The sequence below is a fragment of the Gallinula chloropus genome (genome assembly GCF_964237585.1).
Source record: "Gallinula chloropus genome assembly, chromosome: 2".
NCBI lineage: Eukaryota > Metazoa > Chordata > Aves > Gruiformes > Rallidae > Gallinula > Gallinula chloropus.
The window spans coordinates 25,256,980-25,328,253 of NC_140086.1; the positions used below are offsets into that span (position 1 = coordinate 25,256,980).

At 42.7% G+C, this 71,274-nt stretch overlaps 3 protein-coding genes across 5 annotated transcripts; 2 read left to right on the plus strand and 1 right to left on the minus strand.

Annotated features, from left to right (window-relative positions):
• Positions 1-340: 340 nt before the first annotated feature.
• On the minus strand, positions 341-30,180 carry PTDSS1 (phosphatidylserine synthase 1; the record flags this gene model as incomplete). Of its 3 annotated transcripts, none has more annotated exons than XM_084280421.1 (13): positions 341-714; positions 2,108-2,180; positions 2,705-2,773; positions 3,935-4,034; positions 8,129-8,194; positions 9,690-9,802; positions 10,739-10,880; positions 12,799-12,950; positions 15,506-15,664; positions 20,635-20,759; positions 22,932-22,976; positions 24,527-24,618; positions 30,002-30,180. In XM_084280421.1, 13 exons carry the CDS (start codon positions 30,178-30,180, stop codon positions 605-607), a joined length of 1,425 nt encoding a protein of 474 aa, XP_084136547.1. In that variant the 3' UTR covers positions 341-604. The 3 variants fall into 3 exon arrangements, with proteins under 3 accessions (XP_084136547.1, XP_084136546.1, XP_084136545.1); XM_084280420.1 differs by having other exon boundaries at positions 341-717; XM_084280419.1 differs by having other exon boundaries at positions 341-717; positions 2,087-2,180.
• A 257-nt stretch (positions 30,181-30,437) lies between these two features.
• MTERF3 (mitochondrial transcription termination factor 3) lies at positions 30,438-44,782 on the plus strand. The gene is made up of 8 exons (XM_084260216.1): positions 30,438-30,538; positions 31,007-31,355; positions 33,473-33,625; positions 34,629-34,818; positions 38,365-38,512; positions 39,795-39,866; positions 42,631-42,792; positions 44,528-44,782. The coding sequence occupies exons 2-8, from the start codon at positions 31,028-31,030 to the stop codon at positions 44,720-44,722; spliced, it is 1,248 nt and encodes a 415-aa protein (XP_084116342.1). The 5' UTR covers positions 30,438-30,538; positions 31,007-31,027; the 3' UTR covers positions 44,723-44,782.
• A 3,041-nt stretch (positions 44,783-47,823) lies between these two features.
• Positions 47,824-53,099, plus strand: UQCRB (ubiquinol-cytochrome c reductase binding protein). The gene is made up of 4 exons (XM_084280447.1): positions 47,824-47,885; positions 49,134-49,205; positions 50,910-51,076; positions 52,858-53,099. Exons 1-4 carry the CDS (start codon positions 47,867-47,869, stop codon positions 52,933-52,935), a joined length of 336 nt encoding a protein of 111 aa, XP_084136573.1. The 5' UTR covers positions 47,824-47,866; the 3' UTR covers positions 52,936-53,099.
• Positions 53,100-71,274: the final 18,175 nt, after the last annotated feature.

Consider the following 71,274-nt stretch of genomic DNA (forward strand, 5'->3'; position numbering starts at 1 on the left):
ACCTGGACCCATTTCCTCTCCGGTAAAACACTGTCACCAGGTCTAAAGCGCCTTTACATAAAAGCAAGCGGCTGGATACAGGTATGGAAACGTTAAATACTTACAGGCTGTGGTTAGGAAAGTTTAGTTGTGAGACTGAGAAAGAAGGGCAGAGTGGCTTTTAGTCAAAAGATTGTGTAGTCTTTTAGAAAACAACAAAAACACAGTAAACCAAAACAACCCAACCAACTATGCCAACTGATTATCAGTTTGCTAACCTTTGTGTTTAAGTTCTCAACGAAGATATTAAGAATGCACTTCCAACACCTGAACACAAAACAGGGTGTACCTGCTAGGACAAAATTAAGTTTCCTTTCCAGCATACTCTTCATTAGCTTTTGGTGCCACATGCTGAAGAATTTAGATTTAAATCAGTGACTGGCAAGTGTCAGCAGGCAATAGCTTGCACTACACTGATGACTCCATCTTGACCATCCTTTTCTTCAACACCTCCTTTTTTAACTTTTAAATTTAAAAATTAATCTTCCTTTTGGAAATTCAGAACCAGGCCTGATTTTCTTTGTCATCTCTGGTCACGCTGTAGGATTCTCTTCAGAAACCATTCTTACTTCTTGCCGATCCCATTTGTTACTTTTGATTTGGAATGCCGATTCCTCCTCCTGGATGAATGGCTTTCACTGTTGACTGAGTGTTTTGGTGGACTGTTGTCACAACCTGCTGAGATACAATTTTTTTTTTTTTTTTTTTAGTTTATATATATTTGGCATTGGCAAGGTCTTGTCTAAAAGACAATAAAGCTTTCTAGAACTACAGTGTTTACAGGATGGATTATTTCAAGCTAATACAAACTGGTCAATACTTGTACTCCATCTAGTGGCCTTTTAAACAAAAAAACCAAAACACACGCCAAAAAACCCAACAGAACACCAAACCAATTCTTGAGACTTCTGTAAAATTCCTCATTCTCAAAAAAATTCAGAAGCTCGCTGTAGTAAAATATAGTGGTGAAACATTCTCCATTTTCAATTACATCAATAATTAAACCTCCAAATCTTTATTCCTGATAGGTATTACTACCAGAAACTAAGAACTGTGGAAGCGAGATCACAGATCCTTGTAAGAGCACAGTTCTTGTTTTCAGTCTTTCATATAACAGACCATGTCTGACCCTGAGAAAGCAGAGACACACAACAGGGACTGAAACCAGACTTTAAGAACAAAACATGAGAGATGCTGAGGTTTCTAATTAATGAAGTAATGAGTGTCAGAGACATTTCCTTGGCCAGATTTCTCAGACATATATAAATGGAAAAATCATTTTGAGTGCAAGCAATTTTTCACCAAAATATAAAACTCATAAATTTACTCAACTGAGAATAAATTACTATCAGCAACCATAAAAATAATCTATGGAGCATAAAGCAGCTCTGCCGTAGGTGCTTTTCAAGCATATGCCAAATAAGAAATATTTTAAATGATACAAACACCTGGAGCATAAACTCTGACAGAGAGAACTTCCAGGTGTGAATCTCAACATTTGTTCCAGAAGACCACACTAAGGAGTTAATGGAAGAGGCAGGTAACATAACTGACCTCTAGTGTAGGGAAAACAAGCCACTGCTTTTGCTTAGGGACAGAGAAAGCTGTTTATGACCATCAGCACTGCATTAACTAGGCAAGCTCAGTAAGAACACAAGCTCCAGGGCACATTCTTGGCTGTTTCTTAACAAGCAGGAATAAACACAATTCCCATTCATATGTTTTAAATCAAACGTGCAATTTTCAGAGAGAAAAACCTGTCTGCAGGAGTTATGAAATATGTAACGCTCTAAACCTACAAGAATGGCCTGGAATAGTGGCAGAAAAATTCAGTTGCTTCATTAAAAAAAATAAATACATCTCCAAGAGTTAAAAGAAAAAAAAAAGGGGGGGGGGGGCAGGGAGTGGAGTAAAGTAAAATAGCTTTGCACGTGATTTATCTGTATAGCTCCTGCAGGGGTGTTTAAATAAGTCCAGTTGTATCCCAGGCAAGTTTCTGAAGCCTCATTTCCTAGTACTGACCCATAATGCTACCACTTTGAAAAACGAGATGCAAAAGTGCCAATACCTCTACTGAACTTAGAATGAAGCCAGGAAGCATCTGAACTGTAAGGGCTGTCTGATTCACTTTCTGATAAGCTCTGTAAAAAAAGAAGGACACATCATTGGGATGCTGGTGGTTCTTGTCATCATCACTTCTGTTTGCAATTAGGCTTGTAAATTTAAACTGTGGCAGAAGTCCTCATAAAACATTCAGTCGGTACTTAGGACTTCTCCCTTCACAGTTAGAAGGTACAAGTAGGTGATACAATAAGAACTCACCACTTGCCATGTGATCTGTTGTGTAACCAAATACTCTTAATATTCCCCTAGCATTGCACCTGTACAATGGGAACATTAGCTAACCATTCATCCCTGAATGCTTTGCTAAAATTACAGTCTCATTTTGAGTAACTAAGACAGCATTCTTTAGAAACCACAGCGTAATTTGGGACCTGTCCAAGGCCTGCTGAATTCAGAGCTCTTTCTATTGACTTCAGTTAGCCTTTGGACCATCCCCCCTCATCCCCACTTACACTAGCTCTGGTAAAGAATTCTAATAGGTAGGAGAGCTCTGCAGTTTTAACTCTGGTGTAAAACAGAAACGGGCTGCCTAGTAAAGTACCTTTTCTTGGTGGCCGTAGTATTCAGCATACCAAACCATACCATACAGGCACAGGAAAGTTGTAACGGCCTAAACAAGGGAGAAAAAGAAAAAGAAAAAAATAATCCATAAAACATTTTCCAAATTCCTTGGCTGGTTCAAGGTCCCAGAGACTTCCATGCTCTGTTTCTCTCTGCATCTTTTGTCAGGATGAGTAAGACTCGTGCATCAACTTCAAGGTACACACACATTCTGTCACCATAGGGTATGCAGACCAGGTCTCGATGGGAGCATGAGAACAAACACAGATCACCCACATACACACACCATACTCCCTCAGCGTGGATTTTGTCCTCACCCGGTACAGTCAACATACAAGTACCTACAAACTGCCTTTGTAGGTGCATTATCAGGAACCAGTCTGAGAGAAAAGCAAATTCTCCTCCTCCCTGCCTCACACTTAAGGCTGGGTTACATGTTTGGTTTTGTGGTGCTCTGATCCAGAGAGCAATGCAATACTTTTCTCCTCTGAAATTTCATTAATGAGTGACATGCTAAATAAGAGAACAATAAATTCTGACTCCCTATCACCTGTTCAAACCATGTTCCCAACTACAAGGGAGAAGTATTTATCTGTCAGTCCATTATAAATGTCTTATTTTTCATTGACCATTAAAAATGTGCTTGGCATTGGAGTTACAAGCCTGGCAAGACAAACATCCATTTATTGTAACAAAATGGGCATTTCATGCTGTATTTGCAGCAATCGTACTGAAGTACAGAAAGTTACAGGCTGAGTGAGAATGATTTGCCTGATAAAGGAGTGTTGCTTATGTAGTTGTAAGACTTCAGTGTGAAACAACATGCTTATTAATGCTATTCATTAACTCCTGTTCCTTTCCAGTGGGCACTCTAGCAAGCACCAAAATTAGCCTCAATTGAACTGACATTTTTCTTTCATAAAGATAAAGCACCCTATAACTAGTGTTTGTTTCACTGTTAAGCACTGGTACAGTGGTGATAATCTGCTATGTCAAGAAATAAGTAGAAAGCTATTCTAGTCCCCTCAAAGTGGGTACAGCAAGACCATCTAAACCATCTAGCATTTGCTTTTCCTAGGATGTGCACAAAGCTCCTTAGCAGCATTCCCACACAATGATCCCCTGCTGCCAATGGTCCAGAGAGGAAGTTATTCAGATACTTTCAATGCTTTTGCCATGCTTTATGTTTCACATGCAAAACCTCACTTACCACACAGAGAAGCCAGAACACAACATACAGTATTTGTGTTTTGGAAAAAAGATCCTGTCCAAACTTTATGCACACGATGGCTTCAAGGAAAGCAATAACCCTGTGCGTAAATGAGAGAGAGAAGGGACGGGGGGGGAAGTGGTTACAAACACTAAGGATTTAACTCACAAGCTCACAACCCAGACCCCACACTGGCAGCTCTAAACAAGCACTACTCTCTGGTGAGCACTCACCTCCTCAACACCACTATCAGCTACAATTCTTTGGGAAATCCATTTTTCTTTTTATACTTTTCCTCAGCATAAGCAGTGCACAAGCAGCCACCGACTGGCAGCTCACAATCCCGCAAGCCTCTGCTTGTTCCAGGAACAAGCGTGTGCCAATAGCAGAGAATTTCTCTTCATATCTGCCATTGTGCCCAGCCCTCATCAGTTATAAATTTCTTTTCCATGCTGAACAACCAATAGCCTCTCTGTTGGGTGAACTAAAACTGTGCTTTGAGTGTTTCTCTACTGTAAGTAGATTTATTACAATTCTAAACAGGCTACTCTGCTTGCTTCAGATGGATTGTAATGAGAAAATTAACGTGAAACAGCATTTCAAATTCAGCCAGAATCCACACGTTTGTTTTGGTTTATGTGTAAACCCAGGTGCATACTACAGTAACAGAGGATTAGGGAGAGAAATGTGAAAGGAAAATTAGCAGTAGTCACTTCCCTCACTGGCATTACAAGAACCAAAACAAGTGTCTCCAGCTCTCTTCCCATTTCCAGATGTTTACAACTTTTCAGGCTTAAAGCTATGGAGACTTGGTCACCACTTGGTGGGGAACAAGGGGTTATGAATCCAATGCTTCCACCATTTGCCATGGAAATATTTAATTTGGATACAAAATTACTTTCTTTTGTTTAAAAAAAACAAGTACAGGCATGGAAATATGACTGGTGTAGCAAAAATATAGAAAATTGACTCCAAGCTGAAGCAAATCACGAAGTACTATTAAATATATAAAAGTTTAATACTTAACTGGTTAAATAGTGACTTAGAGTTTGTACATGAACACACTCCTCAAATAAGTGTGCCAGCACTCCCCACAAACAGGCAGCTGCCAAAAACTAGCCCTAGTGCCTGGCAGACAGGACCCATCTCCCTCCATGAAAGAGAGAGGAAAGATGTGTACAAAACGTAGCTACCAGTATTACAGAGCCGGCCCTGGTGCAAATAATAAATCACAGCTTTCTCTGTAGCATCTACTGTAGCTTGCAGTGTGATGAGTGGGGCCAAAACTCAGAATCGGGGAATTAATACCTAATTGACCAATACTACAAGTTAATAAGGTACATGTTCATAAAAAATGGAGAGCAGTGCTACTCTGTTGGGCCAGCAACTATTTTTCTTTCTTCATTTTATATTCTTACTCATCCAGCTGCAGACTGGAAAAAAAAATAGTTAAGCTGAACAACTGCAGTGGGAACAGCAAGACCACCATCAGGAAACAAACACACATACTCAAAGGTATAAACAAAACAACACGCTATTTTCAACAAGGACTCAAAATGATACAGCTGCTTGTGCTGCATTTATATGTTCTTTCCATTATTCTTGTCAAGAATACTTGGGTTAAGCACATTGTACAACAGGACAGCTATTACACTTAAAGTGCTGGTAAATCAAAAGATGGAAGAACGCTAACAAGTGTCCTACTGAAGGGTGGTGAGAACACTCCACAGAACTAAAGACATTTCATTCAACCTAAATGGTCTTGCAACATCCTAACAAATACTCCTTTTTGAAAGGCTTCATCATAACTAAAATGGTGCGATTTCCTGCAGACCTGTTGCTCTGGCCTTGTTCATGCCTTACATCACTTACTGTCTATCTGCTGAAAGTGATACTACAGCGTATGTCAAGTTGCAGAGAATACAGTTTCACCTTAATACAAGGCACTGGTTTTAACTGTATCCATGACTATGCTGTTGCAAATTCCATCTGTGCCTTTAGAAGTCTGTCTTGGTCACTACAGATAGGAATATCCTATATACTTGCATTTAATTACTGCAGAAACTGTGTTCTGGATAGTTAAATTACTGAAGAGTGATGCTTTTCCAACAAACAGGAACTCCTAGTGTTGCTCTGGTTTTTCTAGATTACAGAAGCAAACAGTATCAAGTTGAATACTTATTCCATGCACATTTCCCACGATTATATCAGACTGTAGATGAATATTATGTTTCAGTTCTTCTTACGAGATCATAAAGAAGTTTTTGAGATTCTATTTCCTGACATGTATTACACTAAAGTGTTCAGTGAGAGCTTTGAACAGAGGTTGAGGCTGCTTCAATCCTTAACAAGCTTTCAGAGCCAGAAAGCAAACATTTAGCATCATATTTCCCTTCAGCTTGCAAAAGGCTATGTTTACATTCTCTCTTTTGGACAAAACAGAGAGGTTTGTTTCTCTTCATAAGGCAGAACTTTAAAATTCTTCCCCCAAATTCATTAAAGTATTTAAAATGTGTCTTCTTTCAGACTCTTAAATTGCCATTTATAGTTCTCAGAAATTCTTTATATATAAGCACCTCAATTCCTAAATCACTTAAGTACAGATTTCAGTAACACGTCTATATTCAAATGCTTATCTCTAAAATACCAACACAGATCCACACAGTTCATCTGAAACTACCAAGATGCTTATGCATAGAGCAAGGTTACTTGATCCTAATTTTAAATTAGGTGATGATATTAATTATGTGATTAGTTATTTATCTTCAGCACTGAAGTACCATCCATACCAAACCCAGGAAGACAGGCTACAGTGCCATGATCATCAAAAAATCCAGTGCCTTTAAGGGTTGCACATGTTACAGCCTCTCTTCAGGAAGCGTAATGCATGTTTCGAGGACTGGGATCCTCCTTAGGCAAGGAGGCTTCTGCTGACAGGAAATATTGTCAACTCCTACTCAAAACCAATAAAACTGAAGAAGAACAGAGCTACTGCCTTTTGTATGTCCATTGGATGTTACAGTCGGGAGTTGAAGACAGTAATAGATCCATCCAGGAAGGTGTAAGTCAGTGAAAGGTGATTATTTAAGCCCAACCAAATCCACAGAGACACGTGTCATGTTCTCCAGGGTACATCCAAAACAAGAGTAGAAATCACTTTAATTACATAGCAGTATGCTCTGCTCTCATCTCAACTAAATGCTGACAAAGCAGTGTAATGCACCAGGAGCACTGTTCCTAAAACTCTGTAACATCCCTGAGACTAACAGAAAGTATGTTTGACAGAGAACTGTCTCTAATTTAGACTTGAGTATTTTATCACTCATCAAAATGCTATTCCAATTTGAAACTAAAGATTCTTCCATTAAACACAAAACTGATTCAGACAATCCTGGAAATAAGACATACTAATATTGACAAATTAAATGGCTCTTTTTATTTAAAATCACTGCCATCAGAAGTTAGCTTCTTGAATAAAAATACACGATTTAGGGTCTTTTATGTTTTCTCATTTGTATGTTTCCAAATCATAAATCAAAAGGGACACTACTACACTGCTTATTTACAAGCAGCTTTTATGGCACTACAATAGCTATGCTTCTGGTCTCCTGAACAGTACATTTCAGTCAAAACATCTAGTGAAGGAAGTTCTCACCAGAAGCAATCATGCAAAGTCTCCATTTAAAGGTCTCCTCCAAGAGCTAGGTTGGAAGAGATCACAGCTAAGGTAAATGTGTTCATAGCATGTTCTCTTTGAGAAGATAATAGAAAAGGTCAATAATCACGATGTGTTTCACTGTCTTCTGCTGTGATTCCCCTGACAGCACCAGTGCTCACTGGGATGGCCAGGTAACATTGCTCTCATGACAGAGAAGCCGTAGAGACAAAAAATTTTACCCTTCTCCCCTGATTGAGAATATGGGCAGTAGCCAATGTTACATGGAAGGAGCCTAGCTTTACCAAGTAGTTTTTAGTTTTTCCTTCTGTTCCCCTCCTTGGTCGTTCCATTACTTCCCATGTTCTATCTCCAAAGCCAGATCCTTCTTTTCCTCTGAACTTAAAAAAAACCCCATATCTACAGACTGTTCTTTACACTAAAAACAACAAAGGAGAAAGATTGACTTCATGCAAAGACTGTTCCCATGCTGGTCTCCTACTTAACACTTGCTTCCAGAATGCAGCAACAACACTTACCCGAACACCCAGCACTGAGTTCCCACCCTCTTGCACTGCGTGTCTGTGAGGTAGGCATAGTACTGCCTGTGAAGGGAAACAAAGAAATTCTTCAGTGAACTGGAAGTTCTCAGAATATTTATATTTAGAAAATGAGTTTGTGTTACAAATGTATCTATACTGAAAATGAAGTGCTGATAGTTGAACTTGCAAGCAATCATGCTGGATGTCTACCAGATGGCTTCAATTCTAGTAGGGCAGATTATCACATAGATCGAATAGCTTGAAACAACACTAAAACAATCCTGAGAGCAAGGACTGGGAAAGTACCCAAACTAGTAGACTAACAAAGCTACACATTTGTCTCTCCAATGAATCTCCAGTTCTTTTTGACAAAGTACAGCAGCTTCAAAAGAATTAAAGAATACTCTGCTTTTTCAACAGTTGGTGTGTTTAATTTATTTACATTCTTGAGATGTAGATTTGAATTTTGACAGAAACTGAACCTGGCTATCCCATACCCAGACTGAGTGCTCTAACCACTGATAACATTTTCATCTGAAGAACAGAGTAGAATTCCTCACTATTTTGAAAACAGCCTGGAGACCACTCTGCTCTGTTGTATGTGCACTAAATTTTGAGGATTTAGAGAGAGGAATTCCAAAGAAGTGGGACTAAAGTTCCTTTACACTCTGATTTGCAGTGACAGATGAGGAAGACAAGTGATAATAATAAAAAAAAAAATACAAGGATTGTTTAAGAATAAAGACTTCTACAACTTCAGGCAACTGCCTGAAAAACACCTGAAACCTCACCTATACAGAAACTTGTAGGATGTCTAAGGTGATTTAACAGTGTGAAATCACTGAACATAACTTGAGATATTACCAGTTGTATTTTAAGAATAAACCAATGCATGGTTGCCATTAAACTGTCCAAGGTTACTCACTTTACTTACAAATGGGAAACTCCCTGCCTCTAACTTCAAAACTGGGTGCACCCTGTCTACCTCCAGCTCTGTTACAGGAAAAAATAAATTAAAGGGGCTCTGCTAACAAGCCAAAGTAGTGTGCATGACTAGAAGCAGGTTAACATTTCTACACAACTGCTAACACTGCATACACACTGTTCTGTTGCTCAGTCTATGGGGATGCTCTACCTTTTCTGATAACATGCCAATATGTCCTGCAGACAAAGAGAATAAGAAACTAAGAAAATTGAACAGCTCTGTTTTCCCTCCTCTACACTTCTGCGAGCATCTGACTCATCAACTAGGATACATTCACTTGCAGTCCTCAAGGAGAACATATGCAGCAACTCAAATACAGGCAGATGCTATATAAACAGAAGATGGAACAGACTGGTTCTGCATCCCTATGGAAACAGATGTTTATATACATTTTACCTTATTTGGCAAAAAAACACATTTTATTGAAAGTTGATTGTTTTGCTTTTCATGGTGGCAAAACCAAATTTCTTGACATGTGCTGTACTTATTCACAAACTAAATGCAGTTCTTGGGTTCCTAGTCAAGCTTCTATAAACTTAAGAAAAAAAAAAAAACCCATGGCAACAAAATTACCTTACAGTGGGTGCTGTAATGATTCCTATGAAGAGAATTCTCCCCCAGCTTAAAGGGTGGCTTGCTTGGAACACAAAGATATGCTTCAAAAAGAACGTGTTCAATTCAGTCAGCTAAAAAAAAAAAATAGTTAATAGTCTTCAACTTATGTAACTCTTAATTAGTTACTACAGAAAATGTGCAAAGATTAATGTGGGAACTAAAGCATGGAAGGAAAACTGCGCTCTAGTATTATCCTGCTGGTTAGACTGAGGATTTAGAGTCTAAGATTCCCACTCTAGGACAAGAAAGGAATATACTAGTATGACAAAGAATTCTCCCCTATCCACCTCTATAAAAGAAATCCATTAAGGGACAAGACACTAATTCACACTGCAGACATATTCTGGTAACTTTCATATCTTAAATCAGGACTGTGTTAAGTTTGGTAGAGGAGAAGAAGAAATTGTATTTTTAAAAAAAATTCTCTCAAATACTTCTGGTTTTCCAGCAAATTCAGCAATTTCAGCAAATTAAAAACATTTTAAAAATTAAAAGTTTTCATGAAGCCTGATAGTATTTGCATAATTAAGTAACCAGAGTTGTTGAGAAATGTTATGGAGTCTTCCTGGATCAAGGTCAGAATTCAGTTGTATCAGTGATACATCCAACAGTCAATGGGAAAGAAAGAAAAGCAAAAAAACCAACCAAAAAACCCCCTAAAACAAACAAACACGCAAAATCCCCCCACGGCAAAACCAAAACCAAACCAAACCAAAAACCCACCCTTAACATCACTTTCTAGTAGGTTTTTTTTTAACTGTATCAACTGCAAAGAGCAATCTGATAGCCAGCAATCTGTAACATTTGGGTTTTCCACAGATTCTGTAATTACACTCCTGAGCGATCGTGTAACTCCCATGAACAATGCCCTCACCAACTCTGTATTATCAATTCATTTAACTGTGTGTTTCACAGACATACATTGCATTAGAATATCTTCCAGACAAACACAGCCAATAAGTAACTGAGCTGATGGCAGCTTTGATTTCACAGAACTTACTTCTTACCTGCCAAATGATCATGAAAAGGTAGATTCCAGCCACTCTTTGAAATGAAGACTTTGGGTCAAACCAGCGGACATAGGTCCAGCTGGCTGGGGTGAACTGTAATACAGCTCTTTTGATTTTCCCTGTGGTCGTGTGAATGTCCCTAGGAAAACAGAATGGCTGCAGTAAATGCAAGGAATATGCAAGTGGGGAAAAAGAAGAGAAAAAAAGAAAGAAGTAATAGCCACGTTACTGATGTTTCAGAACAATCACACTTTTTTGATGGAGAGCAAAGCTCTTCACAGACACAACTGTGTAACAGAAAAGGGTGAATTAATAATGTATTAAACAGTTAATTCAGGGTTCATTCTGCTACGAAAGCCCACCTTCCTCTAACCTCAGTCAGTAACTAATGACAAAATATATCTATCATTCTCTCCATGAAGGAAAGAAGCAAGAATTGCAATTTTGCAACCCCCTTAGAAAATCTAGAGGATATTTCTTTCTAGTCTATGGTGTGACTGCTCTTTTTCCAAAGATCTCATGCTCTAGAGCTCACTGACTTCAAGAATCTGTCCTATTTATTATTCATTAACTGTGTAAGGGGCTGGCTCCACAGGTTTGAAAATACTGCCCTTCCAGCACACACAGCCCCTACTGTTCTTACATGCATGTCAATCTTCTGGAGACATGTGGTAACACCAGTAAAAGCTAGAAGGCTTTTAAACTCCCTTTCAAAAGGGGATGTAACATCTCACAGATGTGTTACTGGCCCTTGCTTTTGGTAATTAATTCAGAAAAGGACCAGAATCCAAAGGACAGGGTATCTAAGAAAAACTCAGTTTCCTTTCCTGAAGGGCCAGGAGTCAGTTTTCACCCTGTTATTTCTCTGGCCTTCTGGACAAAAAAGGAGATTCAAATTTGCTATTTCTGATACTTCTATTCTTTTAGGCTTGTGGCATCATAGGTTAGGGTGAACCTTCTAATCTTGAAGATGTATGCCTATTCAATGAAAAAAGGAAACAAAAGACACAAGCAAAAGCTTCTCATTCTATGCAGCTCACCTTAATGTTAAGGGTCCAAAAAGAATATGAGGAAAAAATATACCACAAAGACAGTAAAGACTAGTCGTGACACAGATAATAAACTCCCTATAAAGAGAGGGACCATCAACTCTGTAATGTTCATTATTCTTCCTGAACTAGAATGTGGGAAAATTGAATTGAGACTAAAAGCTGGATGGGATTCTCCAAGCCACTGACAAATTTGTGAAGAAAGAAAACAGTACAGAAGTTCACGTAGGGGTACAAATTTAGAATTCCAGATTTGAGCTCCTCTTTCATCTGTCAAGGCAACATCCTCTAGCATTCCATCCTGTTTCATCCATACCATTGGCAATGTGCAGATAACCATGCCTGCCACCAACTGGCAGGGAAGAAGGCAGGAGAGGGGCAAAAAAAACCGATGAAGAAACCATACCAGGACAACTAGGAACTGACACTTACTAGAACGTAAGCTGTTGCCCTTTTATACTACAAACACTATTTTAATTTGCATTTATTTTAGAGGCTCAGCCGTGGGGTAAGGCAATTAACTGCACAGGTACAATCAGCCTGATTCCTCTTCTGCAATTACAACTAGAGCTGATAGACAGCCACACTAATGCCTCAGCAAGGTGAGCTCAAATCCACCTGCAAAAACACCGTGTAATGAGAAAACAACTACAATTCATTTTGTTCACTGCCTTCTTCAAAGTTTTACTTAGACAAAATAAACTGAAAATGCAAATAGCTTCACTACTTTATATTGCTGTTTGGTATCAATGCTTGGAACTCAGACTGCGAAGGAAAACCATATACACACAGTCCTACTTACAAATACATGCTGTATGGTAGCATTGCTGTGAGATGGACTTAAACATTGAAACTGAATTTACAGTGTTGTTAGCACATACAGACTGCATGCTATTTCTATACTACATGCATTTTACATATGCGAAGAAGGAGGTCTATGTCCCAAGGAAATTAATTTAGTATTATAACATCAAATATAATGTTTATCAAGCTTTAATTTGGACCTACTTGAAGCTTGCCCAGTGATAGGTCCTCATCTCCAAGAAACGACAAACTACCATGCCCAACCAGATGCCACCCCCGTTACAAAGCAGGATGTCCAAAATGACTTGATCCCACCAGCATTCAGCAAAATTAGGCAGAAGGTGCATGAAGAAGAGCTACAGAATACAGCAAAAACATTCTGGGTAAGCAACAGCACAGAATTCATGTAAACACACTTTTTAAGCAAACATCCAAAAATCAGCTTTCCAGTACATGTCACACTCCAAGGACATGAGCTACAACCCCTGAGATTCGATGGGCATCCTTCTGCTAACTGCAGAAGGCCTTGGGTAGAACAGCACAACACGTCAGAGGTTTCTTTCTCACAGCTCCCTGTTGGGGCTATGCTGTCTGTAAGGATAACCACGCAGTTCTTGGAGGAGATACTTTACAAAACACATAGCAAACTAAAGGATATTCTTACCCCCAAAAAAAACCCCACCCAAAACCAAAACAACAATATAATTTTTGTCAGTTACTGTACATACACTGTGTTTGTGGAAGATTTTGTAATAGAGTACCTTTTATTAACAGATCTATAAATAAAACACTGAGAAAACAGGTATGGGAAAAGGAATAAGAACATTTTCTGTGCACAGCAAGAATGAATACTGATCCATTTATAATAAATTACAGTGACCAATACCAACAATGACAGTTCCTTTAACAACTCATGCAAAAGTTTATCAAAGCAACTTGAGGGTCTTTGACAAGGCTATGGGAATTTCAACCAGTCAAAAAGAAAATCTGCATTTCTCTTCAGGACCCAAGCTACACAGCGCTGCTCATTAGCCTGCAATGTTTTCCCTTCCATGTTTTAAATTGATTTAACCTGAAAGGGGCACTAGGCTATGAGTCTCCATCTGCAATAATCCAAAAATGCCAGAAATTAGGAATAGTAAGGCAGCACAAACCAGAGTGGAGGCGTCAGCCAGGCCATCTCTAAGGTGCTAGCTTTTTACTCTGAAGAAGGAACCAAGGTCTGCCTGCCTCCCAAGTTTAATCCAAGAGTAAGGAGCACGAGCCAAGTGTCCCATTTCAGAACAGGGAGCCAGCTGAAATCCATTAATGCTAATAGGAGATGCACAGCTAAGTCCCTATGTAACTGCCCTGATAACTTCTGTAGGTTTCTAATGACTTTCCTGAATTAACTAATTCATTAAAAGTCCATTTGAGTGGTGATAACCTCTCTATATATTGAACCTTACCCAACACATTGTCTGTTCCAATAATCTGCCTTTCAACAACACGGAATACTAGACACCCCATGCGGTATCAAATTGAAGATGGTGGTTGTGTGATGATCAGCTGAACGATAAGGGTGCACGTGAAACAAATCCAAGTTACTTCTTTTCCAGGGGGAAAAAGTGAGTACAATAACTAGCAAAGCTGTTTTCTGTGGATGGATACTTGTGAAGCCTCAATCTTACCTCAGAAAACAACCTATCCCTCACTGCCACAGAACAAAACCAGGCTTTGAAAAGGAACTCACTGCACCAGCATTTTCAAGACCAGAAATTTAATTTTAGGCAACTAAACTCTTACCTGTTTCAGAACTTTAAATGCCTAGTCAGATGAGCCAAGCATTCTCAAGAAAGCAAGCTCTACAGAAAACTATGATTTTACAGACTAAATTCAGGTGTTTACATCTATACTTTGGTATTTTTAGTGTGGCATGTTAGATTATGCTGTCCCAGAAGCTGATAAAAAAAAGGTAATACTTTTTTCTCTCTCTCAATTGTCCAAATATGATGAAATTAAGCTCTCTTACAGAAATGTATCCTTGGATCTTAGGTGATATGTATTCTACTAATCAAGTTCTAGGTAACATGCAAATGAAAATATTTAAAGTAGCAATTAACCAGCTTGAATTCTTGAAACTGATCTAACAATAAGGACCAGCAGTTCAAGCAACAGCCAACTTACTGAATCAAGTCAAGTATCCTTTATTTTTAATCCAAACCAGGATTTTAAAAGCCAATGGTCAAATGCCATAAACATGTGATTAGGAGAACTGTGGTAAAGCAGGATAGCAAAAATAAGTCAGTGATCCTCCAAACCATGGTGCAGGGGACTACACTGCATGTGAATTAGCTTAGATCCAAGTATAGTTAAGCAACAAAAAAACCTAGGCTTGTGAGCTCTGGTTTAACAGATAAAGGGCCAAGCATTCAGGCCTCATGACAGAAAACACACCTAATGGTGTCTTGGCTTTCCATACAGAGTTCTCCTCATGGATCGTCACACCTTCCTCAGGGATCCCTCAACTCCATTTCACTGTACTGTACACAATGTGTATTACTGTTGTATTTGGGGTAAGGGAATTATGCCAGTAGATCTCAGATACTGCAAGGTGGAAAAGGAGAATAATTGCTCTGTACCAAGGAATATCAGTCAACATCTGAAGTAGCACAAGTGTTGACTTCCATAACAGCATAAAAACAAAGTATGAATGGCACCAACAGGCTGCCTAGACTTCTCTCTGAAACCCCTGCCTGCTGTTGTCCACTAACTCAACTGCACCAATTGTTCAGCATCTGGTTTATAAAGCTTAAAATGTAAATCTATACCGAGAATTAGTGAATCGTCTTTCTAGTAACATCCACACATCCCATCCAAGAACAAATCAAGTCTCATACATTTGCTTAATTAATATAAACAGGGGGGCTACCTCAGTGAGCTCCCAGGTGATGCTAATAGTCCAGCACAGCCCATAGCTGCGGATCAGCAAAGCCTTCATTGCCCAGCCCCAGAAATGCCCAAAGGCAAATATATCAAAGTGGCTGAGGATTCTCTCCCAGGTGATAACATGACAGTTCACAGCATACTCCTGTTAGTGAAAAAGAAAAAACAGACCCAACAAGAAGTCTCAATGAACAGGCAACTTCAGAATCACCAGAATGAAGAAACTTCTTTCTATCCAATGTAACAAGCCTGAAATTATAAAGATATAAAAATAAGCATTCTTTTGCTTTTTGTCCTTCTAAATTCTGCAGGAAAACTTTCAGTATTAAGACAGCATCATTGAAGCACAGCTCGCATTTAAAGAGATAGAATAAACCTTCGTTCTTGAAGGAGCATGCATTTCTTCTGTGACAGAGGAACAGCAGGAGCAATAAAACCAGTAATAATAAAACCAGTAAACAATACTCCAGAAAATAGTTATTTGCTTTTCTTTGGGGTCTTGATTTGAAGTAACTACCTTTCCCAATTTTTATGCTGTCTGGTGTTCAGATGTGGCTCATCAGTAGCTAATCCTCATCCATTTGTGATGTGTTACTCATTTCGATGTTCATTTGAATAGCTTTTGTGCCTTGTTTTTATCACCAAAATAACTTCCCAGAAACACATCTGTATTGAGAAAGTTCAGTCACAGGGCTAAAGGGAAAGAAAAATATCACAGGAAACTTGCAACTGTTCTGCCACAGGATGAGTAGCAGATTCCTTGAGAATATGAATGAGTATTCTAGTCCTCGAGAATAAGGGAAATGTCTTCATAACATCGTACAGCAAGTGCTAGAAATCACTGCCCAGTTAAAAAAAAGTAAATCAGAGGCTGGATCTGTGGGGTTCTCTCTCCTCACTGAGCACAAACTAAACTATTTCCAACTGGAAACACACATTTTAAAAAAACTCCCTCCTAAAATATACATTGCCACCTGCAGGTGACAACACAGCACTGCTCAGGGCTGTTGAATTAAGAAACGATTCTCTTATGGGCCAGAGCTACTGCTAATCCTGCGCAAGTAACCATGGTCAAGCTGAAAAGGGGATGGCAGAGAAAGATTTAAATCCTGGTCTCCATAAAGAGAAGAACGTATAATTTCACTCAAAGACTTCTCCAATCTCTCACACTCCCTATCAGAAGGCAGCTAAGTCCCACTACAAAACTGTGAGTAACCCACCCTCCCTTACTGCTGGTGGTCCATGAAGTGGAAGCACAGTACTGCTTCTCACACAGGCCAATGCTGCTGGCAAGTCAGAGAAGGATGCACCACCTGTCCTCAGGATGGCAAAGCTGTAGCTTCAGAGCACATACCCAAAAGCAGTACAACAGGGAACAGCCTGGCAGAATGGTGGACAAATCCACACACATTAGAGCTTCCTTTTGCATTTCTGCTTCTCTCTCTTCATACATATATCCAGAAAAACATTCAGGTATAAATGTCAAATCTCTGAGTTGAAGTCATTTTAGCCATGATCTACACACCCACAAAGCCTTATAGCCACTGTGTTTCATTTCCTAACAAAAGCACAAGTACCCATTACACAGAGGAAGGTGCAGGCTCCTAGCTACACCATGATATCTGAAATTCTATGAGGAGTGAACACAATGAGGTTACTCCAGAAAAGCTTTTTTCGGGGCTCTGTCTTGGTCTTGCTTTTTATTTGTACTGGGACCATCTCATTTCATACAGTGAAATGTATTGAACTTCTGTTTATATTCAAGCAACTTCTGCCAGCCCTGTGCAGGACACCAAGTTGCAGTCTTCATTATAGTCACACTTTAAAATTACTCCTGCTTTAAGTGACAGTATCAGGATTACAAAATAGTACAAAGCAAGATTTTGCTGAGTGCTTTAGTCAGGAAATCTGCTGTACTGTGGATCTGTGCTGGTTAGTAATACTAGTCCTCCACTGACTCAATTCTATTTATTTCTAACTTAAATGACAGGAGTGCCAGGTGAATCTGACTTACCAACAGACTCCTTGTGTCAGCTCCCTTTTGTTGCTCAGCAACATCACTAGCCCCCATACTTATGCTCCACCTAGCAATGCGTCCTCCCACCTGCCCAAAAGCATGCTGCCCACACCTCACCACTACTACTACACGTGTGGCTCCTGCAGAACAGAAAGCCAGAGCCCTGTTCTGGGTGCTGGGGCGGCACAGCACATACTGCTGAGCTGCTGAGTCGTGACACCTTGAGCACCCAGTTTTCCAGGTAAGGAAGCTGTATGCAGCCCTCACTATCGATCAAGTAATGTAAGTTTACTGCACTATAAAGATTTCCAGTCCCTCTTGAGAGCTCCAGGGCAGGAGTTTGCAGCCACTGCTGACTGGTGCTGCACAGTAGTTCACATAGAGTGGGACACTATTTGGCTAAGATAATCATTTCTTTACTCCTGAGGCATGGAGCCTGGTAACAGCACCTGTGCTTACGGTGCACAAATACACAAACCCAAGGGCAAGGAAACATGCTGCTCAGGTGGTGGGCAGTTCTTTGATGCAATAGTGAAGAGTACTAAACTGACAAGTCTTGTCTGTCCGTGCAGTAACCCTCTTCCACTTGGTGCTCAAATACTTACGCCTTCTTCCCCCTGCTTCCCAACATACCTTACATACTTCTCCCAGGCTTCCTTTCACTACACCTCAGCTCCCATGCACCTGAAGGGGAACCTTCTTTGTACTGACAACTCTTTGTAAGCTGCAGAACAAGCCTGGCTTTCCGTGGCATTCCCAATCACAGTCTGTGGAAGTAATTTCCCAATGGTAACAGCACGGGTGCTCAGCAGGGTGACCAGAAGGCAGCAGAGCCCTGCAGCTGCTGTACCTGTATTTCTACACACTCAGTATCATGCAGGCATGTCCTAAGCTCAGAGAATCACAAGCTTGGGAAAGACCTTTAAGATCATCAAGTCCAACCGTTCAGTCCTATGCTAAACCATATCCCTAAGTACCTGATCTACCCTTTTTTTGAAATACATCTAGGAATGGTGACTCAACATCCAGGCATGGTGACTCAGAGCAATAAGGCAAGACCAAAGTTCTTTGACTGCAGCATTGTGACACCAAAGCGAGCAATCAGAAGGGTCAGGTCCAGAGGGTCATAGTGAATGGGGTTACATCTGGCTGGCAGCCAGTCACTAGTGGGGTTCCCCAGGGTTCCATTTTAGGTCCAGTTCTTTTTAGTATTTTCATAAATGACCTGGACACAGGACTAGAGGTGTTTTAAGTAAATTTGCAGGTGACACCAAATTGGGAAGAGCTGCTGACTCCATTGAGGGTGGAGAAGCCTTACAGAGAGGCCTGGACAAATTACAGAGCTGGGCAATCACCCAACATGAAGTTTAACAAGGACAAGTGCCATATTCTGCACCCGGGAAGGGGCAACCCTGGCTGCACATACAGACTGGGGGATCAGACACAGGAGGCCAGCCATGCTGAGAGGGATCTGGGGACCTCAGTTGACAGTGAGCTAAACGTGAGCCAGCAGTGTGCCCAGGCAGCCAGGAGGGCCAATTGCATCCTGGGGTGCATCAAGCACAGCATTGCCAGCTGGCCCAGGGAGGTGATTGTCCCACTCTACACTGTGCTGGTGCGGCCTCACCTCAAGTACTGAGCGCGGGTTTGGGCACCGCACTATAAGAGGGACACAAAACTACGGGACAGTGTCCAGAGGAGGGCAATGCAGATGGTGAAGGGTCTGGAGGGGAAGTCTTACAAGGAAAGGCTGAAGTCCTTTGGTTTGTTCAGCCTGGAGAAAAGGAGGCTGAGGGGAGAGCTCATCGCAGTCTGTGGCTTCTTGACAAGGGGGAGTGAAGGGGCAGGCACCCATCTCCTCTCTTTGGTGACCAGTGATAGAACCTGAGGGAATCGTAAGAAGCTGTGACAGGGCAGGTTCAGGTTGGATATTAGGAAGAGATCCTTTACTGAGAGGGTGCTTGGGCACTGGAACAGGCTCCCCATGGAAGTGGTCACAGTACCGAGCTTGACTGAGTTCAAGAAGCGTCTGGACAATGCACTCAGACCCGTGCTCTGACTTGACTGGCCCTGTGTACAGCCAGGAGTTGGACTTGATGATCCTTACAGGTCCCTTCCAACTCAGGATATTCTATGATTCTACCAAGCAGGCCTCATTTAGATACTATCTTGCTAAGCCTATTTTCAGTACCAGGGCTCGTATCTATTATTTAAAGGAATCCAAAGCCATCCCAGTGCAAACATATCTCACTCTCCAGACTGCACACTGTCCTGGTTTTGGCTAGGATAGAGTTAATTTCTTTCTAGCAGTGGGTGGAATGCCAAGTTGGGAGTCGGGATGAGAGCAGTGCTGATAACACCCTGATGTTTCAAGTTGTTGCCAAGCAGTCAAGGACTTTTCAGATGTTCATACTGCCCTGATAACAAGAAGGTCGGGGTGTCCAGGAAGCTGGGAGGGGACACAGCCAGGACAGGTGACCCAAACTGGCCAAAGAGGCTCTTCCATGACAATTATGTCATGGTCAGCATAAAGGGGGGCTGGTAGGGGTAGGAGCACCACAGCTCCAGAATGCGCAGGTTTTGGGGACGGTCCAGTCTCGGGACAGCTCTGAGCTGTATGGCCTGAGTTGTGTGGTTGGGTGAGAAACTGCATTGTGTAGCACCAGTTTCATACATTTTGCTATAAAGCCCTATTATTGTTATATCTATCTCTCTGCTACCCCAGTAAACTGTCCTTATCCCAACCTGTGAGGTTTCGTTTCTTCTGGTTTTCTTTTCCCTCCCTTTCACCCTCCCCCAATTCCCTGCCCCCCCACCCCCAAGAGCAAGTAGCTGTGTGGTACCCAGCTCCCAGCTGGGGCAAAACCATGACACACACTCATCTGAACATCTGCATTAGAAAAAAACGCAGATGAGACCATTTCAAACCAATTACTTTAATGTAAAGAAATAATTAATAGAAAAGGCTTGTTGACTCTGTCAAGTATAGGCACAGACTTGCACTGCTCATGCCAGCAACTTCAGATCTATCCTGTCCCACTAATGTAAAACACGGCTAAAGTAGCCAAAACATCCAGTAAAGTGTCATGGATACATACCATAATATCTGCTTCCCTTGTGGCATATCGAAGATTAGGATCCAGCCAGTACATCACTGCTTTTACCTGCTCAAAGTTAAGGAAGAGCACGAACACCAGGAACAGAAAATAGAGCACACTGAGACCTGCAAAAAGACTCAGCTTTAAAATCACATTCACTCACAAAACTCCTTGGGACACAAGAGATTCCAAAAAGCTGCTTTCAAACTGTTGCTCTACACATGCTCAGTCTGCACAAATCAGTTTTCTACATACAGTGGCTACATGCAAAAAAGCTTAAGAGTCACAAGTCAGCTGGTAATCTCTGAGCACTCAGCCCTTCATATCACCTCCTGTGTCAAGTGATACGTGCCCAACTGCGTGAACCCAACCAAACCAAAATCAGTCTAATCAGTTTAGACAGGAGCAGTACAAGGCTGTGATCAGGAAGCTTTTCAGTTATAGATACACGAGGATACCTCAGGGCTGGATTAGCTCTGTCCCTTTGCTTTAAGTATTCTTGGTCTTGCTAATGCAGGTCCCTAAGCCTACATGCAGATTTCAACATAGCTATCAATTTAATAATTCCACCTGGCAATTCTGAGCTATGCTGACAATAAAGAGTAGATATAAACTAACATGTGTTTGAGTTACTCTGGAACAATTGCTGTTTGAAGCTTTTAGAGATTATAATGGTGTGACAAAAATAATAGTAAATTATGAACCACTGCTGCATTTGGAAATACTGTGTCTCTCTGAATATAGATTTTTTTTTTTTCAAGAAGAGTCCTAAGTGTAGATGCACATGTAGGTGAAGCTGCTACTGGGCACATTACATTATTCACAAGTTCATAGATATCTAAGACCACATTTGGAAGAAGTGTATAGACACTATATCATTTCTATAGTCTAGCACTGAAACTTACTTGCATCCTGCAGCAATACCATGGAAGGCAAAAAGATTAATGTGAATAAACTTAGTATCTGCCATCCAAAATAAACTACAGCAGTTCTAAAAACATATTTTGAACTATAACCGTAATTCACATGTTATTAATCCCAGTGCTTGCTAGAGAAGTACTTCTGTTCAAGTACACACACATGAACAGAAAGTATACACACTGTCCTCTGCAGTACATCCTAACAACACATCAGCTAAACGGATGCTAAACTACTACAAGAAATACAGCCTGCAGGCAAGGGTGCACTTTGAAATGTTAGGGACACACTCCTCCTGCCTTTCATCTACTGAACAGGTCTGAGCCTTCAAGCAGGACTACATAAGCCGTGCCAGAAGCAGCAGTATTATTACATGGGGAAAAATGTTGCCCTTGATTTTGGAGGAAGCCTTTTCCTAAGAGTACAAGGGGCCAAGCTCTGACAGTATCCACACTGACAATGACCTTTTAGTTTACATTTGCTGAAACCTGAAGTGAGCAGTACCTGTGTTTCCCAAACTTCAGAAGCTGCAGATTCTTTAACAAGTACTATCTAATCAGCAGTATCTTCTCAGTGTCAACAGATGAGTAATCAGCTACTTTGGGAGGCTACTTATTTTTAGCTATATGAGGTGGCAGGAAAAACATTCGGTCCTCTTAAAAAGAAACACATCAGCTTTTAAATCAAGCATGTCCAATTCTCTGCAAATGTGCCTACATACTAAGATATGCTCTGTGACCCCTGAATTATTTTAAAATAAAATTCCTTATGTTTTTGCTACGTAATTCTGATGTTTGAAGAACAGGAGTTCACTCAGTAAATTCTGTAGTTAATATAGAATGCAACCAATATTTACAGGTATTTTTGCTGAAATTTTAAGTTAAGAAGATGAATATACATGTGTAAAGAATGTTAATAAATGTATAAAGATATATAAAGATTCAATTTAATAAGCATATAAAGTAGTAGCATATTTTGACACTGATAAAAAGAAGCACTCTATTAAATTGGATTTACTTAGAAGTTGGATAGTATACGTAATAGCTATAAAAAAAAAAAACAAACCTTTTGGGGTCAGAAGAGATGACAGTAAGAATGGTGTGGAGGAAGTAATCACAAAACAAAATTGATACAGTGTCAGAATGAATGAACCCTTTCTGGTGATTTAATTTACACCATCCTGAGGCACAGTAACTACAATGACACTCCCAAACATAATTATGAACAGATTATAAGCAACTGCTTAGAAGTGGGAGGGAAGTGACATCCACACCAGTTTGATGCACAAATATGTTTCCTGACAATTCAATTCATCTGGAAGTTAAAACACCCAGTCCTGCAGAAGCACCGAAAAACTCAGAAACACAACTTCAACTTACCAAATACCATCCTCCATATCGCAGGGTGGGGACGTGTAAAGGGGCCTGTGGACAGGAAATAAAAAGCCTATTAGAAGATGTGTCAATAAGAACCACATAATGTAGTTTTGAATATATCTCATATGAGGATTTGGCACGAGCACAGATCTGTTCTCCATCAAATATGCAATATACCCAAAAGTTGTGGCTTTCATTAAAAAAACAAAACCAAAATCAAACCAAAAAACCCACACAGGTAACAGCAGATTTCAGAAGGGAAAAGGAAACTGTCAGTTAGAAGGGTGCAGACCAAATTTTCAATTATTTTTTTATTTTTATTTCCAGAACAGTAATATGCTGTTTGCTTAGGTGTCACCTGAGGATGTCTTGATCTGGATTCTAGACTGCAGCTCTCACACAGCTTCTTCCCAATAAAGTCATCCAACACAAATTTTCCTTGTGTTAGCAAAGGAACATGGTGCTTCGCCTTCAGATGGCTGTGAAATGTCAGCAAACAGGCCTCCCAAAACTTCCCAACTGGGTATCACATATTTGACAGGCAGCAAGATACCGCTGCTCTTCAGCAGTGTCAGTGTGATTTACCTTAGAACTGGTGATTAAGCTGACTTTATTAAGATTAAAAACCTCTCAATGTGAAGAGCAGAGAGCGTAAGCCTGGCAAAACCAGAAAACATCTGAACATGAATCACACATTTTGGTTGCAAGAAGTGGCTGAACAACTATTTTCAGCACACACTGAGGCCTGCTCTTTCACCACTGCATACATAAAGCTCATTTTTCTCTGGCACCTCAGTGCTTTGTGAAATGTATGGATTAACGACTTTTAAAATATGGGAAAAACGCATCCTAGCTCTGAACTACAAAGCTGCCCTAAGCACAATCACCGTTTCTTTCCTGGATGCTGCCAATCCTGAAACAGTTTAGACTGGACCCGAGAATCACATTCTTACTGACAGCAATAAGTAAAAAAGTAAAAATGAAAAATAAAAGAATAAATTAGAAAACCAAGCACATACACCAGGAAGGCAGCATTTCCTCCACAGAATTTAGCATCACAGAAGTGTTTCCACTTTCTTGCACTTTCTGCTTCTCCCACAATTACCAAAACTTTTGTCCAAGTGAGCAATTTCTACTGTGCAACTGCAGTTTTTACTCTGTATTGTGATTTTGATCATTTCTAACTATCACCAGCTTCTGGTAAGGTGATACACCTCTGAGAATTTGCAGAATGACACTTCTGTTAAAACACACTGACTCAGTCTCCTTTTAAACATAGTTGAAGGATCTGGAAACATCATTACCTAGCAATCTGAGCTGCAACTACACACCTGCAAATAGAGACACTGATTTTGAAAACTAGACTTCCCTATTAGATACGAAGCTATAAATAACCCACATTTTACCTTTATCTCTGCTCAGTATGATTACAACCCATTTTTAGACTATTCCTCAACATAAAGGAAATTAAAAAGAGTAAAGAAAAAAAAATACTTTTAAAAGTGGGACTTTAATAGAAATCAAAATAAATATAGTAGCAATAAAGGGAACTTGACATGTTAAACAAGTGAAGTATTAACAGTATAAGTCCTACTCACCATTAGGAAAAGCTAGAACACTGATGATTAGAAAGAAGAAAATCACAGAGAGGATACCTCTCCAAATATTATCCTCTGGGACAGAATCATCCCTGAAGAGACAGAAAACATCGGTGTTAAAGGACATTGTAAAGAGGAAGTCAAAAGGTTCTAAAGACATCACTTCATTTAAATAAAGACTACATAGAAATTAACATAAGAAATAAGTATGCTTGTTATGTATCAAGTCAAGATAATAACTCCACTGAATGATTTTCACTTTGTACTTCTGTGTAGTCCCTTCTCACAAGAGAATTAAACACATAATCAATACACATGAGCCGTAAGCATTGTTAGAAGTCAAACCAGAAGCAACAACTAAATTCAACACAAAAAACAACCCTCCTGCTTCAATCTTCATAGAAACATCATCAAAAGTGCTTTTACACAACAAATAAAGACCTAGACAAAAAACTCTGGAAGCCTGAGTGCAATTCCTAAGTTTCCCTCTGCTGTTCTGGTGCTGCCCGGGATCCCCTTCGCTTCCTTTGGGCTGTTCCCAATGCCAAATGCCTGGGGTGAGTGCAGAGAGGGGGGTAAATAATGGTTAAAATCAGCCTTTGGAAATAACCATTACATTGCTTAGAACCTGTACATAACACATGGAAAAAATCAGCAAAACTTAAAAGCACCTGAAGAAAATACCAACTTGCTAATAGATCTATTAAGCCAAAGCCCTGAGTAAATCACAAGGTATTACCTGTGCTATTGCTCACCAGGGCCAGAAGACAAACCTAAGAATTCGGTTTCAAGCAAACTTGACTGAGCTCTTCTTTCTTTTCAGGCAGGCAGAATATAGTGTACAGCAGCAAGATTAAAAAAAAAAAAACCAAACCACAAACACCACAAAAAAAACCCCAAACAAAACAAACAAAAAAAAGCCCACCCAAGTCTTCTAACCAAGAGTCAGCTTCTAGGATACTTCAGTAACACAAGTAGAAATAGATTTCAGACTATTGTAATATGCACAGCTAATATTTCATGACGTATCACCCACTACAATTCAAAACTAAGTTTTACTGCCTGGGTAATTTTTATGTACTTAGGGTCAACTTATCAATTTAAATATGTTCCTTTATGTATTCCCAACCCACAACACCAAAAAATTCCCAGCAAACCACAGGGGGATAGAGTTCTTCCTGGCAGAGCCTCTGTCATATTTCTGGATGGTTCACTAAAGGATCTGTGACAGGGTAAGTGCACTCCACATTAGATACTGCTGTAGTTATAAAATGTTTCTCACTTTGCCAAATTATTTCCCTTTCCCTCAAAATTGAACCTTAACAGCTCCACAGCAGACTTTCATCACTGTGAGGCATTTAAGCACTGTATTGGTTTAACTGTATGGCAGGAAAAAGTACATTAAACATGAATGGTTTCTCTGCAGGCCTGAGGGGCTCCCCCACAGCACTTCATTTTGTTTTTAAACCAGCTCAGTACAGATCTGTGAGGCCTTTTCCAGCAGCCATGCTGCACAGGCTTAAACTTCACACCAGCTATGAACCACAAACTCCAGAGATTAACTCTGGCACCCTTGGCAACCTCAAGACCCTCAGGCCATACAGTGAGCTTCCCAGCCAGAGCTTCAGGCTCCAGTAGCTCAGACAGCAAAACCATACTCCCGTTTTAACATATGCAAATGACACACACACAGACACACGCTGTCACTGGTGCCATCAAATTGGGTATTTTCTTTATTTGTTAAGAGGGAAGATTACTAGTCCCATCACCGTACAGCTCAGCATGACCAAAAAAGAAGTGAAAGACGCTGTGATCATACCACTTAATTGTGGCACCAACTGGGCTGAAGGGTCCTCAACCTTCGCAAGTCAGGATTCCCAGCACTACTCAGCTCCAGGAAAGCTGTCCTAGTCATGTTGGCACCAATTCCCTCAGTAAGCAAGAGGATGTTGTACGCAGTGTTAAACTGCATGTCACTCCAAGGGAGTGGTGGTGGCACTTCACTGTGGCTTGTGGATGCCTTTCAAAAGGGACAGACATCCAATCTTCTCTCCAGCAGCAGGTAAAAACAGATGGGAGTCAGTGAGACGCTACTGTGCACTAGTTAGGACAAGAACTATGGTGTTTGCCTGTAAGAACTATTTTGGGGAATGCCAGAAGAAGCAGGGAAGCAAAGTAATTGTTGGAGGAAAGACAAAATCACAAGAATCAGGAAAATGTGCTAAATCATCTCCTCACTTAGCCTTAGGAACTTCAATGCTGACTTTGAAATTCATGCAGCAAAAAACAAGGTTTCTGATGCTTGTGTGGGAGGACAGACGAAAATTCTCTCAATTTAAACCCACTTTACCAGCGTATTTTTCAATTCTGTGGCTTTTTGTAGAAGAAATAATAATTAAAAAAACAAAGCACATAACAGCATGACCTTTTCCTCTTTCCTGCTCTTTTCTTTGCTCCAGAGCACTACATTACTCTAGCATATTCCAAAATATATAAACTAATAAATTATTACATCATGAATAAAAAAGAAACGAGGATACTCAACTGAGGAAAAAACAGCTAGGACACTAAATTTAGAGTGCATTCAGAAAAAAAAAGAATCTTCCATGAACTTCCAAAATAAAACCAACTACAAAATAATCCAGTTGATTAAACACTATTAATTAAGGGACCCGAAAGACAACAGCTCTACATTTTCATAGGTCTTACTCTTGCTTCCATAAACCCCTGCGACTTCACACCAGCAGTTACCAGTCCCGCACATTCTTCAGTCCTGTTGATGCTCTCCACAAAATAAGCCCTGGAGCACCCACTTGCCCTCCTGCTGGTTGCCTCCGGGCTACAGAAGGCCACATCCCTCACCCTGGGAGGAAGAGGACAGGGAAAGCTAGAGCAACTCTGCGCCTGGGCTCCAGGGCACAGCCTGGAAGCAGAGGAGCCTGTCTCTGGCTCATTCAACAGGAAATAGCCAAGGCAGCTGCAGCCATTGTCAAAAGCACTAGAAGGATGTGCTTTTACAACAGAATACTCACCACTCCTCACTTAAACATGGAGAAGTTAAAACCACATTTCTTTTCCTGGATGATTATAATTGCCACCGGAAGATTACTGCTATCTGAAGTTCAGTTTCACCTCCATGTGTCAGCTCAAAGAACAGTATCAACTGCTTTCAGGGATCCCGAGGGAGGCTCCCACATTATGGCTTGATACATCCAAGGGAAAAGCACTTCCTCAATTAATCTGAACCCCTCACATATTTCTGATATAAAGCAATTACAGAAGAGACAAGGAAGACTTTAAGGGAAGCAGAACTTCCTCTGCCTATGCCGAAGTTCTTGAAAATAAAAACTTGTATTTAACAACATCAGTATGAATGTATCATAGAAAATCCCCTGCTAATAAATTGACCTGGAGAGCTACGGAACAGTTGACAGCACAGAGGAAGCAAAGAATCACTTGTCACACCCTACTGGGAAGTCTAAGCACCTTGTGCCCAGAAGGTGGAAATACAAGATTCCATGCAATAAGCTGATGGGAATAGAAAGACCAGACCTGGGAGCACATACTGTAAGTATGCAGGAACTATCTCCTCCCCCTATGGTTTCTCAAAAGAATACATGCAGTTTGGGTAGTGCCACAGGAAAAAAAAGGCAACAGAGGAAGCAATCTGGTATCACCCTGGAGATTTAAGAAATTCCTCTGACAGTTGGGCATAGCATAAGGGGAGGAGAAAAAAAAATAAACAGGGTAGCTTTCACAACCAGAGGAGTGGAAAAACAGAGAGGAGGTAAAGAGAAGTCAATGGGTATTTAACACAGGAAGTGAGGCAGAGCAGACAGGGAAAATTAAATTGAAGAAGTCAGCACTAAAAAGCTAGCAAGACAAATGGAAAGAAAAGCTAGTAGTCCTCTTGGAAAAATGCGTACAAACATCCCACAAGTGAAGCAGTATTATCTGGGCCTAGAAGACTCTATGGTTCTGAAACTGCAGCTTGGCTCATCCTCTGCTTGGATGGCAATTAATGGCAAGAATTAATGGCAAAATTCGCTTCCTCCCCCAAAGGTGAGCAATCAATTCCATTAGTCCTTCACAATGGTGTCAGAATGAGAAACCCTTAGTAACTGACAAGTTTGACCCAAATCAACCCAACCGTGAGAAAGGTAATCAGACAGGGAAAGACAGGACAGCAACAGCACTCGTAGCAAAGGTCTCTAATTAAAAATTGTACCAAAGCACAGAAACACATCCCTGATATAAGAATTAAGAAGAGATCCTGGGACACTCTACCTTAGCTTTGTTAGATCTTGTTACCCAAGCAGAACAAGGGATACGTTCACCAGAAATATCTTCCTTTGGGCCACACACAAGTTGAAACAAGAAAAGGCACACCTCTGACCATCTGCAGCTACACTATTATACCTTTCCTTATGCTCCTTTCTCCAATTAACTCAGGCTTGACCATTATTTTCATAGCTGATGAAGAACTACTTTTGGATTCTTAGAAGAAGATACAAGATTACACATTGTACATCAGGCCTAGGGTTAAATAACGATGTTCTGTCAACTGCAGAGTTTAATCAGCAAGGCTATTGAAACCTGTGATTGTGTACCTACAATGTCACAAATGAGCCCAAAACACGATGCAAAATTCAGTCAAAACCCCTTGGGAATCACTGTTCGCCCAGAGACCACACGATTTAGCTGAAAGAAGGATGATGCTAGCATCCTCTTCACAGCCTCATTCAGCAGGAGGCAATAAAAAGTAGGCACAACCAAAAAATACTGCAAGACGCCTTTCTGACTGTGCTGCCATACCCTCTGCTTACAAATAAGGCTCCTGAAAATAACTGTATCCATTCTTGGCTTTATTTCCACGAACAACTGCAGCAGCAAAGTCCACAGAGGGCTGTTGCGGTGGTGGAGAAAAGCTGTGGCTAAGCAGGATCAGTACCAAGGCCTAAGCCAACGTGTGACTGGCCCCAAAGTGTGCTGTGCAAAAGGACATCACCAAACAGCCACTCCTGTCCACCAAAGGCTTGGTAAGTTGTCCACTGGAGTGATGTCATTGCTGGGCTTCTCGATAGTCTAATAAAAGCCGTTTTGGGCCACCGCTTGAAACACCCACTCGTTTTGGTAAAGACTTTACCAAAGAGCTACAAAACGATCAACAAGTTCCCCGGGGACAGGGCAGGAGAGGAGAACCGCTAGCCCAACGGAGGGCCTCCCGGGCAGGGCGCTCTCCAGCTCGCTAGCGATGCAACACCACCCCTGCCAGCACAGCGTACGGCAAGTCACGGCCCGCTACCAACCCGCCCCCAGCACCAACCACCGCCCGATGGAGCCGTGCTGCCCGTCCTGGCCCCGGGGGACCGGCCCCAGCCCCCTCCCCATCCCGGGAACTCCCTTAGGGCCGGGTACGTGCTGCTCAGGGAAGAGAGGCAGGGGATCCCCGCGGCGGCGCCGGGGGCCACACACCTGGTGAATGCAAAGGCCATGAGGCTGAGGATGGTGAAGCTGAGGAGGGTGATGGTGTGCGGCCGATAGAAGAACTCCAGCGTGATGTCCTCCACCTGCTGCTCGTTGATCATGCGGAAGTGCAGACGGTAGTTCACATCGTCCTTGCTCAGGGTCCGGCTCCCCACGCACGACGCCATCGTGACCCCTTCCCCTCGCCCCAGTACAGCCCTGATTCCCCCCGAGGCGGCGCGGCGCGACCCGAACCAGCCCGGTCGCCCGCGCCGCCTCCCGCCGAGGCGCTGCCGCTGAGGGGAGAAGCGCCGCGCCCGCCTCGCTGAGAGGCGGAGCTCCACCGCCGCCCACGCGGCGCGGGAGAGAGGAAGGAAGACGCGTAGCGGAGGGGAGGCGGAGCTACACCTCCCCCGTCAAGCAAGCGGTGGGAAGGGCCCTTTGCTGCGTGCCTGCCCCCTCCCTGCTCCCGAATGGTTTCGCCAGAGTCAGGACGGGGGGCACGCACGTGGGCTTGGCCGCGCGTGGGAGCGGAGTAAGGGGCAGGTGAGGTGTTAGGGGGTCTCTATGGCCGCCGGGCCGGCGTCGCTGCCCGCGCCCTTCCGCGGCCCGGGGTCGCTGCCTGCGGACCGGCACGCCGGTTGTGCGCAGAATCCGCTGGGCTGGGTCGGCCTCAAAGGGGCTGCGGGCTCGGTGTGGCCCGGCCTGGCTTCCCTCAGCCCTGGGGCGCGACGTGAGGCGGCGGCTCTGCCTGGAGGGCCCCGTCCCTTGTGACAGGCTGGCCTTCCCCCCTGCTCCCCAGGGAGCGGCTGTCGGCGGCGTTCAGAGCCGGCTCCTCAGTCACGCCTCCGCTTGTCACGCGTTTAACGCCTCAGAGCAGCTCCTCTGCCCTCCCTTTGTGGCAAACGCGGCCGACTAACGCCGCGGGAAGCGACGCCCGCGCTCTGAGCTGTGAGGACGAGGCGAGGCGGCGTCTGCGTTCATGCTGTTCCTCAGCCCTGTTTCTCCCCGCAGGATGCTGCGCTGAGGTGGAAGATGGCTCTGTGGGCTCGGCACGTCTCCCGCTGGTGTTGCCCGCTGAAAACGGCCTGTGCGGCTCAGTTTCCTGGGCGGCTGAGAGGCCGCGGCAGCGCCGCACGGGCATGGCGTGGGTTCGCCCCTCTGGCTCTGCTGCCCTCTAGACAGGTTCTTCTGTGGGGGTTGCAGGCGTGCAGGCACGCAGCTGTAGGAAGCTGTGCGCCTCCTGACAGTGCCAAGGACGGAGCCTTTTCTTATCCCGAAAGTAACTTGCCTTCGCCAGTAGAGCAGGAACAAGCAAAAGCAGAAACACTGCCTAATCTGAATGCAGAAATACTGTATGAAGGTAAGAGGCCTTAGGGTTACTGCTTCTCCTGAATGTCTCCAAATCATGTTTTCAGCATTGCCCTTGGTTCCCATTTTTTACTGTGTTTAATATTTATCAGAAGTTCCTGAGTTTTACTTGGTTTTAGTGTCCTTGTTAACGTAGGATTCCTGCAGTCACTCTGTCATACAACAAATACCTTTAAACCAGATAAAGATCCAGCATTTTGGGTAGAGATGTCAGTTTGAAGCTGCTGTTTGAAGAGCTTTTCTTTTCAGAACTTTGCCTGCGGCAGCTAAGCATTCCCTTTTCCCTCATGGTTGTGCTGGTACAAAATAAAGGGGTTTGGTGTTTTTTGGTGTTTTGATGAGGGTTCTTTGAGCAGGAGCAGCTCACACAACACAGCCGTTTGAATGATCTGGGATGGACAACAGGAGGCAGCAGAGTGTGAAGCCTACTTCAGCGCTGCCTTGATAAGAAATGCTCCTCAAACCATCTCCTGAGGAAAGGATGTAGATAGAAGGTCGCCTTGGTGGTATTGTCGTGAAGAAATCACTTCACTTCTCTCTACTTGTACATCTGAGGATAAAAGAAAAATACTATTCTCCAAAAATAATTCTATTATGCTGAGGAAACTTGCTCTGGATTGCTAAGCACTCTTGTACGTTCAGATTCAGCTTTAAGCCCAGCCAATTTGGATTCTACAGAGCTTATTTTTGGGGTGGCTCAGAGCTGCAGCTGAGATCTGTGTGTTTGTGCAGCTGGTTCTGGAAACAGTGCTGCACCAGAACTGACAGGTCAGCCAGCCCTTGCATGTGTCCACACCTGCCGTGTGGTTTATTTGCATGCCAGATTTTATCTGCCAGCAGGCTTACTGGTGTGTGTTTGTGGAGCATTTTGCCCAGTTGGCAGTGGAATAAATATAGTTGCTAACTTCTTTGTTGCTGTTTGTAGCTTGAGGTATGTGTCTTGATAGGAGGTTTAAAAAATAACTGGCAAAAAAGGGCATCTATGCTTCCAGAACCAACCTTGTTATACATTAGCTTGGTCCTCAACAGATTGGAAGGAAATGCTTGATATCCTAGAGCGATCTTACTGTTATTTAAGGTGTACATGTTGCTAAAGCCAATTTACTGTGCATCTGTTTCTGAGGCTTTGAAAAAAAGAAATGGCAAGACCTTCAACAGCTATTGAGCTAATTGTGCAGCTCGTCTGAGAACAGTAGGGTCTTCCTACTTTGTAACCTGTCTTGGTAGTTCTGGTGTGGCTTTGTTTTTCTGTCATGGAAGAGTGTTACTCCAGTCTCTAGGAAGTCATTGTGCAGAAGAACAGGACACAGAAAATCCCCATAAACTTCTGAAGAGTTTATAATTAGGACTTTTGATGAGTAAGCAGTTTGATAACTGAGGTGGATGCTAGCAGTCAGCCTGCAAAACGGGCATCTTGATTTAGCTGTTGTCAGTTCCTGTCAATGGAAAAAAATTGGTTTAGAGAAGTATTGTTTAAAAAAAGACATTGAGCCCTGTGACGTGGATGTGCAAGGTGAAGCAAGCATAATGATGTTCACTTAGGAACCTTACTGTGTAGTCCATGGAGCTTGATTTCTTTTAGCTGTTAGAGGTGGTGGCAGTCAGCAGCCACTCTCTAATGGATAAGACATGATAGCTTGGTTGGAGTTGGCTGTGAAATACCTTGAAAGTTAAAACAACCATACTTGAGGCATCCGATTCAAAGGAGGCACAAGGTAGCAGGCTTGCTTGTCAGGCTACAAAAAGTATCCTTTGTAGTAGCCTTTGATCTGGATATGATCAGGCAAGAGTGCATTTGTGAAGACATGAAAGAAGGTTCTTTTCAAGAAGGTGATCTGTTGTCAGCAGTGATCAAGGTGGCAGACTGAAAGCAGGCTTGCTGGGTACTATGCTCAGATTTGGTCTCATGAGCAAGAGTTGATGGGCAGTGACAAGGAGACGGAACAGAGACAAAACCTGGGAACAGAGTCTGTTTTCAAATAATGGATTGGCTGTTCAGCCCATGCACAGTGTTCTTGCGTTTCAAAACACATTTTTAAGTATAGTGTTTGGTGGGAGCAGCTTTGTCTTTTACAAAGTGCATTTGGGTCTTCTATATTTGTTTCTTAGACTGGGATGATGTCCCACCTTCATCTGCTTTCGAGGAGATTTCTGAGGAAGAAGCCGTACAGATCATTGCAGAACCAATTCTTCCCCTTCAGTCTTCCACACTCAAAGATTATGTTGATCACTCAGAAACTCTAGCAAAACTTGTCCACCTAGGTATGTGTGATTTTGTTTGTGGTTTGCCTATATCTGGAATGATATAATTTGTGTTTTGATCTTACTGGTTGCCTTGTAAACTTGAAAATAGAAACAGTGACCCAGGGCTAAGGGCAGCAGAATGTTATCCAGGCTAAATGGCAAAAGAGAGGGGACTGCATGACTCCCTAGCAATGCCATATTAAAGACACAGCTGGCTAGCTTTAGTCCCTCAGTGCTGTGGATACTAGAGACACCTCCCACAGCTTCTAGAGGTGGGGAGCACTTTGTGTAACTTGATAGGTCCTTCTCCTTTTGAGCTGTTTAAGGATGCTTTAATTTGTTGAAAAAAAATATTGCAGTTTGCCCTCCTTGGAAGGATGGAAGGAGAGGGGTTGCTATGCAAAAATCTTAGAAGTAGGGCACAGTCAATTGGAGAGACAAGGAGGAAGGGATGGAAGACAACCTTAGTTTTCATCAGAAAGCACTTAGATTGTGCAAGGATAGCTGAGTTCAAGGTGGTTGGCCACCTCATTTCCCAAAAGTACATGGAATGCTAGCAGGAGGTTGGGGAAATAAATACCTGAGAGGCGGAGATCTGGCCCCATACAGTAACAAGTTATGTGTGAGCCAGAACCCAAAGACACTTGAATGCAAAACTGTCCCCTTCCCTTGTGTGATGGATTTGGGAATACCTTGCACACATACTTACGTGCAACAAGAGTAGGTCCCTCCGTGTGCCAGGTGCTAGTGGACTTGACTCCTCTTCACATGCAGGATTTACTGTAAATGTCTTCCTTCAAAAAATAAAGTCAGCAAGAGTGTCTAAAATGAGTGCTTGTTTTATCTGGAGTCTTTCCATGATACACAAGGCGGTATGACCTTGCTATGTTGAGCAATTGAAGCATGCTAAATTGGTACAAAAAAGGAGTAGTCCTACAAATTTCAACATGTCTTCCTGAAACATTTATAGGAAGTAGGGTCTGTGTTCAATTAAAACAGTATCTAATTTTGTTTGCTGTAGGAGTTGACTTATCCCAAGTGGAGAAGCGTCAAAAGGCAGGTCAACTTTTACTGACCTTGGACTTTGAAAAAGATGTAAGAAAAATACTTCTGTTTCTCAAGGATGTGGGTGTAGAAGACAATCAGCTGGGGCCATTCTTGACCAAAAATCCCTACATTCTTGGTGAAGATCTGGAAGCTTTAGAAACCAGGTGAGTCTTTCAAATAGCACCAAGGTGTTAAGTCCCTTGGCTTGAAGATCTAGTTTTCCAGTTGATGTAACCATCTCTGAGTCTGTGTTGCTGCTATTCCCTTTCTGGCCTGATTGCTGGTGCCATGTTCCCGTGCTTCCCATCAGCCAGCATTAACATGCTGTGGTATCGTAAGTCAACACTTGATCCACCTGAAAACTGACTATTAACAAATTTTCCTGCTCATCCCTGTCTCCCTGCCACAGAGGAAGTGCTAAGCCACTTCCTTTACCTGCATCAGTGTAGATTCCAAAATATTGGTCCCTGAGGCTTTACCTAAATTTGTAGAATCTCTTGGTCGTACTTTGAAACTGCTCTCCTAGGTGATGTCTACCATACCTAGTGAATTCTGCAGTAAAAGAGGCAGACCAGATCTCTTCTTTGTTTACTTCTAACAGCAGCAGCAGGTAACCCTTTTTTGTGGCTGTGTTGTCCAGCTCAAACTGAACACAAGACCACAGTGAACTAATTTTTGTGTGAGTTCACACTTGTATGGCTCTGGACTGTTCCTTGGTGTCACCCAGCTTGTGACATCATCTTCTCTTTAGAAGATTTTGTATCTTAGATCAAAGCTTACTTAGCTGTCCTGAGGAGCTTGTTTTTGGAGGGGGGCGGAATTGAAGCTTATTTGTGTGTGTGCACCCCACTTCTCCTTGTCAGTTTATGGATACAGCTTCTCTGTATTCCTTAGATTGAGTACTTCCCGGTCTTTGCAGGTGGGATCCCATTAGGACACAAGAAACCAGAACTGGACTGTGGGGCTGTACATTCTTTTTAACTTATCTGTGCCCCACAGTCACAGAAAACCTAGCTTTCTTTACTCATTGTTATTTGTTTGCTCTCTAAAAAGTTTGACTCTGAAATGGAATTACTTTATTCTTCTGATTTGTACTTCCACTAAGTGAGTTAACTAGAAAAAAAAAAATTGCAGAAAATTAGACTTTTTTTTTTTCTCCCCCGCCCCCCCAATCATTGTAGGTGTTAATTCAGCAGGTCTTTTACAGAACAACTCACGTGTGGACTTTATAATGAACTGAAAAATGTCTTGGTCTTTAAAAATTCCCAAAAGAAAGGTCTTTCTGCTTGGCTTTTGCATGTGGTAGTTGTCCAAGACAGAAATCTGAAAACACAGCTTTTTTGAAAACAAGCATATCAGTAGACTCATGACCAACGTAGACCTCACTTTCCTGCTTTCTCCTCACTCCTTCCATCCTCCTGTTTAGTAAGTGTCCTTTCAGAAACAGTATTCAGAAAGAAGCTGTAATTTTCCAGCGATAGCTTTTGAGTCTAGTTTGCAAGAGTTGCTTATGTTCTTGTGAAGACGGTATTTTTTGCTGTGATAAATGTTCTCCCTCTCCTGTGAAGTAAGATTTGCTTTTCAGTGACTGTCCAGTGGCACTGCCTGGTTAGCAAAGTAGGAGCTGAACAGGACAATCCAGTATCTTCTTCATTTTCTGCAGCTTGATTTTTCACTAAGTTTCTCTCTGGCAGTGGCGAGTGCTTTCCTGCCAGCTACAAAGTAAGTGTGCTGTGGGGAGGTGTATGGTAGGCTGTGAGGTGAATGTGTCTCTGATAACTGTCTCTTGAAAGTCAAGTATCACCTTTGCATAAACACTTCAGTGCAGATGGACATGGTATTGGTTACATCACTCTGGAATGTTTTATTGCTATGGATTCCATGTTGCCAGGAAACAAAACACAAATTTCAATGATTTGGCATTTGACTTCAGATAAACACTGTAAAAGTCAAAACATTCCATAATTCATAACAATTCTGACAGTTGCAAATCAGTGTCTGTACTGCAGCTGCACCAGATGCTTTGTTTTATGGTATTGTTAATGATGACTTAAAACTGTTAACATGCTACACAGAACTGCTGACCCCTGTAGTAGAATGAGGGCTAACCCTAGTGCCAACACTCACAAATTGATCTCCATCTTTGGTTGGATAATGGTGCTGCTTTAATATACTGCTTTCTGGAGTCAGGTTAATGCAATCTTGCCATCCCTCTTCTAAGCTTCCTGCTTTCCAGGATGCAAAGAAATGCTTCTGGTGTGAATCTTTGACTTGTCAACAAGTCATGGAGTCAGGGTAACCAAAAGATTTTATTTCTGATCTGCTCTTCCAGCTGTGTTTCTGGGATGCCTGGCAGTTGTGCCCTTGAAAATTTGAGTGGAAGTAGTACAGTATAGCCAAGCTGCAGCACTGAAAATACAAGAAGATGATTTTTTGAAGGACCAATTGTTTGTTGTTGTGTTCTGCTTTTTTTCCCCTCTAAACCACCCCTTCTCTGAATTTTCTGCACCCAGTTCTGTCAGCATTTTCTGGAGCCTAGGCTGCTAACTTCTGCGTTGGGGTGACTGCTCTGTTAGGGATTCCTTCTCTAGAGCTTGTTCTGAAATCTTCTGTCTAGAGGTGTTTGGCTTGTGATCACTTCATTTTTTGAGGGTTTGTGGAAAGAGAGGGAGCTGGTAGTCACTTGAAGGTATTTTTTCTTTCCACAAGACATAATTTAATGCACAGCCCAGCTTTTCCTGAAGATAAGCTTCTGCACAATATTCTGCCATCTATTTAGTATCTTAATTGTATCCAAATACATTCAGTTCTTGTATGTTTTAAGTTCATCTGACAGCAAATACTTCTCTATATGCATATCTACAACCAAAGGGAATCTCATCAGTTCTTTTTGTAAATGGTGGCACGTGGGTTAATCATGTGTCTATTTTGTGTGCTGTATTTCCCCCTCATCCCTCTTTGAGAGCTACAATAATCATCCCCTGCAAGTAGTGCTTGAAATGAGATTTCACTTTCGCTGAATTCAACAAAGTTTTGAAAAGGTTTTGAGTTGAAAAGCAAGCAAGCAGGCTCTGTTAAACATAAAAACTTCAGTCAGCTGCTTCATTCTGACAACCAGATGTTTTGTAACTAAAACCTTGGACCAATGACTGAAAGTGGGGACTTATTGTAACAAAAGTAACTTCAGCTGATTTAGAAATGTCTTTGGACAATGTCTCTACAGATAGCATTGTTGTATGATATTTCTACTCCAGTGCTATTGGCAAAACAGGGATGTATGAGGTATAATACTCTGTTCTTTCAGCAGTAGAAATGGAATTCATTAAAATAGCAAAAGGCTGTATATATCTTCTTGTCTGTACCCTCTGATGATCTATTAATGTGTTTGCAATCTAGGAGACAGGCTGGTAGTTAAATGTAGGTTAACATAGTTATCTGCTTAAGTACAGCTGGAAAGAATTAAAATCTGTCTTCAGTATTGACATTCTGCTCTGAGGTTTATTTTACTTCCAATTAATTGGAAGGGATGGTATTTTGCTTTTATGATAACTGCAGATTCCCCCCTAATTATTTTTGGCAGGATTGCATGTTAATGCTAGAACATCTGTCCATTTATAAGATATCACTGAGGAATTTAAGCAAGTACTGAATACATGGAGGCAATAAAATTTTCATTGCTGGATTTTATTTTGTTTTTGCTCTCTTTCTAGAGTGGCTTACCTAAAATCAAAAAAATTTGGTAAGGCAGAAATTGCTCAGATGGTCTCAAGAGCTCCGTATTTGCTGTTGTTTTCAGTGGAAAGACTGGATAACAGACTGGGTTTCTTCAAAAATGAACTTGGCCTCAGTGTAACGAAGGTAAAGACTATACACCGAAGTCTTTAGGTACTCTGTCAGTGACAGTTATGTAAGGCCTGGGAACACGAATACTTGGAAGTGTTTGAAGGCTGTCCACAAACATTAGTGACATTACTAATGGTAACACAGAGGGTTACAGGAGGATAATATGATTTTAACTGTCTGTAGAAGTAATACAGGCATCCTAACTTTTAGTGGTCCTAAAGTACAGTTCTTGAAGATGATCTGCTGCAGGTTATCGTCAAACAGGCATGTGTGTGCCCAGGGTTATTATCTGAGGTGGGTCAGAGGACTGACTTCGTTGCTGAAACAGCAAGCAGCTTTTTTTTTTTTTAACTTTGATAAAATTAATTGACTCTGTTCATCTCTTCAAGATAGTATAACATAATTTAAAAAAATAACATGCAATATCATATCAAACTAAACGCCAAATCTTATGCACAGCTCACCAAGAGTAACCCCTGGGTTTTCTGTGTTTTCCAAGTTACATGCTTAGTGGCTGTTTGGCAGCATGCTTTGGTATCTTCAGAGGAGCTGGTAGTTGGAGTTTCCTGGAGCAAGTGGGCAGTGTTAATTTTTTCCTGCAGTAGCTGGGGATTATAGTAAATGCCAAGTTCCAGGGGTAATCTGGTGTTCCTCTATTGGTGTCCATTTGCTGAACAGTAGTGGCTGTCACAGTGCCTGCTCCTGGCCTTCCCACTCTTGAGGTGAGAGATGTCTTGAGGTGAGGAAAAGGGTTTGGTGCTTAGGGAAATGTCCCTGGAAAAAGGTTTGCTGCCTTGTGCTCAGGGCAGATTACAAGTAGTCATGTGCTTTAGGGGATGTGGAGTAATTTCTTGTATTGCTGTAATACTGTGGGCTAACCAGATCCTGAGGTAGAAATAATTCCACTGCAGCTGAAAAATCCTTTTATAGCCTCTATCAGGTAGGGTTTTGTTCACTATCTGTGATTTTAAAAAGGTATGAAGAAACATTTTGAGCACTGAGACTGGGAACTTGAGCATGCTTTCTACTTTTGGGGTGTGCTTTTACTCCCTCCTCTTGTCTGTTTTACAATAGCTGTGTTATTTTTTGTTTTCCAAACTTTCTGTGTCTTAATATATTGCTGCTTCAAGCAAACTCATCTTTGGGGTACAGATGAAATACAAGTCAAAGTGTATCCCTCTTTCAACTCGGCAGGGCTAGGGAGGGAAGTTTTTATGAGATGTCTGTCTTTGACAGATGGATTCACAAACAAGCTTTCAGTAATAATCTTTCCCTTGTGTGTTTTCCCTAATTGTAGACAAAGGATCTGGTAATTCGTCTTCCAAGGCTACTGACTGGCAAATTAGAGCCTGTGAAAGAAAATCTTCAGGTGAGTTTATGTGTAGGTATTACAAGTGTACTGTGTAGCCATAGTTTAAGGGTTGACAAAAGAGAAAATGGCTAGAGGAGAGTCCTGCACAGAAGAATTTAATGAAATAATTCTAGTAAAGATATAAAATAACTGAGGATTTTGTTAAATAATGTGTTTCCCTCTATAGCTTGCAGCATATGTGGATTAGTATCTTATTCTGTCATCCACTCTTATGTAGGTTAGAAACTTCATCTGGGTCCCTTCCTGCCAAAACTTGCTATCTGATGACAGAAATTGTTACCCATTTCTTTACGATGAGTGAAAAATAGGCCCTGCTCCCCCTTTTTATTTTTTTCCTCCTTTTTGTAATTATGATGTTTTTTGCTAACTTGGATTGTCCATGAGGATTTGTGAGCAAGAAATGTGCAGTTGATTATTTTCCTCTTGGCAGGTAGCTAGTCTGCCAAAATGTGCATTTGACACCTATTGTCTGATAGCAGATGGTCGTTATTAACAACTGTTGGGTAAATAACTTCAAACCCACAGGGACTCCTTTCCCCTTTGAAAATGTAACTATGTATTGGTTTAATTATTGTGCTGTAAAGCCATCGAGGCCAAACAGCATGATGTAGTGTAACAATTTGAAAAATCCCATTATCCTATAATGCATAATTATGAATTTAAGTATATAATTTTAAGACAGACTCACTGCTCTGAAACTATTAAACACAGGGAATCTTGCAGTCTGAAATGTGTGTGGTAAGGGAGGAGACTGGAAAGTAGCAGACTGTTCCAATTAATAGTGCTTTCTTTTTAATGAACATTGTTTCCACAGGCTAGGGATTCAGTGTATTATAATGAATGTGCTTTTAAGATCCTCAGTTCTCTGTGACTATCATGTCTATCAAAAAGTGTATAGCATAGCATCCTTATTTTTAGCATGTTCTAGGGAGAGAAGGATTTTTAGGTCCTCACTAATTAGAATCTACTGATATTTAGAAGCTCCCACCTTTCAGGAGGTTGATATCTCGGATTCAGAACTTGGGTTCAGACCTGCATGTCCTAAGCTGGTGGTGGGCAGGTAATACTCAGTGAAACTGCGTGTCAGCACTTCAGAAGTGATCCAGTGGTTCCTCTCATTCTCAGTGGCCTGTTACTTAGAAACAGCTGCTGCAGTTGATACTGGTTGTCAAAAGATGCCAACCATGGACTAAATGAGCTGAAGAATGGCTGATTTGATCCTTTGAAGGTTTTCTCAGACACGATTAGAGACTCACTGCTAGGGTAAAACTGGAAAGCTTGCATTAGCTGTTGTGGGAGTTGTACAGAGTATGTTGAATATCGCTGTGGCTTACACAACAAGGATACTTGTATATGTGGTCTACAGTTCCTGAATATTGAGTATGCTTGCTGTCAAACTGAGTAGTGCCAAAGCAACTTCTGCTTGAGCTCACTGCTCATGTCAAGAGAGCTGCTTCATTTCATAGAGTAGAAAAGTAAGGCTCAAGGTACTTGCCACAATTACCTCTGCAGTGTGGCCAGTGATGCATCTCCATTGATTTAACATCAGGTCTTACTCTGTTGTGTATCTTAATGTAGTAAGTTGCACCTGCCAGCTCAGATCCATGGAAGACACTACTAAAGCACAAACACATCTCCCTACTGCAATGCTGTCTTAGTTGTTTAGTATTTCTTGTGATACACAAATACTTATAAAGCAGATAAGAAAGAACCAGGAGTTGAAAAACCTGATTATAGTCACCTCTACCAACAATTCCCTGTAAGGGTCAGGAAGTCCTAAGGTAGCTTCAGACCCCAAATTCTAAGCCCTTCCTTTAGCATTTGCCAGACAGTTTTGGAAAAGAGCTGTGTTCTTGGCACATCAGACTGGAAAAACAAAAAGCATCACCTTTTTGCCAACTGAGGAAGTACCTGAGCTGGATTTGAAAGTCTGGTTATGTTGACTGGCAAGCACACCCACTTCATGACCAGAAACGAGCTGCTTGTAAATGTCACTGGAGGATAGGAGAAATGGCTGAGTTACCAGACACTCTTGTATACTGAATTCCTTTCTCAACAACTCAATGAACTGCTTGCCATTCTGCACTTTGGGAGGAGTGCTCATGATTTCCTTGTGGGAAACTGTAATTGAACTCAAAGCAGTCTCTGAAAAAGATGTCTGTCTTTAGACATTAACCAACTGTAATATAAATTGAATGCACCACATCTTTTACACATCTCTTTCAGGTTCAGCAGGTTTCAGTTGAAGACTATAGGACTGTAATTATGCTCCCTACTATGAAAGCATAACTTGCATATATTACCAAAAGAAAGAACTCCTTAACAAAAGCAGTCACTAGCTATTTGATAGCTCTGTTTTACAGAGCTCAACAGCTCCACATCTAGAAAGTCAAGTCCCTTTTCAAAGCTTGGTATCAAAACTGATAAAAGACTTTTAGGGCAGAATCCTTATCTTTGTAACTGTCATGCATACTGAGACACAGTGCTTTTGTTCATATCTCAGAGAAGCTGAAAAATACATGCACAGAAGTCATCCTTACTTCAGGGATATTCTATAAACAAAATACACTTTAATCCAGAATGATAAATAACTTGCGTTGTCTGACTTCAGAAGAACTGGAGTGGTAGATATTATTGTGGGTTGTATTCTTGCTGCTGTGTGACTGTAGAATAATTTTGCATTAATTTCATTTTAGTGGCATGTTAAAATAAGCTAAGTTTGCTGTAGCTGACTTCTGAAGATAAAATTGTTCTCTTTCAGGTTTGTCAGATTGAACTTGGTTTCCAGCCTAATGAAGTTCAACAGATTGTGTTTAAAACCCCCAAGATTTTAACTGCAAATAAAAAGAGACTCAAACAGACATTTGACTACTTACACAACATAATGGGCATTCCCCACCACATGCTTACTCGCTTCCCTCAGGTAAGCCATTAACCTGGGAATAAATTGTAGGTGCTCTTTGCACAGCTGCTTCGCTATTTTGGTGCTGAAGCCTTGCTGTATGTAGGACATATGTAAATTCTTCAGGTTGTCTGTGGCTTATATTTTAATTGGAATAACTTTTATGAGCAATTCAGCAACCATTGAGGATTCCAGTGTGGAACTCTTCAGCACATCTGACACCAGCACCCCCAGTTTTGTGACTTTGAAAGTTTTCAACAGAAGCAGTTGTGCTTATCTCTTCTGGATTCATGCTGGAGAGTACTGTCTGCTTAGGGATTCCTTGACCTGAAATCTTACCTAAGAGACAGAAGGGAAGACAGACCATGCATAAGATCTGTTCATTGGGTAACATATATTGCTGTAACTCCAATCCTTGTGTCACTCTTGTCCTCCCTGATCTGTAAGTGACCACAAGTCTTGCTCACTTCCTTCTCAGTTGTGTTATGGTTGGCTTTCTGGTAGTTCACCTTATTATTTCTCTTCTCTTTATTTGGAAGGGAAAGTGGAGAGTTTACTCCTTGTTCTTGGTGCAGTCACACTCTCCTTGCTTCTCAAAACCTGTGGCTAGTGCCACTCAATCTGTATATGGTCTGGCTACCAACTCACACATTCACAAATGCATTCTCATCTCCATCTGTTCTTGGTTCCCTCCCATGTGACAGCAGTGCTCAAGATGAGAGGCATATGGGGTTGGTTTGGTTTTTTTGGTCAAATCCTCTCTGTTACAGCTGCTGTTGTAACTGCCCTTCCTGTCAGACAGCTCCATAAATGGTGGTTAATTTTTTTCATCCTGTGTTCTGACTCCTTCTTAAAACTCAAGGAAGGCAGAGGAGCAACAGAATGTTTGCTTTTTGTCCTAGTTGAAATTAGTTTGCATCATCGTTAAATCTTCCCTTAAGTAGCGTAGTCTCTCCTCTTCAGTAAAATCACAGCTTGCATTCATTGCTCTGTCTGCCTTAACTTCTCTAAAGCAGCATCTCTCTTCAGTTGTACTGCTCAGAAATGCAGTCAGATCTCTGCTTTTCAGCCGCCTTAACTGTGCATCTCTTGCCTTCCCAGCTTTTTAGGTGTTCTGCTGTTTTCTCTCATGTTTCCCTTACCTTTGCCTGCCTTTGACTATCTACAATTGTTTCTGTGACACACATCTCCAAAGGTGGTAAGCTTTGCTGTGCAGAAGACAAGTGGTTCTTTTGAACCACCGTGCTGCCTTTTGGCTGTGTTATGTGCAGCCACTCACCTTTTCCATTGCCACTGCCATTCTCTCATTTCTGTCGTGCAGTGTGGTCACCTGTTCATGTCTTCCTTGTAACTGCTCATCTGAACGTGAGTGTATATGTAAACACTTCTGATGATACAGGGAAAGCACGTAGGTATCCTTGCTCCCTGTTCCTGAATGTCCCTCCGCTTTCTTGGCAGTGATGACACACAATATAGTTCTAATATACAAACAAAAAACCTGACTAGCTTGAGAATTAAATCACTCCCTGATTTCCCTTACGTGTGTACCTCAGCATATTGTATAGGAATGTTTTATTTAGAATTTAGATAATTTATATATAAATACAACCAAACTGGTGTTTTACATAAAGGAGAAAATATGAAAATAATTTGGTTTTGTCCTAGATCTTCAGTTTGTCTAAAAGGTGCTGTTACTTTAGATTCACCAGAGTCTGAAATTTAGATAACCTAGAAGATTCTTCCCTTTCTTTTTTAGGTTTTCAACTCAAAGCTATTACGAATCAAGGAGAGACATACGTTCCTGAGGTTCTTGGGAAGAGCTCAGTATGACCCAGCACAACCCAGCTACATCTCTCTGGAACAGCTAGTGTCCTTGCCCGATGAGGTGTTCTGTACAGAGATTGCCAAAGTTTCTATACAGGACTTTGAAAAATTCTTAAAAACACTTTAGTTAGTAACACATGTAAAAAGGTATAGAATAAAGGTCTGAAATAGATTTTTATAAAAAAAATCCCCTTTATGGTCTCAACTTCTTAACTGCTGGCTTCAGAAGTTGTTGCTTATGAAATATTTGTAGGATTTAAAGACTCTCAATAATATGCCTTACAGCAACTTGAAAATATATTTCAGTAGGATTAAGTGAATGTGTGTTGTTTACTACTGATGCAATCCTTGTAGCTAATTGCTGGCTGAATTCAGTGAATGATGCAGCACACTAACAGAAAAGTGGATTTGTTTGTTTGTTTTAAGTAACTTAAGAGGTGGAGAAATGGGCTAGGGTAGTACCTGTCTTCCCCTCTGTTTTCTCCCTTCACCCTCCCTCCCAAAAGTTAGAATAACAAACTAATTCAATAGCAAAGAAGTTACATATTTACCTGCTTTTATCTTAAGAGCTAATGAATATTCTTTTCCTTGTATGGGAGAAAGTAGAACATTACATAAGTAAAGCACCTCATATAAAAACGCATCATTCAACAGGTTACCAAGGTATTTCTTTGTGAGCTGGCTGCTGCAGTTAATACCCTAAAAGCTGTGTGGTGAAACATGGTTTGACGTATCAAAGAAAAGCAGCAAACTGAATCTAAGCAAATTGCAAAAAGAAAATAAGATCCTGGATTTTGGGACACAGAGTTTTATTTTGAGTCACTTTTCCCCCCTGTTGATGTGGGAAAGCAGTTTGTCCCCACTCCGTGAGATATGTAGGGCTTCTGTATACAAATAACTATACAAAAGGAGGTTGTAGCATATACTTAGTTGGCAGAGTTATCTTACTCATTTGTAACAACTGAAGTAAATGCTAATGTTAGGAATCACAGAAGTATTTAAAGTACTTAATCCTATCAGTAAACAAATAATACAGAATTATCACATGCTTCAAGGTGTGCTCAGGTAAAGTGAAGAAACTGACAAAACATAATGCAGACTCCCTGATAGTTTATTGTTTAGAAGTTTTTATTCTTTCAGTTAAAACAGTTGAGGAAAGTGAAATCACGATGTTTCATTTGGATTTGAGCTTATGTAATGAAAAAGTCTCAGTGTTTTAAAAGCTTAGTGTTGGAGTTTAAAATACCAATTTGAGTCTCAGAAGTATAGAGCCTGAAGGAGAGTTTGTATGCAGACTGCAGAACTAAACTGAAAAGGTTAAATTCCCCTAACAGCTGGGAGGTACAGTAATGTTGAAGAGACATTTGAAGAGTGAGAACACTAGTGTTCTCTGGATCACAACTTGGGTCTCTTACCCGAAGTAAAAATGTGGATCATGACTTCAGTCTTTTTAAAATAAAAATTTGGAATTGGAATTACAACACCCGATAGGAATGTTGTCAGAACAAGCAGGCTGCAAAATGATTTACTGGGGCATCTTCACTTGCAACAAAACTAAAAAGCTGCATTGATTGTCTGCAGTGTGTATCACAGATGCTCTCTTCTGTCTTTTGTTCTCATGTTTCCTACTCTGTTGACCTGGGAAGACCACTTGAAACCCTCTGTTGAGTAGATGACTATTGGTAGAGATGCATATTGTTTCATCTGAAGTGGTGGCTGAAATGTGATGGCTAAACACTTTCCCTAACCTTCCTTATCTTAAGTTTAATTCAATATGCTTACTTGAGTTGACTTTATTAAATGCTAACAGTAAATTATAATCTTCAAACAATCTAGTAAAAATTAGTATTTGTAGTAAAAACTCATGTTAATTGAAAGTATGTGTCTATAATGCCAAAGAAGATTTTGCTTTTGCAGATTTACTCTGCAGTCCTTTTCATAATCTGTTATCATGTGACAAACTTATAATTTATGGAATGGATATGAGACTTTGAATGCCTTTAACTTTGAGCTTTTAATTCCTTTAATATTTTTAAATGTAAAAATGATTGCTGCCAGAGCTAAAGCGGTTTCTTTGAAATGTTAAATGCATGAGCTTACGCCAAAACAGCTTCCCAGAAATACCATGAAGAAAGGAAGCAAAAGATTTTATGGGAGTGCTAAACAGAAAGGGGACAGCTTTTTGAGGATTGTGCCAATTACTTTTTGGCTTTAAGATGAAAAAAAAAAGATACATTTGGCCTAGAATTGCCAAATCTATTGTAGTCTGCTGTTCTTGATAAGCGGCCTTTGGGCATGTTAATTTAGGTTTGCTGGGTACAGTATGTCAGAGGCACTTTGCGCTCTGCTGCCACACACTTGCCTATCCCATTGAGCTGCATGCTTTTGTGGCTGATGTTTCTTACTGTGGAGATATTTCTCAAATAATTCCATGTACTTATTTCTTTGCAAAGACGCTGGTCCATGTCAGAAAGAACTGCTGAGGAGGGATCTGTGCCTCAGGAAGCAGCTGTTCACCTGCTGGCTGCCATACCGGAGCAGAGACGGGTTTCTGCTCCTGTGTGCCTGACCTGGTGCTTTTACAAACGAACTTTAAGCAAATACTCACCTTTATCCCTAGTTTGCAGTTACCGGGTCTACTCGTTCAGCTGCTTTGACTGACGGCTGTACTACCTAAAACTGAGGCCCGTGGATGCTTGCAGGTGTTCTGCAGCCCCCGAGGCCACACAGGTTCGCCGGGGCGGGCGCGGACGCCGGTACCGAAGGCTGAGGCCGCAGCAGCAGAACGGTTTTTCTCCTCAGCCGGCGCCGGCTGGCAGAGGCGCGGCGGCGTTACGTCGTTCCGAACGGGCATTGGTAAATCTCGGCCCCGCCGCTCGTTCTCCGGCGGCACAGGCACCATTTAAAACCACCGTTAAGAGACACGGGTGTTGCGCCCGCCTCGGCTTCGGCCGCTGTCTCCGCCCCCAAACAGGTGCCTCAGTGCAGCCCGGAGCTCCTGGCAGAGCTCCCGCGACAAAAGACGGCCTAGCGGGAGCATCGACAAGCCGCCATGGCCGAGACCGACAGGCAGCGTCCTTCCTTGGGGTAGTCGCCACCCGCCTGGATAGAGCCGGGGCAAGCAGCCGCTACACCATCACCGGGGCTGAGCTGCGCCTGAGTCTTCTCCAACCCCGCTCCGCCCGGCGCATGCGCCAGCGCTGAGGCGGCATTGGCGGCTTCAGGGGCGCTGTGGGGTACCCAGAAGGCAGCGCGCTGCTTTGAGGTGAAGATGGCGGCGAGGGCAAGCGGTGAGGAGGCGGTGGGCGTCTGCGGGTCCGTGCGGGGCTGTGTCGGGCCACTCGCGCTTGCAGCGCTGGGCTCGCCCTGCCCCGCGCTGGGAGGCGAGGCGGGCCGCGGGGAGGAGGAGGTGGGGAGCCGGTGAGCGGTGTGTGCTGTGTGCCCTTGGTGGGGTCAGTGCCCGCAGTCAGTTGCTACTGGCGCGGCCCCGCTGGGCCCGTTCCTTCGCCGTCCCTCCTCAGCAGCGGCCGTTCTATCTGGGCTTCAGGGGAGGGAGTCTGGCTGCGATAGCAAGGTTTCCGGGGGCGGTGGGGCAGAGGGTGCACTGGAGAATCCCTTGGGCGGCTCCAGAGAGGCCTGGGGGTTGCAGTCCTGCCCTTGTACAGACGCCAGGCTTAGTTGGTTTAGTGCGGTTCCACATCCCAAAGCACGAAGGAGTAAGGCTGGATGAGCTAGTGTGCTAGTGGGGTACTGGTGTCACGTGTAGCACTGGTTTTATGGTGTCACTTAGTAAGACAGCTGGCTCAAAGTCATGAAAGGTAGCTTGCCCTGGCTGCACTGCCCATCTGGTGCTGTTTTGGGATTCCTAGACCCCTTGTTGAGGTACTGTAATGGTATTATGTTTTCTAACAGAAAGCACCTTTGCTACACAAAGTCATAGTTAAGGAAAGATGAGCATTCTGTCTGTGGTGTATTTTATTTTTTCTTTTTAAAGTCAATGATTTGTCTTGAATTTTTGGTATTGACTTTGGCAGCACTTTGAGGAAGGAAGCTTTGGAATGGTATTTAAGTAACTGGAGAGTAGAGCTGAAGGTTAACAACATAATAATATGCTGTCCTTAAAGTTGCATTAACCCTTAGTGAGAGCTGTGGAACTTATCTAAGTTATTTGCTAAGCATGATGGTTTTATTTTATGTATGCTTTTAGCTTAGGTAAGAGTCACAGAGCATAGAAGCGTCAGTGCTGTCTTGAGCAATGAACTGTTTGCATTGTTCCAAGCTGTAAAGCAACCTGATACTCAAATTCAAGGAAGCAGAGGTCAAATTATTGTATGTAGCAAGCACTAATTTTACCTGTTCAGTGTCAGTTAAGGGATGTTGGAAAGCAGTGGGGCGATGCCATGTATATTTAAATTCAAACTTGACGTAGAGATGCCTTCCTGCATGTGAAGGAGGTCAGAAAATGCGTGTGTGCTGTCATAGTAGTGTGTAAGTGTGGAATTTTGTCTTGCTCTGCCACTGATGACGGTCACATTCAGTTGCAGGAGGGGGTCGCCTGCTGGACAGGGTTCGCAAGTGGTATTACAATGCAGCTGGATTCAACAAATACGGTGAGTGAGTTTTAAAAACTTTGCGAATGTAACAATCCTCAAGCTTTGTAACTGATGAATGCACATACAGTTTGGCATAGGCCTTGTTGGTAAAAATTAGCTACCGCTTCTGTGAAGAAAAATCTAGCAGTAGCTTCAGTCATCGTGACCCCTACCTCGTAATGTATTGGAGACTTCTCAGTTATTTCTCTGTTTGCTCTTGTTTTCAGTGAAATATCTTACAACAGCTGAGGTTAAGCAGCAGCAGTTGAAAAAATTGTCACAAAGCTGTTCTGAAAGGTTTATTTTTTCCCACCAAGACATTTTCCCTGGCCAGTGTCTTCTAACTCAGCCCTTGAAGCTGGAGAAATTCCCACTGATAGTAGTCAGTCTGTCTGAGATACTCATGCAAAGTATCCAAAGTGCAAAGAAGGATTTAGTTAGGTCTGCCCTTTGTATCACCATAACTTGATCTGATGTCTCTCTGGCCTGTGCAGTGGTGAAGTAGATGTAAAAATAGTGTTTCCTTAAATAGAGGAGTCTGCCTTGATGAAATTGTATTCAATTTATTCAGGGCTGTTACCAAGTTTATTTTGACGATTTATATGGCAGAACTGTTCTTGAATGATGGGAGCAGTGAAATAGTCAGAGGCTGTAAGTTACTGCTGACCACAATATGAGCAAAGCATTTAAAGGAAGGTAATGTACCTGCCCTGGGGAAGTTAGACAAAAATTTTGAGGCAACTGTAGAGGAATAAGCTTTGGTCTTTCCTCCAGCAATGCAGTGCTTAGCCCCTCTCTATGTCTGCTGAAATTTTGCTGCTTTTCTGTCAATGTGACTGCAAACTGAGGAGACACACCAAATGTACTCTAGTGATTAAACCAGCAGCCACGCACCCTTTGAAACAAATTACAAAACTGAAACTAGGAATGTGTGGCTCAAAAGAAATTTCTGGTTTATGGGGAGACTACTGCCAACTTGGTCACATGAGATCAAAGCCTTTAACCCCAAGTCAATAAGCATAGTCTTGTAATCAGTTATCAGTGTTGGAATGTTAGAGCACTAACATTTTGTCCCATGTCACTTGAATTTCTGGACTCCCTTGTTCCACAAATGGTTTGGGGGCGTTCTTGGTTTGGAGAAGACTAGATTCTTCTCCCTGCTTTAAATTCTGGTTTGGGGTGGCATTGGAGGGAACCTACTTGAGCCCGATTATCTAGCTTCAGGTTTCCATAGCTTGATATAGTTAACGGAGATGTAGATAGTATGCGTAACTGAGTTTAGAGGGTAACTCTTCAGTTTGAAGTAGTCACATCTGTGGTTGACAAATGGATTAAGAGCTCTTAAACCATCTACCTAGACAATCATCCTGAATACAGATATGAAATTAGATAAGTGTATGTCTACCCCTTAGACCCAGAATAGTTACTGTTATATTTATTTGAGTAACTTTATATATATATATATATATATATATGCTTATGAAACACGTTGACTCAACTATCTGTTTTCCCCATTGCTTCTTAAGAAAAGCAGTAAATACAAGCTGGTGTTCAGAGCTTGTTTGCTGTGTTCCATTTGTGGATCTTTCGAATTTGTTTGGGTTTTCTTAATAACTTTCCATTGGCAATGTTTTGTGCGTGTTACGTAAAAATACCTGTGTCAATCCTAAATCTTCATTAAGAGCATTTATTAAGTGATACTGTAAAATCTTCTTGGTACAGGGCTAATGCGAGATGATACGTTGTATGAAGATGATGATGTAAAAGAAGCACTGAAGAGACTTCCAGAACATCTTTACAACGAAAGAATATTTCGCATAAAGCGGGCGCTCGACTTAAGCCTGAAACATCAGATCCTCCCGAAAGACCAGTGGGTGAAGTATGAAGAGGTACGTGCACAGCGTGCCCGTGGTCGAGGTCTTAACCGGCACTGCTCTCTCTGGTCCTTGGGCATGTCTGTCTCTGAAGGGATACACGCTCCCTTACTCATTAGAGAGAACATGTACAAGTGTATCTTGTAGGATAGCTTTGGGAAACAAAGGTTTTGATCGCTGGTTAGAAATCTGTTTTCAGTGGAAATTGTGCCATTTTGCTCAAGATGACAGAGGCTCAAATTACAGCTCAGAGCTGTAGCACGTTGTATTCGCTCAAAATGTTTTTTCTAAGCTCAGATAAAGAAATGAACTCTATCGTAGGAATTCTTATGAAAGGTCCCTTGCTTTGTTGATGAATTTCTTAATTTTCTAGAAAAAATCTTAAGCCAAAGCATTTATTCATGAAAATGCTGAGGAAGACTAATTTAAAGGGAAATCTTACATTAAAATAAGTGTCAACTTGTTATTTCAAAACCAAACTACAGCTTCCTCTTCAGATATAACTAAAATTTGGGTTTTTGGTTCACAGACCTGTCCATTTCTACTTTCTCCAAATTATGCACTTTACCACTAAACATTTGAATATAGGATAGTATAGGGATATTGTGTTACTCTTTGTAAATAGAGGCTGTTCTTTGTTGTGTCATTGGTTATGTTTGAATAACTACGACACTGAATAACTGCTTGTATAGTTCCTTAAGAAGCAGTTTGGTTTTTAAGTGTTAAACATGGTTAAGGGGAATCATGGAGTCTCAGACTGGTCTGGGTTGGAAGGGACCTCAAAGCCCATCTAGTTTCACCCCCCTGCCCCCCTAGGCAGGGACACCCTCCACTAGACCGGGTTGCTCAAAGCCCCATCCAGACTGGCCTTGGACACTGCCAGGGAGGGGGCAGCCACAGTTTCTCTGGGCAACCTGTGCCAGGGCCTCACCACCCTCACAGCAAAGAATTTCTTTCTAATCTGCCCTCTTTTAGTTTAAAGCCATGACCCCTTGTCTTATAACAACACACCCTCATAAACAGCCCATCTCCATCTCGCCTGTAGCCCCTTCAGGTACTGGAAGGCTGCAATAATGTCTCCCCAGAGCCTTCTCTTCTCCAGGCTGAACAAGCCCAACTCTCAGCCTGTGCTCTAGCCCTCTGACCATCTTCATGGGCCTCCTCTGTTACTTGGACCAACACCTCCATGTCTGTTTTGTACTGAGCCCACATCTGAACGCAGTACTCCAGGTGGGGTCTCACCAGAGCCAAGTAGAGAGGGAGAATCACCTCCCTTGACCTGCTGGTCACGCTTCTTGTGATTCAGCCCCAGGACACAGTTGGCTTTCTGGGCTGCAAGCACATGTTTCTGGCTCATGTTGAGCTTCTCATTAACCCGGACCCCCAAATTCAAGTTTACAGTGCTTTTAGACATTAAGTTCAAAATTAGTTTCTCCAGAGTATTATAGTTGGACTTTGAACTAATTAAAGTGGGTCTTGTGCATTTGGCTATCTGCCTAAAGAACATTGTTTCTAAGGTATAGCTGGAGGCATCCCATTGCTTGTTAATGTTGGCGGTGCATTAGGAATTAGTGGTTGCTACAGTAAAGAACTTGTCATTGAAGACTTGGCAAATACAAAGTTTACCTTTTTGGAGTTAGTAATGTTTGATTTCTGGGGTTTTTTTCCCTTTTTTTCTTGTTGGTTTGGGTTTTAGTCAAATCTGAGGAGGGATGAGAGAAGTAATCTGTAGGAATGGCTTGAGATGTTGTTTCTGGACCTCCCTGTAAGTTTAAATGTATTTTCTTCGTTTTCAGGACAAGCATTATCTTGAACCGTACCTAAAAGAAGTAATCCGTGAAAGACTTGAAAGGGAAGCATGGAACAAGAAATAACTGTTGAACTACTTCATGCAGATATCCACATATTTCTGATGTTTCTAAACATTTGGATATAGAAGTCTACAGGGAGGCAAATGTGAGGCTGAGGAATACTGTTTCAGCTCATTCACTGAATCTGTTCATCCAACTAAAATAAACATGTCAAAGTATAAAATCTACTTGGAAGAGTTCTTTGTAAATGTTAACAAGCTAATGTTCTGATCTTTCCTATGAGCATATACATTACATATTAGCTTGGTGGTATGCAGTCTTCACTCCAGCTCTTCTGATTCTTACTTTTTCATAATACAGCTGTTTTCTGCAGTTGTAGGATTAGGTAAGAACAGAAAAGGCTGTTGGTGCTAGTTGCCCCGTTAAATTAAAAGGGTACTGCTTTTTTCCTTTGTTACTTCTCCCTGGAGCTAATACTGCTCCAGTGCTTGACATTACAGTGGCATCATGAGGCAGCAGAATGTGACATCTAAGCACATGTATTACGATAATGGAAAATACAGCTGGTTCTTTAATCACAAAGCAGGAATTCTTTCACTTGCTTCTTATACCATATACATTGTTAGTCCTTAGAGGATTATTTTCATCTAAGCCATAATGACTGTCTCACTTCAGCTTCTTGAGACATTTTATTTTAAAGGGTAAAAGCGGTATGCTGATGTACTTTCAATGGCATAATTAACTTACTGTGTATTTTTTTCATGCTGTTGTTTACAGTGATTGGTATCAAGTATTTTAAACTACTCAGCCTAATGACATTAGAGATACACATGGAATTCAGGCTCTGCTTAAAACCAGAAGAAACTCAGTTGTATACAGAAACTACAAGCCTTTATTGCCTGAAGGCCTTGTGTTTGGTCTTCCATAGTCTAATGGCAGTGTTAATTTGAGATAAATCTTGGTATTACTTGCAGAACTGAAAGCCTATTGTATAGCCCTCTGCGTGAAGTATGCTGTCTTCTGTGACAGTCCCAAGATTTGGGGGTTGCTTGTCTGCCAGATGCAGGAATGCTTTGACCAAAAGCTAAAGCAGTTTGAGAGGAAAAAAAAGTTACATAAATCTGGAGCAAACCACGTATATATTTTTATATGACCAGGTAAATACAATACTGGATTAGAAATTTGAATGGAAATGGTCTTTTGGCTTTGCTCACCATTTTGTTACTAACATTCATCTGCTTGCTGCAGTTGCTTACATCTGTAGAATGGATACAGTGATTCCGAGTGAAATACTTTATTTCAAAACTTCACAGACTGACATGCTAAAACAAAATGCTGCTAAAATATCTGCATCACTAATACGCCTTAAAAGTCTGTGAGGAAATTGGATTGAGAATGTGAGGTTTCTTTCATCTCTTAAGAGTAAAATCTTAAGATTGAAGTTATGTGTTTTTGAGAACTTTCTAATTTTCTTACAAGAGACAAATAGTTTCACGTACTTATTTGTGGAATTATTAGAATACTTAATTTTTTAACAGAATTGTTTATCTGCTAAAATAACATTAGGAGACTGATTAATTGAATAAGCGCTTGAAAGGCAGAGCTGGTCAAATGTCTACCAAAACCAGGATTTTCTAGAAACCCAGCACCTGCTTATTTGACTGTAGATTTGAATTAGAAGTATAGAATCCTAGAATATCCTGAGTTGGAAGGGACCCGTAAGGATCATCAAGTCCAACTCCTGGCTCCACACAGGGCCAGCCAAGTCAGAGCATGGGACTGAGCGCATCGTCCAGATACTTCTTGAAATCAGTCAAGCTCGGTGCTGTGACCACTACTCTGGGGAGCCTGTACCAGTGCTTGACCACTCTCTCAGTAAAGAATCTCTTCCTAATATCTAAGCCAATTAGGAGACTTCTGAACCATATTAACCCTAAAAATTATTTGGTTTAGAAAAAGGAGCTTCTTTGCATCAGGCACTTAAAAATAGGCTGACCTAAAATGTATTTGTTGTTGTTTGGCAGCAAAGCTGGAAATCGTGACAAACAAGGATGGAAGAGAGAGCTATCTTGTTACCTGGTGAACCAGGAGCTGTAGCAGCTTCGTGTTAGAGGCTGCAAACCCTTATCTAGAATAGGTGGTGTGAGATTTGGATGCTTTGCATTTCACTCTCCAGTGTTGGGCTCTGTGCACGCTGAGCTACTTCAGCCAGAAGAAACAGGATTTTTCTTGTATGAAAGATTTGAGTCACAAGTTGGAGGATCAGTGTGATTCCCATTTTTGAATCCTTGCATTTATCCTTAATGTCTGGGATGGGAAGGAATGGACTGGGAAGAATTAGGGATTTTCAGACCTGTAATTTCCTTGTAAAGCTTCCATCCCACCTGGGCAGCTTTCTGTGGGATCCTGCCATACTCCTTGTGTGGGCTGCATGCTCCTCTGTGAGTGACCCTGCACTCTGCAGTTGTGAGCTTGCTATCTGCAGAATCGCCTCATTTTAAGGAAACGCTTGATAACAGCAAAGGGGGTCAAATTGCCAGAGGTGAAAAGATAAGTCTGTTGAAGGAAAGAGTGATCTGTTTTGGAGAACCAAGTTTTCCTTCTGCTGCTGTCACGAGGTTCTTCTGTAACCCTGAGGTTCGTGGAAACTCACCAAGTGTTTTTGCTGAATGCTTAATACGTGGTGCTTGGGGCTACGTCTGCAGAAGCACTGAGCACCAGTGTCCATGTCTAGGTTCAGCAGGTCTGTTCTGAGAACACTGGGTGAAAGTGTGGGTATTCATCTGTACACAATGGGTGCTGCAGGTGGCAGTACCAGGAGCTGATCTCACGGGGATTTGCACAGATTTGAAAAAGACCTCACAAACCTTATTCCTTTGAGGGTAAGTGTGGAAGTGCTTTAAGAGAAGCTGATGCATCTGTGCCCTGTACAGAGCAAGGTTGAGCTGTGTGCTGCCAGGGGGACTGAAAAGAATTCCTGGGTGAGACAGGTTCCTACTGAGGAAAAAATTACGAGCCTACAATTTGAGGTCATGTCATCAGGCATGAGACAACAGTGCATCTTGTCTTCCCTAACTTGACTATAGACCTTTGTTAATGTAGCTTTTGGGTTATAAATTCTGTACAGATTCCATAAATTACTGAGGTCTTTTTTTGTAGTTTGCGTTCACATCATCTTAGACACATCCAAATTATGCATGTTAAATTAAGAGAGAGCCTGAGCTGATACTGCTAATCCTACAGTTTGATGACAGTTTTTAGCTTGCATTAACTTTCATCAGTTTTAAATGAACCTGTGCTTCACTTGAAGTTCTTTTATTAAATACATAGTGGGATATCAGAGCACATTTTGATTGCTGAAGATCGTGTTTGTTATGGCAGACTGATTTCTTTAAATTTGGAACTGGTCACCCCAGAAACAATGGATTTTTTCACAGCTCCGTAACAAGAAACATATGCTTGTTCTACGTCCAACTTCCATCCAAAGGAGAGCTGCAGCAGATATAAATCTTACAAGAATTTTGATGAAACATCATGCTTGTCATTATAATGGAACTGTTTTAGCATTAATATGGTAAACACATTCCTACTTGAAGCCTTTTCTCTCTAGGCAGCAAAGGTCAAAGATTATCTTAAGGGCTTCCCCACAGCGCTGCTGCGTCTGACAACTGCTGTCAGTATTTGTGGGCTGGGTATGTGCTGCCCTTGTAGTGCAGAGGTGACCTGAGCTACCATTGCTCCAGGGGAAGACTGGGGCTGGACTTCTGTGTCCCACCTGGTATGCAGCTGACCTGAATGCCTTTAGTGACTTCATTTTTCTTTGACTCTTAGCTGGCCTGAGGCCCAGAGGGCTATGATCTTGATAAATCTGTAGGCAAAATTTGGGTTGGCATCTAAGTACCCTTGAGGATCGGGGCCTGATCCCACTACTCAGTTTCCCCAAACTCTTCTCCAGGCCATGTGGAGCTGGGAGCTTCCTTTGGTGCAGTTTTGTAAATCCTTCAGTGTCACATAGTTCATGGCTTGCCCACGACCTTGGTCCTTGGTGGTGCTGGGACTAGATGATGGGCAGGTACGACACCCTGGTGTGCCAGAAATTGTATGTACTTCTGTTTCCCTGACAGGATGGCTCTTCTCGTGGCATGTCTGGAGAAGGACCCCCTCACCACCTTCTGCTTACTGGTCATTTAATGCCAGCTTATGCAGACCATGGGCTCAATCTCTTTTCCTTCACGAGAAAGGTGTGGATTCACAGTTCTGTTCTCTGCAAATGCTGCAGTGCTCTAACTAACATGGTTTCTGGAGTGCAGGTGGGCCGTTAGTCCCTCTGGCTGACTCTGTTCTGCTTTGAAGTTGTAATTAACTGCTCCAGCAAGAGACCCTGACTTGAGTAGATTGGTTAGAGCTGTTTGCTAAGCTGCTTCAAAAAGGCAGGCAATGCCTGACTCCACCTGCCCAGAAGCACTTGCCTGCTTGGGCAATTACTGCCAAGCTGCTAATTGTCTTCAGACACGGCTTCTGCCCTGCTCAGCTCTGTCCTGTGGTACCTAAACAGGTGAGGGATTGGGATAGACCCAGGGTTAGGAAACCACATGCAGGGTTTTGGAAGCAGTGTAGGGAAAATGAGTTGACGTCAATTCCCTTTGCCTGGTTTGGGAGTGTGCAGTGAAGACGAGATGAGGTTTGGGCATTGATGTGCAGACCAAAGATGGCTACTGGGAAGGAGGAGGAAGAAAAACATACAGTTGAATGCATTTTGGGAAATGGGATGGCTGAATACAGCAGTGAGGAAAGAGAAGTATGTGGTGGTTTGTCAAAGACCAGTGTGCTTCACTGAGTGACACCTGTGTGTCCTGACTTTGGGAACCCTGAGTTCATGGCACTTGCTATGGCTTAAGTTTTCCCTAAAGAATATTTAACTCATCATCCGTTAAACCAGATCATGAGTGGAGCCCAAGCTGTCCTTGTCCTGCTTCCAGAGTGCCTAAACGCAATGAGCACGCATCTCCTCTGGCTTAACCTCATCTGTTTCTTCACATGAAAACAGGACAGCTTCAAGGGAGCGTTCTGACAGTGACAGGGCAGGTCTGGGCCTGGGCTGCTGGCATCTCTGCAGCAAAAGAGAAGTGCTGGATCTTTGGCTTCTAAACCCTGAGCAAGTGATGGAATTGCCGTTGCTGTTTTATGAGAGTCTGCTGCCTCAGTTCCTGCGCTGGGAAGGGATCTGGGGCTTGAAACCTGATCAGAAAGAGGTACCTCACCACAGCTGGGCTCAGCCTCCTCAGTGGTTCCTCCAGCGGTTCCCCGCTGGCCTGTGCAGATCTGGTTCTTTGTGTCTAAATCTTCTGGATTGCATGGGGAGGCTGGACAGCGAGACACGGAGTTAAACGCTGCTGCGCTCAGTATTACAACACCTAAGCCCTTTTATGAAGCCTCATACTCCCGCTGTGGCGCAGCAGATTGGAATGATTGTTTATAAGCAGCAAAGTTCACAGTCTAAAGCTCAGATCTCTTCAAGGCACTTCAGAGGGTTGGGTTGGGTTTTTTTCGTCTGCAAGTTGTGTTCCCAGGTGGAGTATTAGCTTAAAAAGATACTATTATGAATAGTCATAAAAGCAGCTAGATATGTTTGGTTTACTTCAATTAACTAAAAATTCTCCTAATCTTAAATGTTTCTCAGCTGCAGTCTCTCACCGTGAAGACGATGGAAGAAAACTCCTTGAACTTTCCATGGGTGTACAAGGAGGCCTCCAGCGATGCTCGGCACCCAGCCTGCCTGGAGGCTGTCACAGCAGCACGGAGGTGGCTCTGATAAAAAGCAAAATGTATTCTGCTGCCAGGTGAGCTTTGGCTCAGCTCTGCTCTATGCAGTGCAAAAGCTGACGTACCAGAGGAGGAGTGAGATCAGCGTTTTGAAGGTTTATGGAGGCAGTTGTCCCTGCCTAGGAGTGCTTAGGTAGTTAGAGGGCAGAGTCAGGACCTGGGCTGCACTGGCAGGAGCCAGAGATGCTTTATTTTTCTCAAAATTAATAAATAAATAAAAATTCCAGGGGAAAATATAGCGAAGCCTATTTCCTTTCAGAAGCACAGCTGTCTCATGGAGAGGCTGCTATTCCCATTATAAGACTGGTGAGGTAATTATGACAGATGAGACATTTAGATCTGTAGTTTAATGTTTGCACGTGGTGTCCCAGGTTCACCTGGCTTACCCCAAAGAAAGTCATTATACGATCCAACTGTTGCCCAGGTCTTGAGGACAATTCTGCTGGGAGCAGCATCTTCTGGTGGACAACTCTCAGAGGTCTGCAGCCATTCCTCAGAGCTGGTTCTTGGTGCAGAGCTTGGGGTACCAAAAGCCTGACTTCCCTTGTTCTTTTCTGACCACAGGCTCTTGCTGTTTCTCAAGGAAAGGAGGGATGTAGCCGCCTCCAGCCCTGGAGTTTTTGGGGGATTTCTTTCATGTCTTTTTCTACTTAGCTTTCCATGGGTATATCAAACCCATTGGTGCAGCCTGACATTTCCAAAAGAGCCATTAAAGGGTTGATACTTTATAGTGATTGAACAAACTACTTCAAACAGAACATGAGGAGGTACACTTTGAAAGAGGAACTTCTCCTCCAGCTGCTTCCACCCAGCACTTTAAAAACACATAAGACACAATAAAGCACATGTTGAAATAAGTGAGCTTCAAAAAAACCATAGGATTATTTTGAAGGAGTATAAACACACGTGGGGAGAGTTATCATCCTTCACCCAGCAAAACAATTACATCAGTGCAGCTTGGACTGGGATCTGCCTTAAGATCTCCCAGATGTTGCAAACAGCACAGTTGCTGATCGGTTGCTCTGGGTAATTATAAACTGTCAAATGGAGGAGGGAAGGTTGATTCTCAAAGGGAAAAAAAAAAACCAGCAAAATGTAAAAACCTTCTCGGGAATTGAAGAGAAGATTCACTGTTCAGAGCTGACACCCAGAGCCACAACAACCTTTGCTTATGCCTGGCTTTGCCAGGCCAGTGTCACGGATGTGTCTCAGAGCCAGCCTATCTTATGCTGACGTCCAGTGTGCTGCATGGAGGGGATGAGTTCCCCAGCAAGGAGCTTGCTGTTTAGGTGATCATAGGGCTGAAATCACATTGGCAGCATCTCCCAGCCTGGCATGAGGGACCTGCTACCCACCTCCCTAACAGAATTTGGTCTGGTTCTGAGGCAGGAGATGCCAGCCCTGACACACACATGGGAAGGGCGACCTGGGAAAAATGTGCAGCCTTGCTGGCCCTGGGAGAAAAATGATTTACCTGGCCCCAGAGCTGGTCCCCTGCTTGGACCTGGGCTGTGCAGTTGTAGGACAGAGCACTGGATGAGATGTCAGTGCCATGCTACAGCATAGCAAGAATTCAAGATTTTGGAGGCTGTAAGAAGACAGGGAGCAGGTCCCTGATGCTGTAGCTGGGTGGCTCAAGCACTTCACAGAGTCTGTCCCGAAGTCAAATCTGTGGTTTTGTGCAGTTTCTGTGAAGCTTTTGCTGTTTGTAGCACAGAGGAGCTGTGGGCAAAGGGAGCAAGAGGCCTGGTGAGCTTGTGTCAGGAATGAGTCCCATGTCTTCATCTCCCTGAGGGAGGGTGCTCCCTCCTTGCACCCGCCACCAGGCCACCAGCCTAATAAGATGCACTCAGGCCACCAGTGACCCTCTGCTCAGCCCTTGGAAGGATGCTTGAAGGCACCAGCCCACTGAAGAATCTTTGGGACTCATTAACCTGAGTGCTGGGAGGTGCTTCAGCCTCAGAAAGAGAGGGGATTTTGGAAAGCCCTTGTGCTGGTGTTCCCATGCATTGATGAGCTGCCTCTCCAAGGTCCATCCCAACAGCCCCAGCTCACAGTCCCCCTGGGATCCAGCCATGCCATCCCTCCAGGCCGTTTGTCCCCTCCTCAAGTGGCAAGTAGCTGGGGTGTCCATCCAGCTCCCTGTAGTCCAGGGCGCGTGGTAGAGCTACCAGCTTGCATTCGCCAGCCTGCAGCTGTATGTCAGGCTGTGAAATGATGCCGTGCTGTGGTGGTGACACAACCTCTGGCACAGGGAGAGGAGAATGGCTGGGCACCAACCCAGCCACGAGCACCAGAGAGTGCACTCACCCGTTGCCCTCGCAGGAGCTGCCTGGTGCTGGAGGTGGATGCTGCTTCATCAGCACACAAGGGCGACGAGCTCAGCAGCAGGTCAGCTACAAGAAAATGAACCCTGGCAATGCCAGTGCCCTGTGTCAAGGGGTGGTTTTGTCCTGGACATGGTGGCACCAGCAGGAAGAGACATGTCACCCATCCCCAGCATTGCCCGTTGGGGCTGGCTCACCCCAACACACGGTGGGGCTGTGCTGTAGCAGCGTCCTGGCATTGTCTTCTTCTCATTTTTAATTTCATTTTTCAGCATGACAACACTTTAGAGGTTTATGACCAACAGGAGAATTTACTACTAAGTCATATACTGATGTAATGAAATCTAATATATGCTGTGTAATGAGTTATGAGATGTTATTTAGTTTCAGGGTTTTATTACTTCAATCAGTTATGACCATATTTCCTTTTATATGATTGCTCACTCTTTAAACATACCAGATGACTGTATAAAGAACACCTAATAAAGTCTGGAGATGTTAAAATATAAATGTTTTAATTTTTGCCATAAATTTGTTTTAATTCTACCAATGGTGGCTGTTGCTCTGGAAGTGGTGCAGTCCTTGTTAGCAGTGCAGGCCCTGGTAGTGGTGTCTCAGACCCTTTGTGGGAAGGAGCCGAGCAACCCCAGTTCATTATGAAGTGCAGTCGGTCACCAGTGCTCACCCTTGGTGGCTATGCACAGAAACTGAAAGGTTTTTAGAATAAAACGAAAGATCCAAAACATTGATCTGTGGTATAACTCACTGTCATAATTATCCTCTCATATTTAGCAGCACAACTCAAATATACTCGTCCTGGTGTCCTACCGGGCTTCGAGAGAGAAGAATTAGACTTTTCGTCTTCAGCATCAAAATCAAATGCATGAAAGCTCTGCCCATACACCTCTTGGCAATCTTCCTAATTTTTCCACATTTAGGCATTGTGTTTTAAAGTCATTTGGGATAAGTGGTGGAATTATAGAGCCGCGAAATAAGGTCTGAATCAAGTCTTTAATAAATCAATGTTTAAGCAGTGTTTAAGGACTTCAACTGCTGAACAATTGCAGGAACCAAGCAGTGTGGAGTCCCGGTCATGATATGTTCGTAGTGAGCGTTGAGTTCTCAAAAATTGTTGCAGAACACATTTTATGATGGTTAACAACTCTGCAGCAAGAGCTTGTGTCCGCATTAGCATTGACGGCAGCTATGGAGAGGCCATAGCACGCAGCTGCTAACGAGCAAGACACCCCCCCCATGGGCATGCAGAGGTCTCCAGTGCTGCTGGTTGTGGTCCTGCACGGGTGTCACCTGCTTGGAGATGTCATCTATGTAGAATACATCTAATTACAGCTTTTTAATTTCTCCCCCACTGCTGCAACAGGGCACACTCGTGTGATTTCCTTAGCACGCTTGAAGCTCCCACTGGCCCGAAGAAGTCCCCTGAATGAAGTCCCCACTGACTCACGCTCTCCTGCGTCCGTCTGTTTGCAAACTGATGTTACAGGGGGCCAAAAGCAGTGGTGAGCAAGCTGGTTTCTGTGAGACCTGGAAAATGGTCTCTGTAGCAGAGTATGTGTTTGCTGTGCTTGTACAAGGCGTGGGCTGCTGGTCCCTGGGCTCGCTCCGGCTGCTCAGCAGCGCAAGGGATCCAGCCTGTGCTGTGCTAGGCTGGGAGGCTGAGCTGCCGCGTTCCTGGGAGAGAGGAGACCTGGGAGGAAAGGAGCCTGGTCAACCTGACCATGCTGTAGACCTTTGTCTGGACAGCTTCAAGGGAGGGAAAACCGCCTGTGAATTTCAATTCGATTTAAATTTGCAGTAACCAGAATTATTTTCAGCATATTTAATCTTCTGTGGTTGTGGCTACTGCCTGTATCATGGCCCAAGGATGGCTTTGTTTGGAGTGATGATCCCTGCTGTTCTATTGCCTGGGACAGAAAGATGACAGAAGCCAGATTTGTCAGAACTGCTCCCTTATCCCCATCCCAGCCTCCGAGTCCTGTCCTTGACAAGCCCATGTCTTGTTTTAGCTGTGGTTAGTATTGCTGCCGTCTGTAAACCATTCCTTCTGGTCCTGCAAGGCAGGGTGTCAGTTCAGGGTAGTGCCTCCAGACAGTTGTTTATCAATTCTATTAATTTTTTTTAATTGTACATACATCAAGATGCTGGACTTCTACTACTTATTTAATTATTGACAGAGATGCTAACAGAACAGGAAAACTTCTAAATGACACATCGTGCTTCTCCATTCTATTAATATCTCTATCACCAATTGGATAAATTTTGGAAGAAGAATTACAGCAAGTAATGAAATAAAGACTTTGCTATTCACAAATCCAGGATAATAATTCAGCCAAAGATCATACATCAAATAAATGACCAAGCATACTTAAAATATGTCTTTGTACAGTAACAAGGCACAATTTAATCCCATTAAGAAAATGTTGGCTGTGCCTCAGTGTTTGGGAACATGCCACTGAACTGTCCTGCTGTAACCTTGGATGTAGGAAAACTGAGACAAAGCAGCGTACTCTGTTTGACACGTCTTTGCCCTTTAGGTCCTTAATGATGCAATGAATTACTGAAACATTTAATATTGTTTAGCTGCAGAAACTTTCTTACATGCAGAAGCTAAGCGATAACTTATGCTGAATGTGCCCTATCTGCTGCTTTGCATACAAAGTTTATTTGCATCTCCATGAACCACACATTTCTGAGCCGTCTCGAAAGAACAAATCCACGTTTGTGGGGTTTTTTTAAATTTGCAAGAAACAGAATCTTTGCTCCATATATCTTACTTACTGGATAAAAACCCCAGGTAGGTTATTTTCTCACTAACCAAAAATTTAAGAAAAACATTGCGGGTTTTTTTCTCAGCTTTTATTTTTCACCTGGATTACTCTGCTTTTACTTTGTCCCCCGGATTTTCAGCAGAATCTGGAGCACTTTTCTTTTGTCTGAGTACTTTGCATGGGGCGTTCAGCTGCCAAAACAATTGACTTCTCTTATTTCTAATTACTAAGGATTTAATATTTACCATAGAAAAGTAAATAGAAAAACTATGGCTAGTTGCACTTCTCATGGCCACATATTTTACCATTGGAGTTTTAGCTATAGATCCTGGAAAAAACACTGTGTGGAGAGTTTAAAGTATTAGATTTTTAAGACAAAATCACAATTTATTCCATATAACCTAAGACTGGCAGTGTGCTCAGGGGTTGGCATGATGGGGGGGTGGGGTCTGCTGATCTGGAGCGCTCCCCACTTCTCTGCAGCTCAGTGGGGTGCTGGGGCTGCTCCACCCCGCACACACAGCTTCCTCCACATCGGCTCGTGTGGCACTTCCCCAATTTCTGTGAGCACAGAAGGAGGAGAATGGGTGCTTTGAGCATTATTAAAAACCACAAACATTATGAGACAGAGGTATATATATGCTGATATTCAGATTCAGTGCTGTCCACTGATTCTCTACAAAGGTCTTGCCCTTAAAATATCAGCTGTGTGGTTTTCCTCCACTGTTACTTGCAATATCATGTTGTTGTGCTTGGAATGAATTACTTGACAGAGCTTTGTGTCTCTTTGTACTGTAACAGCTTCTAGAAAAATTCAAACTGACAGTTCCTATAGTAAGGCATGAGGAAATTATTTGAATAGGGCATGTGTTTTATAGTGCGAGGTCAGAGAGTACACATACATCACAGGCTACAATGGGGAATAAGAGGGTAACTATAGATATATGCACAACACACAAACATGAATGATTATTTTTTAGCTCTTGATCCATCCTCTGGCATTTGCTGACAAACCAAAGGGGAAAAAAAATGCTGTCCCCTTTCTGTGTGATTCTAGGAGGAGTCTTTGCTCCACAGGATGAGCTTTAGAAACCACAGAAAGCAAACAGCGTAGCCCATAGTGATGGCAGAGCCCCATTTTTCTTGCATGAGTTGCAGTGCTAAGGAGCCAGCACAGATGCTCCAAGGGGCTGTGCTCCTATGCCAGCAGCCCCACCATCATGGCCAGGATGGGGGGACCGTGCTCCTCCCAGCAGGTTTCCTGTGAGGAGCAGAGAAGCAGGACAGCTCGCTGGGCCGATGTACCCTAGATGGGCTCAGCACCAGCACTGGCTCTTCAGTGGCTCTCTGCTGCCGACAACCTCGCATCGATGTTTTGAGGGCAGCTTGCTGACAGCGGAAGCAATATGACAAAAATTAGGTAGGCAAGAGGGATTAAAACATGTACAGTTTTGCAGAATTTGTTAGGCTCAATTACATGAGTGAGGAACTAGTGAAGTGTTTGAAGACCTGGAAATAATTCCAATTTGTCATATCGGGAGTCTCCTTCCCAGAAACAGGCTGTGGAAGCAGAGGCAAGTCCACCATATGGAGAGCAGATGTCTCAAGGGAGCTGAAAAGAAGATACTTTGCTAGTACTAAAAATATTCAGTATGAGGAGGTGATAACAAGTGCTTCTAAAGAAGAAGCAATTATTTATCACTGAGTAGACAATTTTTACTGTTTCCTAGAACACAAACCTATATGCTCAAATAATCCCAGACTGTCACAGTGAAGAGGCACTGATTCGCAGCTTGGGGCAGAAGCTATAATAGTAAGCAGATTGTATATCTCATTTAACCATCTGCTCTTTAAAGCACATTTTATCACAGGCTGCATCATGCTGAAAAAAAGGTAAGGAAATAGGAAGACAACGAGTTCCAAGTGCACAATTGGTTTGATGTACAAAGCAGTGTGGCTGCCTTGGCCATTTGCAGCTTTGATGTTTTATTATTTTAGCCCTTTACTTAGGAACTGTGTCCTGGAGATTGACTCGATTTATGACCTCAGTACTGTGGTGTTAGATGGCTCCTGCGAGAACTGCTTCCAAGTACCGAACCTGTATGAATGGGGCTTGGAAGAACTTGCTGCCTTCAGGTGCAGAAAGATCCCACTGAGTGAGGAAATTCAAGCACTACAGCTCGATGTTAAATGAAGCTCTGCCTGGTCTGTAGGCAGACACGCAGCTGTGGCTAAGGCCTGTGTAAGCACCAGCCACCATGAGCTTATGTTGCTCATGTCCCAGATAGATATTTGGGTTTTCCTCTCAAGCAGCAGACCAAGAGCTGTGGACCCAGCTCCCTCAGCTCCTGCAAAACTCCAGCAAACCGCTGCAGGGGAAGATGAAGATGTTCCAGCAAGGCAGAACTCTGTGGTTTATTCCCTGTTGCTGAGGTGAGATGAGCTGTAATAGACCGTCTCCAACAGGTATATGTCTAATTCATTCTTGAAAATCTCAAAAGACTGCACTCCCCCAGCCTGAAAAGGTAGCCTGCTCCTGAGCTTATCTTTCATTATAGTCGGGAAATTCATCCCAATATCCAATCTAAATCTCCCATGCTTCCAGTTAAACCTATTACTCTTTGTCCCACTCTCAAGGCAACTGATTTTCATCCTCATTATAGTAATTGTTGAAGGCTGTTATCCTGCTATTTCCAGTCCTACCTCCATGTTCTCTCTCTTAGACTAAACAACCCCAAGTTCTTTCGACCTTTCCTGACCAAACCCTTTTTGATCTCCTGGGGCTTTGCAATTTATTCATGTCTTTCTTAAAAGGTGACACCCAGTGCTGGATGGAGCACTTAAGCTGAGAAAATCCAGTGCCATGAAGCTACCATCCAGCCCTTGGTGTTCCTGTCCCCCCAGGAGTGGGTACACTCACGGGTGTTGCTGCGGTCACCCGGGCTCTGCTTACCCTGCAGTAGCTCCCAGATCTCTTCTGCCAGCTGGTCAGCCACCCCCCATTTCAATACAAGTCCTTTTGACCTCCTTGCATTTTGCACGTGTCTCTGGTTCCGTTTGTTGATTCTGGAAAACCTCTCCGATTTTTCATCGCTATTTTGAATTTTAATCCTGGGCCCCAATATGCTCACAATCCTCCTGGCTTAGTGTGATGGGCTGATTTTATAAGCATACTTCATTCCATTATCCGGGTTACTAATGAAAATATCAAACAGAAACAGGCCCTGGACAGACCCTGGGTGACCCCATTAAAAATGAGTTTTCAGTTTGATGGCAAACTGTGATAAGTTCAGCATGTTTTTCAACCACTTGTGCACCCACAGACTAATGATTTCATCTGGCCTGTATTTCCTTAGCTGGCCTTATAAGAATGTCACAGGGGATGCAGTCAAATGCCCCCCTCTAGTCCAGGTACGTATTGCTGCTCCCTGCCCTTTAACAAATGAGAGGAAATACCTTCTTTCTTCCAAATCACATTTGCCTTGGCCATGCCATGCCAGACTACGAGGAGGAGGACTCCTGCCCAACCAGTCAGAAGCCATCTGTTGGGGTCAGGGAAGTTTTCTTGCAATTGCTATTTTAAAACACTGGAAAAAAAAAAAAGTCTTGTTAAACACAGTGTTTCTTACTGCTGATAAAGGCTGCAGTCTGCAGCGATCATGACTTTGTAGTGCTCTTACCAAGCACCCAAGGAAGCAGCAAAGAAGGGAAGGAGGAGAGCAAGGCAGCATCCCCCACAGGCAGCATCCTTCCCGAGGCTCCTTCCCTTGTCCCTTCCTTTGCATCCACACCTGGGGTCATCCATAGCCGCCTCCAAACCAAAACCCAACACCACTGGTAGCCAGCAGCGAGAGCCCCAACACCCACAGCCCTGGAAGGGCTGAGGGTTGAGGAAACTGCTGCCATTTCAAGGTAAAAATTTGCCTTGATTCAAGGTAGGATAGACATTTCCTTGCAGCCCTCGTGAGGAGTTCAGAAAAGGGAGAGATGTGTTTTTACCCAGACCAAGAAAGGCAGCCACCACAGGGAAAGAAGGCTTAGGGAAACCTCCTTTGGTGAAGGATCCCCCAAAGGGAGGAAAAACACCCTGGGAAAGCACTGGCTGTGCTCTCAGGCACCAGCTTGAAGAAGATGCTCCAGGAGCGACATGACTTAGTTATACATCATAAGAAAAGAGGCAAATAACCTTTAATCCACATTTTGGTTGCCCAGGGCTGAGTGGGCACTAGATGCCACAGCGGACTCTGCAGCCACAGGATCCAGGGCTGAGACTTTAGTGCTGGTAGCTCTGGGCTATGTATATTGCACCTTTACATTCAATTTGATACTGCCTTTAGCCTGCTGGCCTCCTGCCAGTGCAGCTGCAGAAAGGTTGGGGAAATTTGCCATAATATGCTTGGGAATTCTTGTGGAAAGCGAGTTTCACCTACTGCAGTGGAGGTGGGTAGGTTTAAGGGGCTTGGGTTTCTTTTTGTCCTGAAATGCTCATCCCCACTTAAAATCAGAAGTAAGGTGGAGTTTAACATTAAAACATCCCAGCTTGAACATACAGAACCACTGGAAATCAGCATTTAAGGCTGTTTAGGAAATGCACTGAACTCATGCCCCAGAATAAAACCCGCAGAAACAAAACATTACTTTAACCTACACCCAGTTGGTGTTGCTAACACCAGTGAAGATGATGCTCTCCACCCACGTTTTGGTGGACACCTTCAAAAAGCACAGAGATGGATGTCCTAGCCACCTCTCCATCAGTGGCACAACTCCAGCCCGCTGCAGAGCTTTTGGGCAGCCATGCCCATGTGCTGCTGGCCCAGCAGTCAGCTTTCCCCTGCCTTCCTGGACTGAAATCCCAGCACAAAAATGTATGCTGGCACCACGCACCCCAACTACACCCTTCAACAGCAGGAGGGTTATTTTCAAGCCTAGAGGAAGATTATTTCGAGGGCACAAATGATTAAAGAAAGAGACACAATGGAGATTTATGTTTCCTATCAGGAAAAGCATAAGAGATGTTTTAGGTTTTCAAGAATACCCTAATTCAGCGTTTTGCTGCAGCAGGGTGGTCACTGGGCTTTGGACCACAGCCCAGCCAAACAGAATGGAGCTTTTCATCAGTTAAAATCCAAGAAGGGAATAATGATCTCAGAGTTTTGTATTTATCATTGGATTTGGCCTGCTGACCTGCCTAAGGAAAGGCAATGGCTTGAAACAGTTTTCACAAAGCCAAGACCTAAATGGCTGCAGTAAAAATTAATTTTATCCTGATATCTTTTTCTTTCCTCCCCACCCCCTCCAAATAAACTTATTTCTATCATGTTTGGATAAATCCTGCCCCCCCAGTTCCCTCGGCACAATAAATGCAGCTCTCCACGCTCCAAAGGTCTGGGCTGGCCCAAAGATGTCACTCTCTTGGCAATGACTGGCACAGCCCCAAAGAGAGCTGTGTGGAGTTACGTGGAGTTATGTATGATTCAGCAGCATCAAGTGTGAAAAGGCTGAGACTGCTGGCGCTCGCCCTCCATCAACCTCTTCATGTTTCTGGCACCCGCTCCGAGCGTTGCTGGCTGCAGATATTTAAAGAGCAGAAAGAGCAAGTACTGCAGTTAGCTTTTTACTATTATTATTTTCCCTCCTCTTTGTTCATTTAAGCAGATATTTATGCTTTTATGGACCTGAAGAGCTTCCCCCGGCGCTCTTCGCGCCAGCACAAGCTATCTTCTTGTCCCAGCAATGTGCAGTAATCCTTGTCCTGACAGCCTTTCTCCCCAGAGTAGGTACTTTTCCCCCTTACCCAACAAAGTATGTGGGCTTTGGGCAGTGAAAGCAGAGACCAGTTTCCACGCTGTGATGGGAGTATGTTCAGTGTGGTGGGGCACGTGATGGACTATCTTACGTGGTGCCCCATGCCAAGAGGTCTCTGCAGTTTGGGTTTTTTTTTTAGCAGGCTGCATGTTACTGCTCTGAGAAAACCTAAGGACCTCCACACCAAAACAAATGTAAAAAAAACTCTGGAAAAAGACTACGGGATATCCATGCTTCCCAACACACTGTGGAAAATGAAGCTTTGCATGCTACACCTACAAGAACATGCTACAAAATCCCTTTATGTGTGCTGCATCTTGACACCCTGTGTTTCTTCCTTCTAATGTATTTATTCTGGTATGAAAGAGGGGCAAGATCTAGGCCACCTAAAACTCAACTGAATTGGGATTTCAGACACTAAATTCCACCTAGATCCTAGGCTGTGATTTGGTCTCTGTGTTGTCTCCTTCCAGGAGGCATCTACATTCACTGGGCACTTCGCCGGTCCCTGGCACCTAACTTCTGCCATCCACGTGTCCCCCAAGCATAATTGCTAATTGATGTTAAATTGATTTGGTGGTGAGTGGAGGTCTTAAGGAGGGGTGTTCAGAGAGCCAAAACCACCTCGACAGCCGGCATTACTTTACATCTGTGTTGGCTGCCTCAGCGGAGCTGCCGATGATTGAATGGATGGAGACTGATTTACCAGTCAAAGACGGTCTCTCCGAGCTCACTGTGAGCAGCACTGCCTGCCGCTAAATCTAGAGCTGAGTTCACTTGAAGATGAAAGCAAATTCACCTGTGGTTGTGACAGCAAAAGAAATCACATACTTAAAGATGAACGAGATGTATATTTGATTTTAGTCCTCCTTCCCACAACATACACAATTGCTGAAAATTATTTCTTTCCTGTGCACAGTCTTTCTTTTTTTTCTTTTTCGTTTTTCTTTTTTCTTTTTTCTTTTTTCTTTTTTTAATGTTTATTTGCCCTGATTCAGAGCTAACAGCTGGTTTTACCTATGAGAACCAGCTCACAGAGGCACTTCAGGATATAAAGCACATTTATGATAAGACACCTGATAAATCCCTTTATGTTCTGTATCTTTCCTGTAAGGCTGGGGAAAGGAGGGGGGAGCGGAGAAGGAGAAAAGACCTGCTTTAGGATGATGTCATAGCTGTTGGGCACATCTGCCCCAAATTAAATTACCATCTGAAGGGCTTATTTCCCAAACATATTTCTTTTCGGCTTGGAAGGAGACATAAAGCAGTGTATCCCTTCAGTTTGCATTTGGGGAGTATCTGAAAATTTGGGATCACCCTTCACAGTATGCCAGCAAGATTTACTAGGGCCGAGTCTCTCAGGTGATGATGCTGTACAAGTTGCATGAAAAATGAATCATTCTTGGTTCCTTGATTAAGTTGTGACTCATAATAAATCTTCCAGAGGAATCGAGCCTGTCTTGCTAAAAGCATGAGGGAACTTTGTGAAGCCCTCTAAGAAGGTGTGAGAAAGGGATCTCACCTGTAAGAGGAAAGCTTGTGAGGCTGAACCTGTTCAAATTTTTTTAATTCCCACCCTCCATCTTTCACAGCCAACTCAGTGTGCATGGCAGAATCCCAGGACCAAAACACAAAAGGTGGAAATAAACAGCAACACT

Excerpts from the sequence above, each read along its gene's own strand:
- UQCRB (XM_084280447.1), top strand. Across the intron at positions 49,206-50,909 it reads AGCTGGATTCAACAAATACG|GGCTAATGCGAGATGATACG; the intron begins GTGAGTGAGTTT and ends TTCTTGGTACAG. Across the intron at positions 51,077-52,857 it reads AGTGGGTGAAGTATGAAGAG|GACAAGCATTATCTTGAACC; the intron begins GTACGTGCACAG and ends CTTCGTTTTCAG.
- MTERF3 (XM_084260216.1), top strand. The coding sequence starts at position 31,028 with ATGGCTCTGTGGGCTCGGCACGTCTCCCGCTGGTGTTGCCCGCTGAAA. Across the intron at positions 34,819-38,364 it reads CTGGAAGCTTTAGAAACCAG|AGTGGCTTACCTAAAATCAA; the intron begins GTGAGTCTTTCA and ends CTCTCTTTCTAG. Across the intron at positions 39,867-42,630 it reads CTGTGAAAGAAAATCTTCAG|GTTTGTCAGATTGAACTTGG; the intron begins GTGAGTTTATGT and ends GTTCTCTTTCAG.